Consider the following 72,089-nt stretch of genomic DNA (forward strand, 5'->3'; position numbering starts at 1 on the left):
GCTCCTTTTACTATAGCTATCAATTTGCCTTTCCCAGAATGGGCCACCACGTTTTTAAGTGCTCATTCTTAGTATTGTTGAGGTGTGAAGAAATTGGCCTGCTAAATACTGCATGCTGAAGTCTGCCCAAGTTCCTCTAAAAAAGTGAAAAGTGTTGCCTAGCTTTTATCTTTTGATCCAGAAAATTCTGCTCCTAAAAGTTTATCAAAAGGAAATTTAAATGAGTCCCAAGATTCGCCAGGAGGAAGTTTATGGCAGCATTTTTTTATCATACTGAAATAATCAACCCACCCGACAGACACACAGGGAGATTTGCCATCTCCTTGTTGCCTTATATAATGATCACAATTACACATGTGAATACATTTACGAGAGACACAGTCTCTACCTACATGGATGCCTCCGGGAAAGAAACGGGGCAAAAGTCCCTGGAAAGGGAATGAGAATGGCATTTACTGAGGGTCCCCTCGGCGACACATCGTTTCATGAAAATGCTACCCTGTCACATCCTTTCAACTCTGCATGAAGGGTAACTTCGTGCCCGTTTTTCAGGCGAGGGGACTCAGATGCAGTGACATTACGTGCCCTGCCTGAGGCTACACAGCTGGTAAATGGCAGAGCTGGCCTGTGGAGGGGAAGGAGTGGGGTGACCACGGCTTCAGGACTGGGCTGACCTGTGTTAGCGCCTCGATCTCGCAGCCATCTTCTAAGGAAGGAACGGCTACCAATCCCATCTGGCAGGTGAGGACAGAGTTTCAGAGCCGAACGCCCCTTCTGAGGTCATCCATTTCATCCTCATGCAAGCTTGTCAAGGTCAACTGGATTTCATGGCAGTATGGTCCCAGGGAAAGCGGACAATGGACTTGGGGCCTCGCGGGCTTGCCCAGTGCCCTGAATTCCTGCATGACGCTCTCCTTGGAGTCACGGCGGGCTGACTCCGGTGAAAATGCACATCGTACCTGGAAGGGATAACACAGAAAGCCAATGTCAGCTTGGAACAAAGCCAGGCCACGCTCTGTCCAAACTCTACTCTCAATCTCTTTGGGTTTCTTTCTAATAACTTCAAAATGTTTAGTTATTTATTTTCATTTTTTTGCAAATAAATCATGTTCATTGTGGAAATTTCGGAGATGCAGAGAGGCAAAAAAAAAAAAAAAAGAAAAGAATAAAGAAAATAATTGCCTGAAATCTCCCTGAGGCAACCATTTCTTCCCATTACTTCTAGTACTGGTATAGGTATAGTCCCCCCTTAGCTGAGGGGGATACGTTCTAAGACCCCTCAGTGGATGCCTGAAACCTTGGATAGTACCGAACACTATATATTCTATGTTTATGATAGAGTTTACAGCTTCTCTTTGGCCATAACTTATATCCGAGTTGCCAGCATCACTACTCTAGGGCTTTGGGGCCATTATTAAGTACAATAGGGGTGACTTGAACACAGGCACTGTGATGCCGAGACAGTCAATCTGATAACCAAGATGGCTACTAAGAGACTAACAGGTGAGTGGTATATACAGCATGGAGGCACCGGACAAAGGGATGATGGACGATTCGTGTCCCGAACAGGATGGAGCAAAACAGTGCCAGATTTCACCATGCTACTCAGAAAAGCACGCAATTTAAAATTTATGAATTGTTTCTTTCTGGAATTTTCCATAAATGTTTTGGGATCGAGGCTGACTGTGGGTAACTGAAACCGCGGAAAGCAAAACCATGGTAAGGCGGAACCACTGTCCTCAAGTGTTGCTCTGGGAAACCATACTTGCCTCCCTCTCCACCCAACTACTTAGAAGCTGACTCTACCCTCAGGCTGGTGGGGAGGAAGGAGCATGGGATCCAGAAATGGCCAATCAGAGCAACTGGCCGTGGTCTCAGTGTTTGGTTCATGGAAGAGAGCACAACCAAGCCCAGCCAATTAGAGCCCTGCCCAGAACTTTCCCTGGAATCACCGGGACAGAGGTCTTCTTTTCCTTGTTTGAAGCTACAAAGAGGCTGGAGCAGAGAGTGGCCATCCTGGCCCCCGTCTGTGGAGAGCCTGCCTGAGAATGAAGCCAACTCCACAGAGGAAAGGAGAGCAGAGGCATGTGGAGAAAGATTTCTGACAGTGTCTGAGCACCTGGATCCAGCTATACCTGAAGCCAGCCCTTGAACACTTTTCAGTTATTGAACAGAACCACATACAATTGCCAGTATTTGACAGTTTTTGACCTAAAACAATGACAGTTTCATATCATTCAACTTAATAGCTGAGACAACATATTCCTTTCCCAACTCAAAAAAGTTTAAGTTTCTGACTCTTGCGACTGAAGAAGCCCTGTCCGATACACCCATCACCCAAAGAAAATCAACATTCACATTTCTATGTCTGTGTCTCCTCTTACACTTATTTCTCTGTGTGTATATGTTTGAATAATATAACACAATATAACAAATTTATGACATTTTAATTTAAATTATTATCTGTGTAATTAGTTGTCTAATTTCTGCCTTTCTCTTTGGATGGAAAGTTTCAGGAGAACAATATTTTACTCTAGCCAAACTGTGTCAGGACCACTGTAGGTGCTCAATAAATATTCGTTGACTATATCAATATGTGCATCCATTAAAAAGTAGAATCCAGTGTGAAAGAATGATTTAGGGAGAAGTCAATCTGCAGCCAGGCATGCAGCTACTCTATAAAGATGAGATATACTGTCCCATTAGAGGAGGGTCCAGGTGCATAGCAAACAATGGAAGCACCTACATTAAAATATAAATGGGAAGCTAGTGGAACCAGGCAGGTTAGACAGAACACTGCCTTGTTAATAAAAATATGTTGTTCAACTCATCAGCCTTTTTGAATGTTGGCATGGAGCTGGGGTGGGGCGAGCACAGAAAAGAAATCCAACAGCAATATTCATGGTTTGAAACCCATAGAAAGAGGTTCAGCAGAGGGTATTTTATGAATTTTCTGAGTGCTCATAGCTCAGACCGCAGGCCTGGGACTCATTACTGCTTCCTCAAGGTGATATGGCAAAATGCAGGGGCAGAAACGAAAGGCAATCAATGAAGCAATCTATTGAGCCACCACCATTATCACATAGACTCATGTCAATCAGAACATTTCTGTTGTTGTTTCTCCTGCTGCTGTTATTGTAACCATCAACAATATTCACATTAAGAACAGTAAGAGGGGCTGGTGGGTATTGCTGGGCAAGGCATTCAGATGTTCTGGTGCATTATCTCATTAACTCTTACAATACCCAATGAGATAGGTACTATTAGGTACCCATTTTACCGATGAGAAAGCTGAGGCTCAGAGTGGTAAAGCCACCTGCCCACGGGCACATAGCTGGTTAAGTAGCAGAGCTAGGACTAGAACCCTTCCAACTCTTTCTGCTCTGTTGATTTTCTAGATGATCTAATTGCCCCCCCACCCCTCATTGTTCAAGTGAGGACAATGAGGTTCGGCCACCACAGTTATGAAGTGGAGAAGATGCCAAATAGCTGTTAGGACCTTTACACGGTTACAACTAAATGTTGACCTTCTGGCTTTTCATAAACGATCTTAAGCAGAAGACAGGGAGGGGCCTGATGCAGCCGGACTCAGGTGGGATCCACCAGAAGATACTTGCTGATATTTGCATCACATGACGGTACTAATTGGGAGGGGAGCTGGGGGCAGTCCACTGCAGAGAAATTCACACTGGGGCCCACATGAGGACGCTCAACACCACAGTCTGTGGTGGCAGCACACTGGGGCCCTCTAGTGTCTGCCCCTAAATAAATTTGGGTAAAACATGATGGACACACCAGGGAGAACCTAGACCAGGGGTGGGCAAACTTTTTGACTCGAGGGCCACAATGGGTTCTTAAACTGGACCGGAGGGCCGGAACAAAAGCATGGATGGAGTGTTTGTGTGAACTAATATAAATTCAAAGTAAACATCATTACATAAAAGGGTACAGTCTTTTTTTTTTTTATTTCAATAGTTTTATTCATTTCAAACATTTTAACAAGAAGAATGTAAACACTAATTATTATAATTTGAAACTTCAAAAAATGGAGGAATCATAGCACAATAACATACCTTATATTGAAGATGGCAAAGGCAAAATAAAGTTGCCTAACAAAGGAAAGGTACAAAAGCCTTTCAAATTAAACTTAAATATAATAAAATAATTTAAAACTAAAGCAAATAGAAAAGAACAAAATGTGTAAACAGTAAATTAAACATTTTCTTTAGTGCAACTTCCAAATTATACCCGGGACGTAGATGTAGATGGCAATGTAGACTGGGTTGAAAGGTTTTTGGTCTTTAAAACATCAACTTCAGTGGGAACAGGGTTGTTGGTCTCCTTTTTAGCTAATGCTCTGATACTGTGCTCTCCAGGGGCGTGTCTCCCTACATCACCACGATAACGTGTCTACGCATTCCCAGGGTGATGTCCGGGGACGCGTCCGCGGGCATTACAAGGAGCCTCTGGAAGATTGAGAGGTTGTTCCTTCTACTGAATGGGGATATAAATCCGCCCACTCAGAAGAAGGAGCTGCGGCCGTGTTTCCCGACGTTGCCATGTTAACACTGCTGCTGGTGAAGGAGCGGAGGGGAGAGCAAGAGAACCCTCCGCTCTTTCGGCTCCGCGGGCCGGATAGAACAGCCGAACGGGCCGGGATCCGGCCTGCGGGCCATAGTTTGCCCACGGCTGGCCTAGATGTACAGTAGGCATGACAACACGGGTGGATCTTAAAATCACAGTGCAGGAAGAAAACCACAAACAGGACGAAACCCACAGCACAGCGCCATTTAGGTAAATGGAAAACGCATGCACACCAAGCATGTTTTACAGGAATACATACAAATAAAAAGACATCAAACAGATGAGACTGGCTGCCTGTGTGGTGTGTGTCGGGTGGGGGAGGGGATGAGAGTGGGGCATGAGGATCCATGGGAACGAATGAATGGATTCACAAGGGTGACGCTTACAGACATTAGTGTGAATGTGCCATACGCTACAAACCTCAGCACCCCAGCTTCCAAAAAATAAACACAACCCAAAACAAAAAGTACTCTGCTAGGCTCTTGAGCAAAATAACATCCTAGCAGAAAAAATTCGGTATTTTTTTTTTCAACACCTACTGTATATCAGGCACTGTGCTCTGGGTGTGTTACATCATCTGCTCTTCAATGGATGTGGCTGGGAAGTGCTGTCTGTTTCACAGATGGGTCAAGTAGAGCAGAGAGGTGAGGCAACCCCTGCCGGGCTGGTGGCTAGAGGAGTGTGGTTATCACCTGGGTTGTTCCAAACCAAAGCTTCCAGACGGCGCCAGGGAGTCCACACTCTCAGCAGGCCTATTTTCCGGGAAGGAGTGGAAAGACATCCTTAGATGATAGTAAGAAAAATTGTGGCAATTCTATAGCATGGCCCCATTCTTGTAAAATATGTGTGTCATGTGACTGCAGAGAAAACAGGCTGGAAGGATCTGTGTCCAGGTGCTCGCAAGGGTTTTCTGGGAGCCGGGGTTGGGGGGGTGGGCGCGGGGGTCTGACCCGCAGGGGGGCTCAATGACATTCACATACATGAATCTCTGGATGGTGAAGTGCGGCTTTTCTGTACACCTTCGTGTATCATCTGCATGCGTTAGAAGGCCACAGATGGCTTCTCTAATCAAAACAGAACAATCAAGCATTTTCTGTTTGGAAGGAAAATGTGTGTTTACCAAGAATGAGCAGAGGGATTCTGAGGCCAGCCCTGTCTGAGGTTCCCGTCTCCAGGGCAATGACTGCATGTCTATTTTCAGCGCCCACTCAGCAGGGTTCAGGGCAGAGGGCTGCAGAGAGAAGTCCGAAGTGGCTGCGGGAAGGAGGGGTCGTGGTTAGCAGCGGGGCCGTGGGACCTGACTCCGCCTAGCAGGGGTGGGCAGACTTTTTGACTCGAGGGCCACAATGGGTTCTTAAACTGGACCGGAGGGCCGGAACAAAAGCATGGATGGAGTGTTTGTGTGAACTAATATAAATTCAAAGTAAAGGAGCGGAGGGGAGAGCAAGAGAACCGGATAGAACAGCCAGATCCGGCCCGCGAGCCGTAGTTTGCCCACGGCTGGTAGCGTGTCATGCTGGTTAAGTTCTTTGACCTCGCTGAGCCTTTGCTCTGAATCTGTAAAATGGGCATAATACCAGCCGTGGCGTCAGGATCCAATGAGAGAATGCATGGGAGGAGTTCAGCACTAATCTTAGCACAGAGCAATGAGTAATAATCTTGTTACTGTGGGTGGGGTCACCTCAGCTGGCTGGAATAGCAGGGACTAGGGCTCTTGTTTTCAACTTTCTACTTTGAAGGAATCAGAGCTGGGGGAGCTGTTTCCTTGTCCTTTCCCAGCCTGCTCCAGAAACTTTAAAATCATATATGAGGCGTGCATTATATTTCCAGTGGGCAGTGCTGCGCCAACCACTGCACCACTTTGCTGCCAGCATTGGGAGTGATGTTGCTGCACTTGAACTTGCACAAGCTGACGAGCAAACGCCCTGTTCCTTACTCCTTAGTGTGTGTGAGTGTGTATGTGTGTGCCAACGTGCACGCGCACACACAAATGCAGGCACATGTCCTTTGCGAAGATATTTCCTTCTGGGCTCCGTCTTCACCACTTTCGGCATCACACCGGTTCCCTGAGGGTGGGAAAAGGCAGAGGGGCCCCCATGCAAACACAGAATCATGGCCCTCCACTCAGTCTCCTGCCAGCCGCTGCCTCTGAGCCCTGCAGTTCCAGGTTCTGGCCCCTGGCAAGGTTACTGAAGCTGAGATAGGCTGTCCTCCCTCTCCCAGGGAAAATAAAAATATTCTAATTAAAGCTGGGAAGGCCCTGGGAACAATAGTGCTGGCGCCGGGCTGATGGATGTAATTTAATTTGGAGCGTGATGAGCAGGACTCAGGGCTCTGTCTGTTACCAAGCCGTTTGGAGGGCAAAAATAATCCGAAAATGGATTTCACGAATGCCCACGCCGGGGTGGAAGTGGGGGCTTCAGCTGGGGGCTGGAATGAGTTCTGTTCCAGCTGCAGGCAGCCAACAGGGGAGGCCATGGGATTTGGGGGCCCAGGTATCCCTGGCTCCTCCAAACCTCAGTTTCCATGACTGGGCACAGCGGGTCACTTGGGTACCTGCCTCCTAGGTCCTCATGAAGACTGAATGAGGCAACACAGGCCAAGTGCTTGGCTCAGGGCCTGGCCCAGAGCGGGTCCAGAGTAAACTGGGGCGGTTCTCTTTCACCCCCTCCCCCAATGGTGAGTGACACTGAACACGCCCGATTCTCATGTTCTCAGCAGATGCCCGGTATTGCAGACAGATCCCTGGTTCTTGGGGGGCAGTGAGGAGAGGAGCGGGAGAAGCTAAGATAAGGGTTCCTGTGATGACCTGTGGTCATAGCCAAAAATAATCAAGGCAATTAAGTGGGACAAGTATTATGATACGAACGGCTGGCGACCGAAATCTCAGGGTGGGAAATAGAAGGGAAAATACTCGGGCCTGGATGTCTGATCTCCTAAGGGTTTTAGAGAGAAGTCCGAAGCGGCTCTGTATTAGACAACAAGAATAATAGTTTTCCAGGGTGAAGGGCGAGAAAGGATGATTAGAAAAGCCTGAAGAGAGGAAAGGAAGAAAAACACCAGCCAGATGGAGAGAGGCTAGGGCTGAGTGAGTGAAAGGCGCGTTGAAGCACGTCATTGCCACCTCATCGCCACCACCAACGCCAGAGAGTGTGGACCGAGGGACATTTTAAAAACCGCGGCACCTAAGAGGGGAAGGGATTAGGAGGCTGGGTGGGAAAGGGGAAGGGATTAAGATCTATCAATTGGTTAATTATCAAATAGTCACAGGGATATAAAGTACAGCACAGGGAACAGAGTCAAGAATATTGTACCAACTATGCATGGTGCAGGGTACTGGAAATATCGAGGGGATCACTTTGTAAAGCATATGACTGTCTACCCACTATGCTGTACACCTGGAACGAATGCAAAATAATACTGAATATTAAAAAAAAAAAAAGAGTCAGGTATTCACAGAAAGCCAAGCATGCAAGACGAACTGAATTGCCCTTTTGAAAGATAGGGTTATTGGCCTAGAATATAATGTGGCTGCCCAGTACCCCCTCTTCTTCCTCTACATAGGAATTTAAAAACAGACCCACATCAGGTAATGCAATTATTCCACATGCAGCCACAAACACGCACCCCTCCTCAATGAGAAAAAGGCAAATAAAGCAGCCTATTTATCTGGAATTCTCACTTTCCGGAATTAGAGTAATATTTTCAGAAAGCTGTACGAACGTCAGGTAGGGGGAGTACGAGGAATTTGGGGGCTAATCTGTTCTCAGATTCGAACAGCCCACCTCTCAGCAGTGGGAAGACTCCAGCCCAGAGTGTCTAGGAAAACACTATCATGGGGCCCTTAAAACCCGCTGGCTGAATGAGGAATTTGACGGAGCACGCAAATTCCTACTTGCCCACGTGTCCTGACATGCTGAGGCCCCCAATTAAGCAAGTGTCTATGGGCAAGTACAGAGTAAAGAATTTAGGCTTTGGAGTGAAGTAGGACCAGGTTCCAATCCTGGTTCCTTGCTTCTTGCTGGCTTTACCAATAGGAGCCTCCGTTTCCTCAGCTGTGAAATGGGTTAATCTGCTTCATAATGTCCTTCTGAGGAGTAAATGAGCCAACGAATGTCACATGCTTAGAACAGTGCTCAATACATGGTAAAGGCGCCATAAATTGTAACTATCATTATTTCCTTTCTTTCTGGGAAGTGAGCAAACTGAGACTCAGGGAGGAAGAAAAGATGTGTCCAGGACAACACAGCAGTTCACCAATTTCCATGAAGCAAAAACATCTGAGAGAAAGAAAGGACTAGGCCAGTGTCATTTAATAGTAATATAACGATGGTCACGTATATAACTTTACATTTTCTTGTAGCCACGTATTTTTTTTAAAAAATATATTTTATTGACATTTTACAGAGAGGAAGGGAGAGGGATAGAGAGCTAGAAACATCGATGAGAGAGAAACATCGATCAGCTGCCTCCTGCACACCCCCCACTGGGGATGTGCCCGCAACCAAGGTACATGCCCTTGACCGGAATCGAACCCGGAACCCTTCAGTCCATAGGCCGACGCTCTATCCACTGAGCCAAACCAGTTTTGGCCACATATTTTTAAAAGAATAAAGAAAAAGAAATGGGTATGAGGAATTTTAATAATATATTTTACTTATTACTGTATAAATATATATCCAAATGTTATTTCCTATATATCTAAAATATTATTCCAGCACGCAATCAGCATGAAAAGCATTCATGACATATTTTCCATTTCTTTAATCATACTGAGTTTTTGACATCTGGTGTGTCCTTTCACGCTTGTGGCACATCTCAGTTTGGACCTCTTGTGTGTAAATGGCTCAGTAGCCACATGTGGCTGCCACAGTGGACAGGGCAGTGGCAGACTGCCGGCCTCTCCTATAATCCTCCCAGGAGCCCTGGGAGGTATTAATAGTCCTGATTTGTAGATGAGGAAATGGTCCCTGCAAGGTTAAGTGACCTGCCCAAGGTCACACAGTTAGAAAGAGCAGGGCCATTTGGTCTGCTCTGATATAGCCCCACTGGAGCCCTGGTCCTTCCCCCCCCATGCCCGTCTCAGGATTGTCTACCCCCCATGCCATCGATTTACCATCATGATTTATGGCCCTCCTGCCCGGCGGCCCTGGAGACATAATTAATTTGTTTCTGCCAGCGGAGGCCTGCCTGGCACCCTCAGCAACCTGCACCGCCTCTGCTTCCAGCCCAGACCATCGATCGATTCCCAGCTCATCAATGGTGCCAAGGAATAACCTATGACTGCGGTTAGATTCGCTTAATCAGGCACTTGCTCAGAGCAGCCCCTCTGACAATTTTATTGGGCCGGAAGCATCATATTTCAGTGTCTGTTTTCACCCCAGATTCCTGGTCCTAGACCAGCCAGGGTGATGTTGGATCTGCTGCTGTATGTATTACAGCAGGGCCTGTGCTCCTTGCCAGTGAGAGGAAACCCACTGATTGGAGTGAAATGATGATGTGACCTGGAAGGGGTCACCTGTCAACCAACCAGCATATATTGAGCTCTTTCCGTGAGCTCAGCGCTCAGTGGGATAGTGTTATTGACAATAATGCCAGTAACTATAACAACAATAGTAGCTAACAATCATTCAGCCCTTACTATGTCCCAAGTACTGTTCTAGCAGGTTGCACATGCATAAACAATACTGTAGGGTAGATGCTACTATTATTTCCATTTTACAGGAGAGGAAACTGAGGCTCAGGAAGGTGAAGGGATTTTCCCAAGGGCACACACAAATTTGGGATCTAAACCCAAGCAGTCTGACTGCCCTCAAGAGCTCACTGCCTGTTAAAGAGGCAAGAAGATACATACTTAAGAAAAATGTGATGAGCCTTAGCCGGTTTGGCTCGGTGGATGGAGTGTCGGCCTGTGGACTGAAAGGCCCCGGGTTCGATTCCGGTCAAGGGCATATGCCTGGGTTGTGGGCTCGATCCCCAGTGGGGGGCATGCAGGAGGCAGCCTATCAGTGATTCTCATTATTGATGTTTCTCTCTCTCTCTCTCTCTCTCTCTCTCTCTCTCTCTTCCTTTCTCTCTGAAATCAATAAAAAAATATATATTTTTTTAAAAAAAAAGAAAAATGCGATGAATAATATAAGGCAATAAGGGCTACTGTTTGTGGCCTAACAATGATAGTAACATAATAGCAAATACTTATTGGGAAACTGATGGTGCACCAAGCCCTGCTCTAAGAACTTTACATATCCTATCTCATTAAGTCTCTAAAAGTCCCTGGAAGTAGGTATTATGACAGCGACATTTTACAGATGAGGAAACCGAGACTTGGAGAGGCTAAATGGCTTGGCCAAGGTCATGACATTGTAATCCCTGTGAATGGATGAGTGAGCCTGTTGTGACGTTTACCTGTATATGTCATTTATTGCTTATTCCCTGCCTTTTCCACACCTAATATGAGGATTTAAAAAAAATTCCCTGCCAAAATGTGCTGCTGACTGCAATTTACCTTGATATATGAAAAATAAAAGGGTGGGTTGATCAGTGATAAAGCAAGAAAAATAAAATGTTAGAGGTCGAATCTTTACATCAGATAAAATTCATTCAAATTTGCTATAGGTTTGAAACTTTTATAATAAAATGTTGGGGAGAAAATATCCCCAGGAATGGTTCTTTTTTATGCAAATGGCCCTTATCTTCTTCTTGTATAAGCCACACTGATGCCCAAAGCAGGAATGATAGGCAGGTAGGAGAAGACGGGAGCCTGGAGTGCTTCACTTCCCAGGGGCCCTCTCCGGAGCATTTCAGCCTCCAGTTTGCATTTTCTTTTTGTTGGGGAGTCGTGGGAGAGCACCTCACCAGCGAGGTTCTCAGGAATGCTGGTTTTGATAGCAAGAGAGTGGGAGCAAGGCTACTGGTCCCTGAGGGAGAGACAGAGATAGATGTCATTGGACGCAAGATGTACCTCGCAGTCACCAGATGTGACTTCACTGCGGGGGCCCATGATAGCTGCCCGTGCTTGGGAAATCACTCCCATTTATCACCCTTTATGCTTCTGATTCATCTTGCAGGCAAGACAAGTCGTTTTATGCTGAAGCAGGAAGGGTTCCCTTTATAGCCCTTCTCAATCAATGGGCTGTTTATTCTCTCTCCCCAAAGGCCTCTGTCAGACTGGGCTGGATCCATCCAGCTTCATCCTAAAGCGCCTCCCAACAGCAGACAAAGCCACAAGCCTCATTGGTAATTCACCCGGGGCCCAGAGAGATGACCACACCACAGTCAAAACAACAGGGGTCGTGGTTAACAAGGTACCCTTTCACTGGAGGACCAGGAATTGAGAAGAGGATGCTGGGCATCAGTCAAGGGCTGAAGGGTGGAGAACCAGCAACTATCCTGAAGTTTGTTTGTTTCCCTTTTCATGATATAAAAATTAACTTGACTTCTTGGTGGCGGTTCAATGCCTAACACACCAAACTCTCTTTAGCATAGAGCCTGACCCATAGTAATTGTGAGCTAAATTACTGTTATAAGACATTAGATGTTAGCATTGTTTGGGCTTTTTTTTTTTTTTTTTTTTTTTTCGTAGCAAAAGCTGAACCTGTGTGATGTATATAATATCATGTAACCCTTACAATGGCCTTCCAAAGTAAGTGTGATGGGTACCGTTATCTGCCTCCCAAAATGTGTTCTTTCCTTATCCCAAAGCAAGAGAATTTTAACTAGGATAGAGCCGCCTAGCTCATGGACCAAATTTCTCAGCTCCTCTTGCAGTTCTGCATGGTAATGTGAATGAGTTCTTGCCAAGAATCAGAAGAGTGGAAATGACGTTGCAACTTCTGTCTCAATTGCATAAGACGAACTCCCTAACCCTGGAGTTCTGCTGTGCTCCCCTTCCTGCTGACTCAACTGGGGTAGCCAGAATGTCTGCGTGTGGGAGGTAGCAGGGCCCTTCATCCTGAATGTTCCTGGGAGGAGACATGCCCTAGACCAGTGGTCGGCAAACTCATGAGTCAACAGAGCCAAATATCAACAGTACAACGATTGAAATTTCTTTTGAGAGACTAATTTTTAAAACTTAAACTTCTTCTAATGCCAATTCTTCAAAATAGACTCGCCCAGGCCGTGGTATTTTGTGGAAGAGCCACACTCAAGGGGCCAAAGAGCCGTAGTTTGCCGACCACTGCCCTAGACTGTTAAATGGGCAAGAGAGAAACTTCTGACTTGCTGGTGTCATTGTGCGGTGGAGCCTGTCTGTTATAGCAGCTAGTGTTGCCCAATACAATAGAGAATAGTACCCTATTTTACAGGGCAGGAAGTAGAGGCTCAGAGAGGTGACACGACGGGCCTCTAAAATTGCACTATCCAGGGCAGTGGCCACTAGCCACATGTCACTATTTAGATGTAAATTAATTAAAACTAAAATTAATTAAAAATCTAGTTTTTCAGTTACACTGACCACACTTCAAGCGCTCAATAGTCACATGTGGCTACCATATTGGACAGCATGGATATGGAACCTTCCCATCGTCACAGAATGCTCTATCTGGTGGCGTTGGTATAGAAGAGTGATTTTCAACCGGGGTGCCATGGTACACTGGTGTGCCGCAAGAATTTTAAAAATGTATATATTTTAGGGAGAAACCAAGATGGCGGCATAGGTAAACACCTAAACTGCTGCCTCGCACAACAATTTCAAAACTACAACTAAAAGAACGGACACCATCCAGAACCACAGGAAAGCTGGCTGAGTGAAAATTCTACAACTAGAAGGAAAGAGAAAAGCTCACAGAGAATTGGAGGTACGGCAAAGGGTCTTTGTGCGTGCAGAGAGGAAGGGCGGCTGAAAGCCTGGCTGACTTTCTCTGGTGGAAGGGGGAAGGAAGCCCCCGACCCCACTGAACCCCAGTTCTGACTGCACTGAACCCCAGTTCCAGGCGAGCCCCTGGGGACCCACGCTCTTGTGGGGGGAGTCTGGACTCTCGGGCGGAGACTCGGGAGCTGGGGAAGGCGGAGGACTGAAAGCGCATGAGCGCCAGTGCGCACAAAGGCTGCGGAGGTTGCCACAGGCTTTCCCTAGTGGAAGGGAGTCAGAGGCTCCTGACTGCACTTAGCCCCAGTTCTGACTGCAGTGAACCCCAGTTCCAGGCGAGCCCCTGGGGACCCACGCTCTTGTGGGGGGAGTCTGGACTCTCGGGCGGAGACTCGGGAGCCGGGAAGGCAGAGGTCTGAAGGCACGCACGTGCGTGCAAGGGCAAGGCTGACGGGAAGCCAAGACTGAGACTCCACCCCATCCAAGCTGAGCACAGAGGCTATTGCAATTTGGCAAGTCTAATCCTATAAGGCTGTCTCCAGCACCGAACTTCTCCCAGCATAGACACAGCTGATCCTTACAGCCAACTGGCCTGGAGGTCAATTCTTCCCAGTGATACCAACAACAATAAAGACTTAATTACAACAAGGCTGTACACACAGTCCACAAAGGGGTGCACCAAGAGTGTCCACCTCAGGTTAACTGGGGAGGCAGACCCACTGGGCCATATTGGAAACCTAGCACACAAATCTACCTTACCAACTCAGGGAAGCAGTGAAAATGCGGCGTCAAAGAATCAGATCACAAACGAAAGAAATGAAGGAAAACAAACGACTGGATATAGAATTCAAAACCACGGTTATAAGGCTTTTTAAGAATATCCTAGAAAAGGCCGATAAATATAACAAGACCCTCGAAGATATGAAAAAGGACCAACTAGAAATTAAACATACACTGACTGAAATAAAAAATATTATACAGAGACCCAAAAACAGACAAGAGGAACACAAAAATCAAGTCAAAGAATTGAATTACAAAGAAGCAAAAAACACTCAACCGAAAAAGCAAAAAGCAAAAAAAAAAATCCAAAAAGTTGAAGATAATGTAAGAAGACTCTGGGACAACTTCAAGCGTACCAACATCAGAATTATGGGGGTGCCAGAAGAAGAGAGAGAGCAAGATACTGAAAACCTATTTGAAGAAATAATGACCGAAAACTTCCCCCACCTGGTGAAAGAAATAGACTTACAAGTCCAGGAAGCCCACAGAACCCCAAACAAAAGGAATCCAAAGAGGACCATACCAAGACACATCATAATTAAAATGCCAAGAGCAAAAGACAAAGAGAGAATATTAAAAGCAGCAAGAGAAAAACAGTTAGTTACATACAAGGGAGCACCCATACGACTGTCAGCTGACTTTTCAACTGAAACTATGCAGGCCTGACGGGAGTGGCAAGAAATTTTCAATGTGATGAATAGCAAGAACCTACAACCAAGATTACTCTACCCAGCAAAGCTATCATTCAGAATTGAAGGGCAGATAAAGAGTTTCACAGACAAGAAAAAGCTAAAGGAGTTCATCACCACCAAACCAGTATTATATGAAATGCTGAAAGGTATTCTTAAAGAAGAGGAAGAAGAAAAAAGTAAAGATAAAAATTATGAACAATAAATACATATCTATCAACAAGTGAACCTAAAAATCAAGTGAATTAAAAACCTGAGGGACAGAATAATCTGGTGAATATAATAGAATCAGGGGCATAGAAAGGGAGTGGACTGATAATTCTCAGGGGGAAAGGGATATGGGGGGTTCATGAAGAGACTGGACAAAAATCATACACCTATGGATGAGGACAGTGGGGGGGAGGTAAGGGCAGAAGGTGGGGTGGGAAATGGGTGGAGGGGAGCTATGGGGGGAAAAAGGAGAAATAGTTGTAATAATCTGAATAAAGATTTATTTAAAATTATATATATATATATATATATATATATATATATATATATATGTTTTATTGATTTCAGAGAGGGAGAGGGAGAGGGAGAGGGAGATAGAAACATCAACAATGAGAGAGAATCATCGACTGGCTGCCTCCTGCTCACTCCCTCCTCCTATTGGGGATTGAGCCTGCAACCCGGGCATGTGCCCTAACTGGAAATTGAACCGTAACCTCCTGGTTCATAGGTGAACACTCAACCATTGAGTCATGCCGGCCAGGCCGCAAGAATTTTTAAACATGTAATACTTGACTATTTAGTCAGAGGCACTGACCACTTTTCCCTTAGATTGGCAAATTAAAAAAAATTATAACAGCCAACACAACAATAGTCATCTGGTGTGAATGCATCAAAATGATAACTATATTTTCTGTCAGATCACAAAAAATATTACATAGATTTTTGGTGTGCCGCAGAATTTTAGTAATTAGCGTATGTGTGCCATGAAATGAAAAGGTGGAAAACTGCTGGTCTGGAAAGTGCAGAGCTGTGATTCTATCCGTGGTCAGAGCAACCTCATTGCTCTGCCCATCTGCCTGCCTCTTGCCGGGCAGAGTTCTTCTCAAGCGCTGCTCCCCTGGTGCACGTACATGTTTGTTTACAGATCATTATTACCTATTTGTCAGAGAGGCTGGGAGCAGGGAGGGGAGCGGAGGCTTATAATTAAAGGATGACAGCAGCTGGCAAGAGGATCAATGAGAGGAAAAAAAAAAAAGGCAGTCATCTCTGAAATGTTCACACAAAGTCATTAAGAAAATATCACTTGATTTGCCAACGCCGGACACAAAACAATACAGATGTCTTCACCTCCACCCTAACCTTTAAAGCAGGGTGACCCATCCTGAACAAGATTAACTGCTTCTCTCCTCGAAGCTGCTAAGAAAGGCCCATATTGATCTGTCTGGGATGATTACGACTGGAGGAAGCCTGGCGGCTCACAGCGGCCATCGGCGGGCACCGTTAGATATATTCTCCACACTGGCCTGGTTGGTGAGATAGCAGAATGAGGCAGACAGGGTGATCAGCCAAACAAGAGACAACCTAGGGGTGGTGTACCGAAGGAGATACTGGGCGTGGGAGTGTGGGCATGCACCAATAGCCCACCCTAGCCGGCTGAAGGTCAGCCTCTAGCTGGGTATAAAAGTGAGTCTTCTTTCTTTTCCCTCATCATTTAATCCTGAGGATGGCCAAGATGGCAAATATATTCACATGCTTTACAAAAAGTCCTTATTGTGTACCAGGCAGTGTCCTAAGCGCTGTGGAGATACAGCAGTGAAAAACCCCTGATTCCTGCCTTCATAGGGGTACAGCCTGGTCAGGGAGAAAGAGAAGTACACAGGCCATACAGTAGAGCGTGATCATTTCTGAGTTAGAGAAAGGTGTGGGATTGGGGCTGTGAGAGCAAAGAGAAAGGTAACTGCTATGGGCTGAACTGTGTCCCTCTCAAAATTCACACAGTGAATTCTTAAACCCTGGGACCTCGGAATGTGATTGTATTTGAATCGGGTCACTAGGATGGGCCCTAATCTAAGATGATTGGCGTCCTTTTAAGAAGAGACTGGGACAACACAGATTGAGGGGTGCAACCTTGTGAGGACACAGAGAGAAGGCTGCCATCTGAAAGTCAAGGAGAGAGGCCTCAGAAGAAACCAGATGTGCTGACACCTTGATCTTGGACCTTGAACCTCCAGAATTGTGAGAAATACATGTTTGCTGGTTAAGCCACCTGGTCCGTGTATTCCGTTATGGCGGCCCAAGCAGACTCACATAGTCACCTAATTCAGTTTGGGGGTCAGAGGATGAATCCAAGAAGGCTTCCCAGAAGAGGTGATTATCACAGAGCAACATGAATAGGAAAGAGCCTGACAAGGGGGGTGGCCAAGAAAGGTTGGGGATTCCAGGCACAGGAACACCATGCGGAAGACTTAGAATAATAGATCATGGAGGATGTTGTGAGTCAAACTGGAGAATTTGCTCTAGTTCCTGGAGGCAATGGGTTGTTGTTGGGGAGAGGGTCGTAGTAAGCAGAGGGATGGCATGAGAGGTGTCATTCTACAAAGATCGCCTTGAATGCGTCTATATGATGGCTTTCGGGGGCAAAGCGGGAGGCTGGGCAGGGGTCCACATCAGAGATGCTGGTGGCCTGGACTAAGGAAGCAGCAGCAGGAAGGAAGAAAAGAGGCCAGATTGGAGAGATATTTAAGGAGACAGGTGCTGAAGATGAATGGACACGGAGACTCAGAGAGAGAGGAGAATCCTGAATTTCCCAGTAGTAGACCTTGAGACAAGAATCAAGAGTGAGAATCTCATTTAGGAGGAGGTGAGAGAGGAAGAGAAGACAGCCAATAGAGATCCAGTCAGCTGCCATGGGGGGGCAAATGGAACTTAATCCTGGTGGGGAGCTCTGGGGACCATGGGATACATAACCACAGAGGAATCCCCCTCGGGCAGCAAGGCAGGAGCTCCTGTCGGTATAAACGGAGAGCCACATGAGGTGGGTATAGCTCCCCAGCACATCTGAGCCACTGTATAGGTTACAAAGAGGACTCTAGTGACAAGAGGCAGGTGCCAGCAGATGAAGCCTGCCTGGTGTGCCCTGAAGTGGCAAGGATGAGAGAGATGCGGTCAGGACACAATGTCTACCTCAGGAATCCTGGGTGTCGCAGCAACCTGGCTTGGGGATCTAGACATGGTACTTCATGTGCTGAATGGGGGAATGGAAGAGGAGGAGGAGATTATTTTAGACCTATGGCTGTCTATGGTGGTTTCCAGTGAGCCATTGGGTCGTGGGTCTGGAGATGATGGAAACCTCCAGGCTATGGATCTAGTTAGTGAAGGGGCCAACAGTCCATGGCCAGAACTTAAAGCCACGGGACAGGATGATGTGGCCCAGAGGGAATGCGCAGCGGGCAGAGATCTGAGACTCCAGGATGGAGCCCTGAGGAGCACCTACCCCATCTGTCAACCAGGTCCCTAAACGCCAGCCACTGGTCCTGGGCAGCCCGGCTGCTGAGGCCATCCGTTAAATGAGCTGTAAAGTCTCAGGGAAGCACCAGGGAAAGTGATTACTAAGAAGAAGTGTCTGAATTAAGGAAATAATTCTCTAGCATTTTTTAATTAAAACCTTCAACCCAAGAAGCTTGTTAATTTTAGCTTCGGCAAGTGGTTCTGAGCCACTCGGCGTTCCTGCTGCTGCGCACTGTCTGGAGAGGCCGCCTCCGATGCCCCTAATTGGCGAGGTGCTCGAGCTTTGGGTGGCAGGCGGGTGATTACAGCCAGATGGGAAGCCAGTCCCTCCGGAGGCAGGTTCCCGTTGGATTTTTGCAGCCAGCTGAAGGCTGGAGGGAATCCTAGGGACTTCCCCATCCCCGCCCCCCGCCCCCACTCCACTCCTCAGATTAGACACATTGGAAGAGCAAAAAAGAGAAATCACAATTATAGGTGGGTGACAAAGAGACTTTCAAGACAAGCTGGGTGAGCACTCCCCACTGTGGGAATAAAAGAGTAATGTTAATTCCTGATTAATTCCACGGGCAGGCTAATAAGAGTAGCTACTATTTACTGAGTTCCTTCCACGTGCCAAGCATTGTGCTCTTTGCCTGCACTATCTCCCTTAATCCTTACAACAAGTCTGTACATGAGATGGCATTATCATCCCCCTTGGACAGATAATGAAACTGAGGCTCAGAGAGCTGCAGTGACTTTCTTAAGGTCACACAGCTAGTGAGTGACAAAGTCAGCAATCCAGGTTCCAAACTGTGGGTAAAAGAACCACTATCCCCGAAAACAAGCAAAGCCTGGGATCTGGAAATAGAGAAGCTGGTGTGGCATCACTTGCCTATATCCAACATGCTCCCTGCTAGCTATTACTATTATTCTGATGATGTCCATGCTTTAAATCAGGGGTCCTCAAACTACGGCCCGCGGGCCACATGCGGCCTGCTGAGGACATTTATCCGGCCCGCCGGGTGCTGCTGCCTGTCCTGCTTAGCAGCCGACGCGTCCCGAGTCCGCAGTGCGCATAGGAATTTGTTCATAGTTGTTTTTTTTAAACTATAGTCCGGCCCTCCAACGGTCTGAGGGACAGTGAACTGGCCCCCTGTTTAAAAAGTTTGAGGACCCCTGCTAAATGGAATTGAGAAGACTACCATCCCAAACACGCAGATGTGGGCTAAGATTCACCTTCAGTGATATTAATCCAACAATATTTATATATCGGTGAAAAGTTGGGGCCGATCTAGATGTCTAAAGATGGGGGACTGGTATAATAAATGATGGTGCATTCATACAGTGTAATTGCTTGTATTGTGTTAAAAGTCATATGCAGATAAATAGTAAATGACATGGAAAGGTGTTCATAATAAATTGTTAGGTCTGGGTGTTCTTTTAAAACAAGTTACCAAGAGTATAATACCATTTTGTATTATGGTATAAAAAATTTCTGAGAAATAGTATATGTAGTAATATGCATATATTCACGTTTTTATACACACATATACTTAAAATATATAGTGAGCATCTACTAGATATCACTGTGCCAGGTACAGGGGACACAGTCAAGAACAAAGGAGTCCCTGCTCTCCTAGAAGTGTGATTCTGGAGGAGAGACAGACGCTAAACCGATCAACAAGAATGGCTCTGAGGAGAACTGTAGAACAGTGTGATGAAAGCGGGGAAGTGGCAACTATCAGTGAGGGTCAGAGAGGGCTGCTCTGAGAAGGGACCTTAGGGCTTGAAGGAAGAGAAGGAGCCAACAAAGAGGAAGTCAGGGAGAGCATCCCAGGCAGGGGAACAGCTATGCAAAGGCCCTGGGGTGGAAACCGTGGAGGGACTGGGAACCATGTGGCCATCGTAGCTGGAGCAGAGTGGGTAACAGAAAAAGGAGGCTAAGGTGAGGTCCAAGAGGTAGGTGGGGCCCGATCTATCAGGTTTTAGGGGCCACAGTCAGGGAATCCAATTTTATTCAAAAGCATCAGGAAGCCTTTGTAGGATTCCCAGCAGGCGTTAATGTGATGTGACCGCCCCTACTTTCATCATGGTATCCAGTATTCCAGTTATTGATCCATTTGCCATAGCCTCCCCTGTGTAAACTCTGAGGAGAGAAACCACGTTCCCCCAGGTCTTAGGAAACTGCCCTGGGCCTCAGCAAATGTTTGTTGGATGAATAAAGAAACAAAGAAAAGATGGATGGACCTGTTTTCTTTGCATTTGTCTTAAACCTCCTTCTGCTTCTGCCAATTGCCTCCTAGGGGAAGCAGTGTCAACTTGGTTCTCGTTCTCTCATCTTTGCGAGAGAAGGCCCGGGGCTGGTGCAGGGAGATTTTTCCCTCCATAGGCGGGAGATGGATGAGCTGGCTCCAAAACACTCCCGTGTGAAACTCTCTGTGACCGAGGGGCTGAGCGAGAGCAATGATCGGGAAACAGGGCGGTTGGTGAAATGGCCGGCCATTCATTACCAGCTGGCGGCTCAGCACAAGATAAATCGGGCCCCTGGAATTCTAAATGAACCTGCCTCCCTGGGTGAAATAGCCAGGGTTCAACCCCAGTCCAGATGCACAGCCCTGGAAGGTATTCTAAAGAGATGGCTGCTACCCAGGCTCCGGCCAGTGCAGGATTCAGAGTGGGTCCTGTGTAAGCTCAGGCACTAGGATTCCAAGATGAAAGAAACACCCCGAGAGGAAACGTCCCATCTCTGACCTGTCACTTTAACCCCCTGCTAACACCTCTTCCTGCTCTTGTGTTCTGTCTCTCTCTGTCCATCCGTCTGTCTCCTCTGTCATTTTGTGGTTGTGCCTCCTGGGGTTCTGACATCTGCCTTCTATCACATGATGCTAATGATCTTAGGAGGGATGGCGCATGCGTTTCACCCACTTGCAGATTCAGATTGATAGGTGGTGACTGCTTGTATTGAGAAGGCACCTGAGGTTGCATCAGGGCTCAGATGGACAGAAGCTGTGATTGATTAATGGTGTCTGTCAGAACACGTGATGGGGATAAGGACCACAAAGTTTCCATCCTTGTTCTACAGCTCTGTGGGGGACCACCCCAATGGCCCAGGGATGGCTCACTCAGCCTGGATATCCATCATATCCAGGGAACCAGCCTTGTCCTCCACTGCCCACTGAGCATTCACGTATCAGGCCTCAGCCTCTTCCCCCTTCCCTGGTCCCGGGTCCTGCCTTATCCATCTTTAAGCTCATACTCAAAATTATTTTATGCCACAATATTTAATGGCATATCAGAAAGGGCTGAAGACAGACCGGTGCCTTTAGCAAGCTGTGACATGCCGGGGGCGGGGGGCGGGCCAGCAACTGGAACACAAAAGACCCTGTGTTCCAGTATTTTCGTTCCACCTGGAAGGTCACCCTCCCTCCAAGAATTAACCAAAAGCCTGATTCTAATGCCTTTTCATGGATGAATGGGTTAGCAGTGATGGGTTACTAGTTTGGTACAACATTAAATTATAAGGTGGCCCAACATGCTGGGACCACCCAAGGCTGCTAGGCTGGTTACACACAATTACCAGTATCTCTTCTTCTAGAAGACGGTGTGCTCTGGGAGGGTAGAGATGGTCAGTCAGCTCTGTGTTTACCCAACACTGCGCTTCATTCATGGCCCACATTCACCAGCATCTTCTGCACTGGACTAGGGCTAGATTCATATGGTCTCAAACCAGAATAGAACATTCTTTCCTACCCCTGGACCTCTCCATGTCCAACCCCCTCCACCATTTAAGCCAGTAACCTCCTAACACAAAGTCATAACATAGTATCTGTCCACCTTCAGAAGGATGAGTATATGTAGTGTGTGTCGTGGAAGCCCCTGACAGTGGGTTCTTTTTTCTTCTTCTTTGTAATGCAAGTGCCTGATTTAAGCTTTGATTGCTAAGGCATCCCCTTCAAAGAGGCACCGACCTCAATCTCTATCTTGAATAAATACATGGCTAGCCACAGACAGAGCCAGGCTGCCTCCTCCCCCGCTTCTCCCCCCCCCCCCCCCCCCCCCCCAGTGAGGCTCCTCTGTTTGAGAGTCTTCATTGATTTCAACAACCAACCATTTGGGCCACTTGTTTTTCCTTTTCTCGTGCTTTAAATTCCCACTCTCTCTTTATTAAACAAATAAAGAGTGATTGTTGCTGAAGGGCTTCTTACAATCATAAGAACCACAAGGGCCGGTCCAACTACAAACACCAGTTATTGATATGCTGAGACTGGCCCCAAACAGCCTGTCAAATCCAGAAATTCAGACAGGCCCAGAAGGAAAAGTGGGAATTTATTATCAGCAATCACTGAGCTCTTACATGGGCTAGGGCAGCCGTGGGCAAACTACGGCCCGCGGGCCGGATCCGGCTGTTCTATCCGGTTCTCTTGCTCTCCCCTCCACTCCTTTACTTTGAATTTATATTAGTTCACACAAACACTCCATCCATGCTTTTGTTCCGGCCTTCCAGTCCAGTTTAAGAACCCATTGTGGCCCTCGAGTCAAAAAGTTTGCCCACCCCAGGGCTAGGGACTGCTACTTAGTCTTCGCCATATTCCAAGGTGGTTATAATTATAACTAGAGGCCCAGTGCATGAATTTGTGCACAGGTGGGCTCTGGCAGCCTGCCCCGATCAGGCTGATCTGGTCGGGCTGGCTGAGGGGAGGGACACAAGAGGTTGGCCAGTCGGCCCTGCTCCCTGGTCGAATTCCCAATCGAGGGGACAATTTGCATATTAGCCTTTTATTATATAGGATCCCCATTTTACAGTTAGGTAAAACAGAGGGTCATAAAGGTTAGTTGCATGGACCAGGACCACATAGCTAGCTAATGCCAGAGCCAGGGTTCAACCTCAGGGAGTTTGAGACTCCAGAACCTGCCTAGTCAACCTGCACCCCATACTGGGCCTGGCGGACCTGTGGTCTGGGGGCCATTGTGAGCTAGGCTGGGGAAGGCAGGAGTTTCTTTCTCTTGGAAAACTATATCATGCAGTATGTTTCTTGGCTGAGCCTCCAAGTGAGAATTCTGCTGCAATGAAAAATGATTCTGGTTTCCTTCAGGGGAAACCGATATTTTTGATCCCATCAGAAAAGATGCTCAGTGTGATTCTGTTCTATTTTGAACTCCTTCTATTCTGGTCATATCCTTACTAAACATGCAGAATCTGCTCTCTCTCCGTGGCTATTTACTCCAGAGGCTGCCCTCATTTCAGCCACACCTACCATTCTATCCCGTCCATCCATTCACAAACCATAACTGAGGACCTACAGCAAGTCAGGTGCTGTGCCAGGCACCAGCAACACCACTGCCAACGTCATAGCCAAGTTCTCCCCTCTGGGGTTGACAATCTAGAGGTGGCAGCTGTATTTTCAGCTCCCTTCACAAAGCATCACTTAAAAAACAACAACAACAAAAAAAAACACAGCCCGGCCAGCGTTGCTCAGTAGTTGAGCATCGACCTGTGAACCAGGAGGTCGCCATTCGATTCCTGGTCAGGGCACATGCCAGGGTCGCAGGCTTGATTCATTCCCAATAGGGGGCGTGCAAGAGGCAGCCAATGATTCTCTCTCATCACTGATGTTTCATCTCTCTCTCCCTCTCCCTTCCTCTCTGAAATCAATTTAAAAAATATATTTAAAAAAAAGAAAAGAAACTTGGGGGCTGTGCTGAGGAAGGAGAAATAAGGGGTGAGTAGGTAATGCCCTGGATGTAACCCTCAGAGTGGGGGTGGATGAAATGCAGTGGACAGAGGGCTGCAATGAGATCAGCCCAGCTGCAAATGGAGAGAGAACAGCAGGTTCCGCAGCCACAGCTGCCCTCCTACCTCGCCTGCTGGCGGCGCCCGGTCTGCAGCAATCAGATGGCATGGTCACCAGCGATCAGCAGCAGAGGATTCCCCTCTGCACGAGGTGGTTCTCCCAGAGTTCCCAGCGCTCCCCAAACGCTTTTCCTCCGGGCTTAGCAAAAAGCCTCCTCGATGGGCTGGCAGACGGCTAATGGCCTGGCTGACTGCAGGTCCACCTTTCAGGAATTTTGAGGGGAGGAGTTCCATTTGCAGAGGCCCCTAGGACTGACCTTGGCTTCTGGGGCAAAGAGATACAGCTCTTGACAACACTGTCTGTGAATGGTCCCAAATGCAACCGCGTCTTTCCAGGGCCTCGAGATGAGCTGCCCTCGGGCCCTTAGGGGTTTTTCTGCTCTGTTAGGCTTTAAAGGACAGAGAGAGGGGGCTACTCCCTCCCCGTGGAGCGCCGTGAGGACGAACTGTGAGCATCGGGCTTGAAACTTGGCCAGAAAAAGTACCTGCGGGCAGTACCGCTTAGCCAGCCGCTAGCTCTCAGGGCGAAGATGGGTATGTCATGTGACCCTGACCCTGCTCCCCCTGCTCACAGCTGACTGGACAGGGACGGGCACGTGATCTAAGACAACCAATCCCGAAGCTGCTTGCAAACAACGTGGCGGCTTCGAAAGGAAGAGTGCGTCCGGGCGGGTGCCTGCCAGGTAGGATGTGTACAGCTGGCCCACATGATTTTTTAAAAAATTTAAATTGTTACGCCTTTATTTTAATGTATATGAGGAAAATGCTGATTCCCTGTTGATAATACTAATAAAAACGTTCCCTTTATGATACGTAATATTAAAATACACGAGTAGATTTTTTTAAATGGTAGGAGTCTATGGCAAACAATACAAGAATGGAAGGTGAAGGATTCACCGATGGCCAGTCCCAAGGCCACATGCCTCCCTCGGGAATTGGAAATGCGGGAAATGGACGGCTGGGGGAGTTGATGAGGGCCTGAAAGTACGCTTGGGTAGGGTTCAGTCGGAACCACAACAAACTAAAGCCACGTACAGGCCGAGGCTGTGACGGGGAGGAAAAAACACAGAGGGTGGGGAAACGGGTTGGTGTGAGATACGACTTGAAAAAATATACATAAAGGAGGAAAGAGCGAGAAAGAATGGAGACCAAGGTAGAGATGGAGAATCAGAAAGAGAACGACAGTAAGACAGGTAGCTATGTCCTGAGTTACCTACCCCCATGGACTTCCTGTTCTACCTCCGCTCCACACGTGAATTCCTTACCGTGAATCCTGCTTGTTTCCTGTTCGAGATTCCTTGAGGAGGACTCTGTTCACCTGAGAAAGGCTAATTGAATGGATGGGTAGGAAGGAATTGTATTTTGAAGATTTGGGGGCACCAGCCAGCACATTTAAAACCTACAATGTCAAGCAATGGGGAGCCATGGAGGGTTCTTGACAAAGAAACAGGGAGGGACTAAGGTGAGGCAGGTGAGGAGCTTAGGGAGAAATTGAAGGAGATACTTACTTGAAGCTCAAATACCAGCAGATGGCTGATTTCTGCAGCTTCTCTTGAAACTTCCTGGAATTCATGGATCATAAAGAGCAAGTTCTGTGAGTCCCTACTCTATCCAAACCATGGGTGCCCGTCTCTGGAACTTTGCTACTCTGCAAGCAAATTGAAAGAGCCAGTTGGTATATAATTTAAATTCTACTAATGTGTATTTACTATCTGCACCCAATTATCACCAATCAATATAACAAGTTATTACTTAATGGGTGAATATTGCAATTCCAGTGCCCCAGATCATCAGGGGGGCGCTGTGGCTAATTGGGACAGAACTTATTTAGGAGCGTAATGAAAATGTAAATTTCCACACATTAATCAGACAATTATTTCTATAACTGCGAGACAGCTGATCCTAAACCAAATTAGGAAATAAAGTTAATCGGCGAGAAGACAACATTTACTAATCACATATGTGTCACAAGAAGAGAAATATTAGTCAATGATTCATTAAAACCGCCCAAACCTCAACGAATCTACAGTCCCTAATAATATGGCCTCGCAGCTTTGAGAAAGCAATATGAGGGTTTTTATTAAAGCATTTTTTTTCTGCTTTAGGGTCTAGGAGGCAATAAAGAACAAAGAAATATAGTGCCATGTACAATGAATAATTGCACCATGTTAAGTAACAGAACCAAGAACTGGAAATGTACTTATGTGATATGGTGGACACCATATCACAGTTTTGTTCTCTTCAAGTGAGAGAGAAGGGAAAAAGAAGCTAATGCAGACATAAAGATTGTAAGACAATATAAACCAAAGCCATTGTGTTTCTCTCTACACTGTGTATCCTTATCTTCTTGTCAAAACTGTTGCCTGGTAAATTTTCAGTCCAAATGTGATTCTTCTCCTCAACTTGCCTCATCATGGAACAGCTGCCTCCTGCATGCCCCCTATTGGTGACCAAGCCTGAAACCCAGGCATATTCCCTGACCAGGAATCAAACCGTGACCTCCTGGTTCATAGGTCGACGCTCAACCACTCAGCCATACTGGCTGGGCAAGGTGCTTTTTTCAAAACAAAGGAAAAGCTTGCCCCAAAGGGCATTTCAATTCCCCACCACTTACCAGCCTGAAGACTTCTTCCAGTTATGAAATGAGAATTTTTCCAGCCTCTGCTGGTCCCAGCAAGGTTTTTATGCCTTTGTAAGTATCAGGCAGGGCACCTGCTATATCCATTAAAGTAGAGTGGTGCAATCCACCATTTTTTGATCAATAGATTTTTCTTAGTGATTTAAAATAAGGTTTTAAATGGCCGACAAAATCAAAAGTCTTATCTAATGTGATATTATAAACTCCATGAGACCAGGAGATAGATTTATTCATCTCTCATTCACTGGGAATTATTTTCCCAGCACCTTAATAATAATTGATGCCCAATAAATATGTTTGGATTGAGTGAATGAAGGCAATTTCTCTAGGAATGTTATAGGTTAAGCGTTGGAGACCAGGTACTCAAGAATGCCTGAGATGTGCATGCGTTTGTAGAAGGAGAGAGAATGGGAGGAAAGGTGGAAGGAAGAAGGAAGAATGAGAGAGAGGACAGAAAGAGGGGAATCTTCAAAGTAAACCCTGATCTAATTAATCAACAAACTGAATGTTCAGGAAGAGTAGACTAAAGAGGGATAAATTCAGGCATGAAAACAAAAAGGTGGGGGCCTCTCCATTGCTGTGTGTCCAAGTGAGTTCACCTTTCTGATCTTGGTTTTCTCATCAGCAAAATGAGAGTCACTTCAAAGTCTTTCTGATGAGCTCATCCATGTAAAGCACTAATTACAAAATTTAGCACAGAGTAAATCTATATAAATATGAGCTGTTTTAAAAAAAAGGATTCTATCTCACCAAATCTAAGATGCTGCTGGTTGTAAGACACATTATTCCATGAAGCACTAGAGATGAGAAAATGGTGCCAGTTACCTTATGACACAACACTTGCATGTCAGTTGCGGGTAAGAGGCACCCTGATTTCAGAGATGTCAAAATGTGGGGGGAAGTGTGCATCTTAGAATCACTGACCTATAGGATAAAGATAAAATTCATCTTTTTCTCAGTCTCTCTGGGAAGAGAGAACTTTCATAGTCTGCTCACTTTAGAAAAAGTCAAGGTCACCTGGGCCAGGTGAGTGGGCGGCCGCTTTCTCAACCAGAAGTGGGGTAGATGCACCTTCTCCTCTGGCCCAGGCTGATGTAATCCTCCGCCACCCAGCGTGTGTGTTTACAACCAGGCTGGCTGACTGGGCTTTTTAAAAATATATATATATATACTAGAGGCCCGGTGCACGACATTCGTGCACTGGGATGGGGGGGGGGAGTTCCTCAGCCCAGCCTGTGCCTTCTCGCAGTTCAGGACCCCTCAGGGGATGTCCAACTGCCAGCCTGCGGCGGGGGGGGGGGGGGGGGGGGGGGAAGGGGCAGGCCTAAGCCAGCAGTCGGATATCCTCCGAGGAGTCCTTAGCACTGCCATGGAGGCAGGAGAGGCTCCTGTCACCGCCACTGTGTTCACCATAAGCCCAGCTTCTGGCTGAGTTGGCACTCCCCCTGTGGGAGCGCACTGACCACCAGGTACAGCTCCTGTGTTGAGCGTCTGCCCCCTGGTGGTCAGTGCGTGTCATAGCGACCGGTCATTCTGCAGTTGGATTGATTTGCATATTAGGGTTTTATTATATAGGATTTTTTATTGATTTCAGAGAGGAAGGGAAAGGGAAAGAGAGACCGAAACATCAGTGATGAGAGAGAATCATTGATCGGCTGCCTCCTGCACACCCCACACTGGGGATCGAGCGCACAACCTGGGCATGTACCCTGACTGGGAATCGAACTGTAACCTGGTTCATAGGTCGATGCTCAACTAAGCCACGCCAGCCGCGCCTGACTGGGCTTTTGATATTCATCCTTACAGGGTTCAGACTTATCACAGTAAAGAAAGAATCCAGCTTTACAAGACACTCAGAACCTGATCCTACTCTCTCTGATCTTTGGCAACCGCTCGGGGTCTGGATTTGAACCTCCCTGGAAAGCCGTAATTCATTCCCTCCTCAATGCTTGACATCAATCTGGCCTCCCAGAATCTGCTTGAGGCCTCGCCAACGGGAAATCAAAATGTGTGGGCATTTCAGAACTGTGTCCTCCTGCTGTCCAGAAACAGGGTTGAAGATGTAGGCCAGGCTCACCAGCAAGGAGACATCAATTGAGACATCCTAGCCCCCAAGTCTGAATGAACCATGAGTAAAATCCAACAGTAAAGGGTCTGGAGTAATGAGTTCCAACCACACACACACACACACAAAAAAAAGATAATTATCATCTACTACTTGTTGAAAGTTTATTATCTGCCAGGTAATGTTCAACTTATTACTTAAAAAATTTTTTTCATTGATTGATTTTAGAGAGAGAGAAAGAGAGAGAATCATCGATTGCTCGCTGGGCCTCAACATCCTGGCTTAAAAAGTCCCCCATAATTGGCTACTCCCTGCAGGTAAGCACTGTCCTCTTGGCCTCTCTCCGGCCCTTTCATGTGCTTCTCTCTGGCAACCCCTGTGGTCCTGTGACTTTGAGCGACCCACTCTATTCCCTGATCTGCAAATACATGTTCTTTCTTTTCACAAAGCTGCTTTATCTTTCTCTTTTCTTCACCTCTCAGGTTGGTTCCAATATCCAGGTCACTGGGCCTTCAGAGAGCCCCTCTCAGCAATCCAGAGTGACTGTGTAAGATATTTGTGTGCCCCAACTTCCCTCCCCTTCAGCCATGGCACCTCTCCCGCATGGCTCCACCGGGCAAAGCAGAGACCAGGCACTATTTCTGTCTTCCATCATGTTTCCGACTGCCCCTCCCCCCCCAGGACCCACAATAAGGAGCTGAACTTCCCCTATGCTCACGTTGCCCATTAGTCCAGGATGAAGAGTAGGGTGTGAACAGCTGCCGCTGGGGCATCTCGCTCCTTCTAGGAAGCTGCTCCTTTGCTTCTCCCCATGGCACGTGAGTCTAGACCACTAGGTGGGGGATGAATTTGAGCGAGAGTCACAATGCCATAATCTTTCCACTCGGAATCCTCATGTGCCATGAAAACTCAGCCTTGGCTGTTATTGTGCCAGGTCACCTCTGCCCTTAGGGTAAGTTCTTTCCCTGGGGATCCCCTGAGTGACAGCAGGGGTCCCGTTTTAGACTCAAGACCAATACGTACTTGTCAATCAAATGAAAGTCCACCTTTACCTAAAGCATTTTGTTTACAGGAAAATACGTGACAAATCAATCCAAAGCATGCTCAAGGGGAGGGGAGGTCAGGGAATTCGGCCTGGAAAGGAAAACACCTTTGTCCAAGCCTAGACCCCTAGCACATCCCCAAAGGCGCCGAAAAAATCAATCTCTCGATGCTGCTTGATTAGATTTCCATTTGACGTGAACATCTTTCCAACTGCTGAGGTCTAAAAAGGCCTCTGGCCCAAGCAGCAGGAGGACGGGGGAGCAATCAGCATCCTTATTAGTACCCTGTATGTCATCTCAAGAGAAAATGGTCAGAATCTGGGGGTGAGGAAGGAGAGGCCACACAAACCAAAAGGCCTGATCCTGGTTGAAAGCAGCCTGAGCAAACCCTCTGGCCACTTTCAAACCAGATCACCTTCCTGACAGCAGGCGCTCCGGGGCTGCATTAATAGGAACCCGAGGTGATTAGCACAAAATTGAAATATCCCTTCTGGGACAAGTGCAAAAACTGCAATTCATTGCACTTGACTGAGTCTGGCCTGAGCACCATTGACTTTTCAATCTCCATTACGTGCCATTATAGATTATTCCAGCGCCATCTGATCACTTAGCCATAAATACTCATCTCGACCACCTGACTAGACGTCCTGGGGATGCAAAGAGTTCCAGATGGAGAGCTCAGATGATGGACAGGCTGTGAGCTCTCAGGGCCCTGGGAGCCAATGCTGTACAAGGGAGCTACTTGCAAAAGTGTAGAGCTCACAGCTAGGGGCTCAGGAGCAGGGCAGAGCAAGCGTCGGTCAGTGTCAACAGTGGAGGCAAGGAAATTGGAAGAAGGAAGCAAGAGTAGCCGAGGCCTGCAAGTGTGGGCTGGCGGCCTTCAGAGTCTATGGAGGACATATTGATAGTTACACCAATGATGTCATCGACAATAACAACAATAGCTATGTTTCTACAGTTCTCCCAGCATGCCAGGCTCTGTCCTCAGTGTGTCATACACCTTTTCTCTTCTAGTCCTAGGGGGTAGGTATTATGAAACCCATTCTACAGAGAAGGAAACCAGCTTAGAGAGGTGCCGTGGCTTTCCTGGGGACACAGGGCTATTAAATTGAGAAAACAGGATCCCAAATCAAGCCTGTCTGGATCCGAGGCTGTAGCTCTAAATACTTTAATATACCAGGGGAATTTCTCTGATCTTCGGACCCCATCCCTCCAACTCCAGGTTTCAGTTGGCCTGACTCAATCCTCTCATTAGCCATTGCTCTGGCGAGAGAGGCATAAACACTAATTTAAAAGCCCCTGCTCCCACCTCCATTCCTTGCTGTGCTCACTGGGACAGGACCATGTATACTGGGCTCATGGCTCTACCCCCATCTCTCAGCACAGCCAAGAAAGGCATTTCGTCACACATCTGTTGAATGAATGAGTGAATGAACGTGCTCAGCTTTGCGCTAGGCACCCTGGAGGATGCAAACTGAGTGTGACATCCTTTGCCTGGAATGATGCTTCTCGGTTGGGGTCTTGTGGGGTCCAATAAGACAGCATATGGAAGCATTTAATACAAGTTGATGAATGAATGTATGAGTGAGTGAATGAATGAACATATCCAGCATCTGCCATATTCCAGGCATTGGGAAGAGCAAAGGGCTGCAGAGTTGAGGAGCGAAGACCTTGGAGTCAGACTGTCTGATCTGAATCCTAGTTCTGCTGCTCACTTGCTGTGTGACCCTCCCTAGGTCTCAGTTTCCTCATCTGTGAAATGGAAACAATAAGGGCATCAGCTGGCCAGCCCACAGTAGGCACCAGCTGTCATTAGAGATCCAGGGACCAGAAAGTTCTGCATGGGACAGTGGGGAGACAGCCCTGAGCCTGTTTTTCTTCCTACCAGGGTGCTGGCCTTCACAGGCTGTGAACGCCAGCTGTCTTCCAGCTACTAATTCTGGACAGTCTCCAAGGGAAACTCAGACCCCACAGAGAAAATCTGCAAATGAGACCTCCCACATTTCACAGCTGACCGCTTTTCATCAGTCGCCTTGTGCCACTTTCAGTTCCAATAAAGCCAGGTCTTGTCGCCCGACCCATGACTCCATCCCCTCAGTATGATCAGCGAACATGGGAGGGAGGTGGCTCCAGGGCTAATGTTCTGAGACTCGTGTCCCTGCTGTCACCGTCTCCGTACATGAGTTGTGAAGAACTTACAGTGTCCACGTGCTGTGATTCTACCCTCCACTGCCCCTGTCCACTTAGGCCATTTGATTCATCTCTCCAATTTAATAAAAACAGCCTCCTCCCGGGCTCCCGCCAAGGCCAGAGACAGGCAGGAGCCCTCCAATGTTTAAAGCACGCCACCTTAATTAGTTGGCAGCATCCATATCACTTTTCCCCGATTAGCATTTCAAAGTAAATTCCACATCCTGGGCTGTCAGCATCCAGGAGCCTGGCAGAAGTTGGTTGTGTGCAGCAGGAAAAAAAATCGCAGCACGGCGCCTGGGGTTTGAGAAACTCGGCAACTTTGCTGAGGCTCCTTCCTCTCAGCTGCTGACTGCATGCCAAGGCCCCTGACTGGCTCCGTTTTTCCTATTTTGTCTGTGAGGCTAATCTTCACACTCCGAGGCCTGGGTCAACAATGGGTCAGAGAGATTCGCTACAAGTTAAAAGCTGAGGGCCACCTCCTCCAGCAGACATGTAAATAGGAAACTGGATACAAACATCTCCATTTCTGGCTTTTTCTGAGGCTCTATCCGTGTGAGTTGAGTAAGAGTAGTGAGCAGCTGCCCCTTTTAGACAGGCGCAGACTCTCCAGTTTGCCACAGTCCCCACCATTCCCTAGTGTATTGCACCAGGCTCTCTCGTTTGTTATGGGCCCGGCCCTTCTGAAAATTTGAGTCTTTGTTCCCTGTTGTAGGGGCTGGATTGAAGAAGGCAGGACTGGTTACAACAGGTGTTGAAGGAAGAGGCAGACCATTCAGAGGTGAGACCAAAGAAGTTGTCCCTCGAGAAGAGGAGGGAAAACAAGGTGGGGAGAGAAAGGCCTTATGGGATATGACCAAAGAAGTTGTCCCTCGAGAAGAGGAGGGAAAACAAGGTGGGGAGAGAAAGGCCTTATGGGATATGAAGGGAAAGCAGAAGGCATAGGATGTACTCAAGCTGTCCTCCTGCCCCATCCCACACTAGCTTCCCTCACCCTCTGGCTCAAGTCTCATGAAAATCTCTGAGAGGGAGGGGAGCGTGGAATGGGAAAATGACAGGGTATACGAGCTCACACCTGGATCTGTCAGCAACCTGATGGGTCACCATGGACAACCTTCTCTGTGCCTTCGTTTCCCTTCTGTAAAATGAAGCTGTTGCCCTGGGTCACTGACCTTTGAGCTTCCTTCCAGCTCTTTGTCATTTGTCCCAAGTAACCAGGAGGTGTCTGAGCTCTGGAGAGGGACAGAGAGACCCTCCCCAGAGGACTTAGACACACTCCCCAACAACCCCGATCACCCGCCTCTATTTGTGGATATAAATGAACGTTTTCTGAATCTTAGGAAAAGGGCTTTTTCCATTGTGCAGCTTCATGTCCAGCCCCCAGCCCATGGTTCAGGCAAACTTGGCCCCTAGGTCCCTTCTGGAGAGAAATCCTGATACATTGAGCCCCTGCTTGGGCCTCTGTCTGCTTTCAGCAATTCTTAACTTTCCATTCAACACACTGTAAATTTGTTTTAAGCATTTTCTGTGACAGAAGGGTACAGGGCCCTAGGGCTGTGGTGTCTGAGGGAATGTAGAGAGAATTCCATTGCGGACCCCACTGTTCTCTGCCTCCCCTCCCACCCACCGCCCCCACAACCAGAGAAGATGGAGGTAATGATAATTTATTGAGCACTTGGTAAGTGCCAGGCACTTGCCTTGTTAATTCTCCCATTGACTTTTCACAGCAAAACCACATAGATTCTATTATTAGCCCCATTTTGCAGATGAGGGAAGTAAGGCTCAGATAGGTCACCTAGCTAAAAATAAATAAATAAATAAATAAATAAAGCAGATAAATCGGACTACTCCTAACGTCTTCGCTCTTGAGTGCTAAACCACACTGCCTCCCATGTGAATAACAAAAATAATGATAAATCATAACTGTGAGAGTTCTGTCTTTCTCTCTGGTCCCACTGCATTTAAAAATGAGAACATTTATCACATTGTTCAGTGACTGTTTATAAGTGACTTTCAACTCCGTAAGAGGAAAGATAGGCACTTATTCATCTCTGAACCCATAGAACCTAGTAAAATGTCCAGTATACTAGTAGAGTAGGTGCCCAAAACAAGTTGCATGAATTGAATAGAGTCAGTGGAATCAAATGGTATGGAATAGAATGGAATGCGATGGGATGGGATGGAATAGGGCGGTGTGGGATGGGGTGGAGTGGAATGGAAGGGAACTCTTGTCAGATAGGCTACAAACCAGAGAGACCACATATAATCCCTTGCATATTGGACCTATAGTCAGCATGGATTCTCTTGAGTTGCAAGTGATAGAGACCCAACCCAAACCAGTTTTAGAAAAATTGGAATATTCTGGCTCATGTAATACAAAATCAGAGTTGGTTTGGGATTTAGACATAGCTAGGTCCAGGAGATCAAATTGAACTCTATCAGGGAACTCTGCCTCTTTATCTCTCTTCTCTGTTTTGTTCTCATGATGTGACAGGAAACACAGCCATTAGCAGCTGTTGACTCACATTGTCCTTAAGCTGTCTTAGCAAGAAAACCATCTTTCCCAGGAACTCCAATAGAAAAATCCGAGGAAGGGCTCTGGTTTGTCCGCTTGACTCATGAAACCACCATCTAACCTAATCACTGTTACCAGAAGGAAGAGATATTCTGGTTAACTACACGTGGCTGCACGGCCATAGTTTTGACTGGCCAAGGTGGGGGGTTGGCCCTACCAAGCCACATGAACTGGACCCCCTTGGGAAAGAGGGGTTTGGACTCTAGGAGAAGAGGGCCAGGAAGTTTCCAGCAGAACCCAACTTAAAACTCCACTCTCCAGACCTTCCCCAGACACGTGGAGGTGACACTCGCTTTTTCAGCAGTTGCTTGAAACATAAGCCCCACCTTTCCTAGAGCCGGCCAAGGCCATCTGTCTTTGGCCACTTCCCTCCACCTAGGAATGTCAATACCGTGTTAAATTGACTCTGAATAGAGACAAGATTATGGAGCCCCTCTGGCCTGAAGTAGGTGTCCAAGGAAAATGATTTATGTTCCTTCATCTAGAGGCCAAGCCAGGAAACTATTTCTGATTCAATTTATCAGAGGTGGGAGCTGCAGCCCAGGGCATGGCTCTTTCTGCCTCTCTGGAAGCTAGTGGCCATGGAGGGGCAACTGACTTGGGGTTTTTCCAGAATTCTCTCCCTAGTTCACAAACATCCATCCCAAGGACCTTCACAATCAGAGAGGATTCCTGACACTCCCCTGCACAGCTATGGCCTGCCAGTTGGCACACGTTTTTATTCTCATCAGAGTCCTTACCACTTTCTGATTTTTTCATTTATTTACTTGATCATTGAGTGTTTTCACTCTGCGATATCCAGTCCTTGAGAGTAGGGACCTGTTTAGTCATATTCTCTTACCATATCCTCAGTGCCTAGCACACACCTGGCACATGACATATGTTCCATAAATGGTGAATGTATGTACAGGAAGAGAGACAGACAAGAGACATACACACACTCACACACACACACCACATGGGCGTGGATGGATGGGTGGATGGATGGATGGGTGGGTGGATGGATGGATGGATGGGTGGGTTGGTGGGTGGGTGGGTGGGTGGGTGGATGGATGGATGGATGGATGGGTGGGTGGGTGGGTGGGTGGATGGATGAATGGATGGATGGATGGATGGATGGATGGATGGATGGATGGATGGATGGATGGGTTGAGAGAGGGAGGAACTCCACAGATCAAGTTTTTAACCACCTCCCTGGCTTTCACGCTATTTCCTTTTCTCTTGCGCTCTCGCTCTCGCTCTCTCCTCTTCCCCCCTCTTCTTCCACCTTCCCTGTGCTCTGCAGATTAAGCATAACCGTTCGGACCAGAGACCTGTTCTCTGCCCTGCCCTCTTGCTCTTCCGGGTTTGGGATCTGGTCACACTCTCTAGGATCACATACCATACCCTGACCCCTCATTCTGTATGTCCACCCAGGGGTACCCAGAAGCCTCTGTGGTTCCACCCCTGTCCTGTGGAGCAGAGCCCACAGTGTCAGGCCAGTGCCTCTCCCACTGAGAAGCCCACTCACCTCGGGGACCTCTAGAGTCAGAAACAGGAGGGGAGGGGGATAGTGAAATTGAGGTGGCTTTGCAACTTCAACAAAGGCTGGGCTGCTACTGGGGATGGTATTCTCTTCCCTCCTTTCAGGCTCCAAGCACTTTGTTGAGAATATTTGCTTTGGCGTCTGCAGGAGGCTGGCAGCATGCGAGCAAGCGGTTCAGAAGGCTGCTGGAGGCAGGGCCAGCAGGCGGCTGCCTCCCAAGTGAGCCCAGCTCCCTGCTGCCAGCCCAGGGTCTCCCGGGGAAGGGGCTTCTCTGCTCTCTCTCCAGGTCTCCTTCCACTCTGTTCCTCCTCTCTCATCTCTTATCTCTCACCTCTCTGTTCTCTCTTCCTCACCTGCTCCCTTTCATCTCTCTCTCATCTCACATTCTCTTCAGCAAGGTGGTACAATGTGATCTAACAGTCTGAGAGGCCTCCAGATCAGGGAACCCCCACCTTAGTATCGTGGGGAGGCCACATAGCTGAAGGGTCTCGGTGTACTATATCCTTGGAGAATCATGAAGGGATTCAGGGACCTGTGAATCTCACCCCGCTACTGTCTAATATTTTCCCAGGGAAACATCCATTATATCTACCAAATGACCCAAGGGCACTGAGTCGGTCAGCTTACCAAATCCTGGATGAATTGATGATGGACTTGGGAAAAATGAGCCCACCCTAACCAAGCCATAGTTTCCTTTTCCATAAAAAGTGAACACTAATGATTTTCAAACTATACTCTTTGGAGCCCCCAAGTTCTTGGGCATCTGATCAGATGAGAAGGTGGTTCTGGGGGTCAAGGGCCTAGATACCCCCTTCCAATTCCACCCCAGGAGCTCTGTGTCCATCTGAGCCACACCCACTGGGCTGCCAGCACGGGTTCCATTGGCACAAAGGATTCTGAAGCTTTATGAACACGCTGAAGTATTGAGTACTAATGTCTACAGTTTACTTTGAAATACATCATAGATGAAGAGATGTGATCATTCAAGTACAGTAAAATACTAATGGTAGATTCTAAGTGGTGGGTTTCCAGTCAGTTCATTGATGTCTCCTCTCCTTAGACTTCTGACTGGAAGAGGAATAACAATCAGGAGAGAATGAATGGACATTTCTGGCTCCAGACGCATCAAGGGATCCAGTGTGGCTGGAATGGAAACAAATAAGGTAACTGAAGTGCTCACCAAAATAACAGGGTCTCTACCAACAAAACCGTTTTAGGGTCAAGAGACAGTGTCTGATGATGTTCATTCATCCCCGGGGACATCAGCCGACATCAGGACCAGGACAGACAGTAGTTCTGTGGGTCTGCAATAGCCACACATAGGTCTTGTTCTGACTCTTGCACTCTCCACCTGAACAACAAGGCTGCTTTCCATGTAGGACCCCATGCTCCTTGGCTCCCATGTCACCTCCATGGATGACAAACCACATAATAATGACAATAACAATAGTAGCGACTTGTTACAACAGTAAGTGACGCATAAACTGGGTAACAGCCACGTGGAACTCTCTAGAGCAGCCGTGGGCAAACTACGGCCCGCGGGCCGGATCTGGCCTGTTCGGCTGTTCTATCCGGCCCGCGGAGCCGAAAGAGCGGTGGGTTATCTTGCTCTCCCCACTGCTCCTTTACTTTGAATTTATATTAGTTCACACAAACACTCCATCCATGCTTTTGTTCCGGCCCTCCGGTCCAGTTTAAGAACCCATTGTGGCTCTTGAGTGAAAAAGTTTGCCCACCCCTGCTCTAGAGCCATTCAACTAATTCATCCTCTGAACAGTCCACCCGCCAGATATTATTGTTCTATCCCAGTGGTCGGCAAACGGCAGCTCGCGAGCCACATGCGGCTCTTTGGCCCCTCGAGTGTGGCTCTTCCCCAAAAGACGACAGCCTGGGCGAGTCTATTTTGAAGAAGTGGTGTTAGAAATTGGGCTCTCAAAAGAAATTTCAATCGTTGTACTGTTGATATTTGGCTCTGTTGACTAATGAGTTTGCCGACCACTGTTCTATCCAATTCACAGCACTCACTCACTGGGTGGTCTGGGCTATTTAGTTCCCTGTCTGAGCCTCAGTCTCCCCATCTGTAAAATGAGAATAAGGAAGACACCTGCCTCAGGGGATATGAAGGATTTTTCTGTGCCTGCAAAGGGCTTGGCCCAACGCATGGCTCATAGAGGTGGAAACGGACTCGTCAGAGAGGTTGAGTGATGTGTCCAGGGACACACAGCCAGCACTAGGGCCCAGGTTTTCCTGCCCCTCAAACAAGTACTCTCAGCCAGTAAGCTCTGCTTAAACACTAGAGCTCTCTGCAGCTGAAAGCACCAGGGGAAAATCTTTGCCTCCCCTTAATTAGATTAAATGATCCATCATGAGCCTGTAAACCAGCAAGCCATAATCCACAGACGCCGCTGCATGTTAAACAGAAACTCAGAGCAAGCGGTTCAGACCGGACTGAGCAGCTGGTGGCTGCTGATGGCACACACCACGCCGTTACCCAGTAAATCATCCCTCCCTTTGAGGAATGGTTGCAGCGGGGTGTGTCCGGGTTGGGCTGGAGACCTTGGAAGGCCGCTTCCAAGGAGGCGGGCCCCTTTTGCGATGTGTGCACCGCATGTCTTCATGTTCACTCTGCCCTTGAAGGCAGGGAAGAAAGGGTGAACTTCTCAGCATCTTGCTTCCCAGCCTGTCTGGGTATCACATCACCTGGGAACTTGACAGAAATGCACATTGATTGGCCCCATCATCAGACCTGGTGATTCAGACACTTCAGCATGGGGTCTGAGGTCCACATTTCAACGGCATCATCACAGATTTTATTTATTTATTTTTTACCCACATCCAAGGATATGTTTATTGAGTTTAGAGAGCGGGGGTGGGGGGGGGGAAGGAGAGAGAGAAAATCATCAATGTGAGAGAAACATCGATCAGTTGCCTCTCATACACACCCTGACCTGGCAACCTGGGTATATGCCTGAGCAGGAATCAAACCCACCATCTTTTGGTGCATGGAACGACACAACAACCAGCTGAGCCACAACATTTCTGAGGGCTTGGAATTTTTTAACCTGTTTTGTTGATGAGGTTACTGAGGCTCAGAGAGATGAAGAAAATCTGCTCAAGGTCACACAATTAGCATAGCAGAATTCATTCCGCTCTGAGAAGAAAACGGGACATTTAAAGATGGCATACGCAAGATGGTAGTTTATTTCTCTGTCACAGAATCAAAAGCTGCAGTTAAGGAGTTCGGGGGCCAGGCTCCTTCAAGCTTGTTGCTTTGCCACCTCAATACCCGTCTTCCTCCTCCTGGTTCAGAATGGGTGCTCCAGCTCCGGTCATCACGCCCACCTTCCAGCTTCCAGGAAGTAGGAAAAAGAAGGTGCTTCCCAGAAGTTTTAGACACCACTCGCTTGGCATCTTAATGGCCATAACTTCCTGACAGGGCTACATCCAGCTGCAAGGGAGCTTGGGAAAGACGGTCCTGTATACCGAATTTCAGAATCGAGAATAGGAATTTAAATGACCAAGTGGCTCATGCTTTCTATTTCTCATCTTAATCTTAACATTCAAGAAAGAATATTAGTATAAATAGCAGAGCAGTGTGCAGCTGCAAGTGCCAGGGGGAAATCTTCCCCTTCCCTTAATTAGATTAAGGGAATGAGAACACTGGGCCAGAAGTCTGCTGCTAATTATTATCTCTGCATTACAGATGAAGAAACTGAGACTCAGAAGAGTTAAGTAGCTTGCTCAGATAAGCCTGTTACTCCACGGCAGAGTTGGGATTTAAACCCAGGCGGGCTTACCCAGAATTCTATGACTTTCCTGGCACCCTTGTCCAAGGCTACATCCCAGCCTGGCATTTTGCAGATGTTGAAGCCAATTTATTTTCAAAGGACATTGGTTCTTCTCTAAATGAGTAAAGATATTATTTATGTGGCCCAGAAACTCCCCACACTGGGAAGGCTGCCTTCTCTATTTTGCGAGAATTTTCACAGCAGGTCACGTATGGGATCTAAAACTCAAGGCCAGGAGAATTAACACACCTTTTTCTGGCCCGTGTTTTTCAACCCTGAGTACCTCCTTCATTCTGAGTAACTTTCTGGCTGGCGGATAAAGGAAAACGAAGGAGAGACTTTTAAGGCCCTTAACCAAGCGAGAGAGTTTCACTGTCTAGTGACCCATCCCCACCCTGCTGACGGGCTTTCCATGAGTCACCCAGAATTTTGCACCTGGATTTATGAAACCCATTTTCCCTGAGACAGACTAAGCAGTTTATAGAGAACCAATATCATTAGGTTAATGATTCCCCTTAAATTATTACCCACACAGACCAGATAATCCCACAAAGGGAGCATTAATGGTGGGGAGTCCATTGCTGGCTGTTCACAGTCCCTGGGATGACCTTGACTTAGGTAAATGGTGCCCCCTAATAAGAGCTGGCTTATCGAGGTTGAATCTCCACTCTGTAATAATCCTCCATCAGCCTCTTCGGGGCTCCTGCTACAGTGTGTGTGTAATGCCCCAGATCCGTGGTTGGCAAACTGCGGCTCGCGAGCCGCATGCGGCTCTTTGGCCCCTTGAGTGTGGCTCTTCCACAAAATACCACAGCCTGGGCGAGTCTATTTTGAAGAAGTGGCGTTAGAAGAAGTTTAAGTTTAAAAAATTTGGCTCTCAAAAGAAATTTCAATCGTTGTACTGTTGATATTTGGCTCTGTTGACTAATGAGTTTGCCGACCACTGCCCCAGATGAACATCACGGCTGGGAATGATTTTCTGTCTCATTTCATTCTTGGCCGTGACTTTTCATTTCCCATTGACACCTGATTTATTTATCTGTTTATGAAGTGACTCATTTGGTTTGAAGCGACAGTGATGGGCATTTGATCAAATAGAGCCGCAAATTTCATCTTCCACCATCCTGAATTTGTATTCCATCATTACTCAACAAAATAGAATTAAGTTGGGGAGAAAGCAGGCACTGCGTGCATTATGCATTGGCTTCATTTCATTGGTCTTTATGCTCTCTCGTGGGTCAGCAGGTTTTGCATGTCACCAAGTGTCCCCAGAGGAATCTCATGCCAGAGGAACTGCATTCTCTACTCTGATTTGCCTGGGTGTAGAAAGTTGGCAGAACTCTCTAAGCGACATGGATTTCATGAGCATCACATTGTCTTTAGGCAAGGTGGTTCCCATGGGGCAACACTTTTCCATAGACCAGTGGAGCTCTGGGAATTCTAACCTCCTTAGAATCAAACCCATGGGCTCAGTTCATCCTATAAGTCCTGCTGTTCCTCACCCAACCAGGCAAGGGGTAGCATAGAGCAGACAGTATTAGTAGCATCATCATTATCAAAGTGATCAAAAATTAATTTATCCAAGTTCTTGCCAGGTGCGAGGCACTATGCTAAGTTTGTCCATGTTTATTCCCATTCTGTATATGAAAAAACTGAACACAAGACAGAACTGGGATTCAATTCTCATCTGTCCACCACCAGAGCGAGGTTCTTAACAGCTGTGTGTTTCTGATTCACAAGAAGCTTCTTTCTTTCCTGCCAATGAGGAAGAGAATGTAATTAATATCTACTGGGCATACATGTGCTAGGAACCTTTCCACCTTGTCTCATTAAATTCTTCAAGTCCTCCTGAGACTCATGAATTAGCCCATCTTACAGGCAAGGAAGCTGGGGCTTAAAGAGATTAAGATAATCTGACTCTAAATCCAGGATAATAATGCTACCCAGCCAGATCCAGGGTCTTCAGAGGAAAGGTATCATGGCAAAGCTTGTAGAGCAGGGGGTCCAGGTGAAAAGTCCTGAGATGACCTTCAGGGCATTCATAAATTCTTATTCCAAAAAAAAAAAAAAAAGGAAGAAAAAGAAAAAGAACTACATGCATGTGTGCATGGGATTATTTCCTAAGGAAAGCCGAATATCTCTGATCAGACACTTAAAGGTTGTCTAAACCCAAAATAGATTAAGAAATAATGGCCTAGAAGACCGGAAGCTACACAGAAGACGGTTTCTAAATCCTTGTGACATTAGGTGATCAGATACAAATACTGTATCTGCCTGAGCTACTATGAAAAATACAAATATTGATGCTCAGCAATAATCTCTGTATCGAAGGGGTTTTGTGCTGATTAAATGGGCTAATCTATGCAATATGCTTATAGCAGCGCCTGGCACTCAGTAATGGGTTGCTATATTCATTGTTGTTTTTGCTTATAGAGTTGTGGATAAAAGGAAAGGCTGACTCAGTAGCTTGAGTACTTTGGCATTGAGAACGCTTCTTTTCTTCCCCCAATAGTACAGCTTTGACTCTTGCAAATAAGCCACGAGTACATGAATCTAGGTAGTCTCAAGTGTTCTGCTTGTCTTGACTTCTTAACAATTGCAGTGATTGTGGCATCAGCTGCTCTGCCATCAAAGAGCCTCAAATCAGCTCCAAGAGTGTAGGAAGAGCTCAGAGACTTCTAGCCAATATAGCAGCTGAGCCGACATCAGAGCCTCCTCAGCACTCTCAACACCTAATTCTGGATCCAGTATAACATCAGAAGCTTCAAATACATTGCTTGGATCAAAAACAAAAATAACGGAAAAGAGAATCCCCGGTGTCAGAAATGACAAGCAAAACTAAATGAGCCTGATGGTCCATGTGCTGTCGAAACTGCACACATCTAGAGAATCATCAGAGCAATGCCTGCAGAAGAGCTGCATCCACAGGATGGGTGCTGGTAAACCCAAAGCAGGGAGCCCTCAGGGGCTTTCCACTCGCGTAAGGGAAAGCTCTCCTCACTTGCTTAAGCACATGGTATGCAAGTGAGTTGACCAACCCCAGACCACAGGTGGTAAAAGATTCCCTGGGAGAAATGTAAATATCAAGGCTTTGCCATTGAGCTTCTTCAATCTTGGCGCCCTGGGAATCCCAAAGAAAAAAATGTCCACTGAAGATAAGCTCACTTTTAAAAACTATAAAACCCATAAGGAAACCAAGCCCCCAGAGTGTCAAAGATGCAACTAATAGAGGAATTCAAACATAGACACTATGAGACCTGTTCATGCATCTCTTTGAGGTCATTTGAGTAAAGGAAAGAAAATAGAGTCAACAACGGCTACGAGCACTCATTAATTATAAGACACAAAGAGTGCATGAAGAAGATGTGCAGTGAGCAGTAGCTTGTCACCTGCTCAGTCTCTGCCTGCTCCTTTTAAAGATGTGATGCAGGGGAGTGAGAAAGGGACACTTTTACACCCATGTAGACTAGTACAGTCCTCTTAGATTTTCTAGAAAAGGCAAGTGACCAATATGGGTCAGAAGCTTTATTTATTTATTTATTGTTTTGCACACACTTTGGAGAAATCCAAAGGATTTATTGTAAAATAATAATAATAATAATGGCAATGAGCAAAGATTAGCCACAAGGATATTTTTTCAGTGCTGAAAAATTGGAAACATCCTAAATGCCCAGCAGCAAGGGGTCTGTAAAATAAATGAGGATCTATCCAGATGTTGGGATTCTAAGCAGGCATTAAAATGGATGCTGTGGAAGAATGTTTTAATGGCATGGAAAGATGTTCATAACGTTGTAAGTAAAAAGGCAGACTTTTTTTGCAATTGCATGGACAATACAATTCCACTTTTATAAATGTAGGATAAATACTGCCGTTTAATATTCAATTGTGGAAATTTAATTGTGAAAAATAAACATCATTCTGGAAACAAAAGTCACAAACAGGATTATCGTTGAGTGGTAATACATTTGTCATTGATGGAAAGACATCCCTGGCCCAACTGAAAAATGAAAATTGTCTTCCATGGGAAGGATACGGAAATTTTGGAGACAGTGACATGAAGCAGAAAATGGCACAGCCCCTCACAGACAGAGATTTGATGGTTTCCTGAAGTTCTCCACGAGGGTGATATCGGTCAATATGATTGTGTGGAGTGAAGGTTCTCCCTATTCATTGCTCTCCAAGTGTTTCATCTCATCTGCCCCTTCTGGACACTCTAGCTAGCAGTCTGCATGAAGCTAGGTGGAAGTCATTGGTGCAAGACTGAAAGTTCCCTGCAAGACTGGGTTAAGAGGTGGGATCATCCCACAGAGCATCATGGCCAGCTGAGATCCAGTGATGCTCATGGAGCTACAGAGATGTGTTTCTGGCCTCCTTCATGCTTGTTTACATTGCCCAACTATGTTACTCGGTGGATTAGTCACAATAAGCTACATGGTAACAAAATAACCCTAAGCTAGTAGCTTAACACAGAACTTTTTTTTCCAAACTAAATGCCTGGTGCCGTCTTATAACTATGCCATAGAATATGCACAGCTCTGAAGGTTGAGGCAGCAGGAGAAGAGAGCGTGGAGGTGGCACACTGGCCCTTAAATACCTTAGGGCACCATTTCAGCTTGCACCTCATTGGCTAGAGTTAGTCACATGGCAAGGCACTGGGAAACACATTCTTCACTTGTACCAGGAAGTCTACTAAGCCATGTACAGAGGACACTGCTAATCCTGACCACCCTCTCTAATGAATTCTAGTTTTAACACGCTCACCACGGTTGGGAATACTGTCCCAACTTGAATTAATCTAAAAAGGAAGTCTGTGCATTGTCTCTATAGGAAATCCATTCACATAAGGTCATGGGCTTTTGTCAAATAAGTGGATGGTTTTCCAAGTCTTAGGAAGCTCTCAAAAAAAATCCCTTCACAAACCCTCCCGCAGACACCTAAACCTCCCTTTCCAGGGAGAGATCCAATTCAGAGAACAAATCCCTGTGTTAAGTGGGCCCAGGCTGGTTAGCCCAAAGGCACAATAGAGTCATCAGGGCCCGGGGTGCTTTCCATCCTCTTATGCTACCACCCTCCCGTGGCCCCAGGATGGCGGCTCCTGCTTGAGACATCTTGGCTTCCCAGAACTGCATCCAAAGGCAGGAAGAGACGTTTCTCATGGGGCAACAACTTTTATCCAGAAAGGACGCCTTTTCCCAGAATCCCCCCACCAGGCACTTGCCTTGCACCTCATTGCCCAGTGGGAGCTGGACCTTGAAGGCTGAGGAGTTCACCATTTAGACAATGTGGAGAGAGCAATCTAAGGAAAGGCAGAAGTGAGTAAATAAATAATTGAATGAATCAATGAATGAATGAAAAAGACAACATGAGAAGGTACTTTAAGAAAAAACATGCTAGTAAAAGGGCAGTGTCAGCTTTGTGAGGCCCTACCTCTTGACATCATGGGTAGATTCCTCCCAATGTATGGCTTTAAATTACATCACCCATTCTTTTTTTTTTATTATTAAGGTATTATATGTGTACATATCTTACCATTGCCCCCCCATCCCACTCCCATACATGCCCTCACCCCCCAATGTTTTGCATCCGTTGGTTACTCTTATATGCATGCATATCACATCACCCATTCTTTAGAATGGCCTGCAACTGACCAGGGATTGCACAGCTTTTGTGTTAGGTTTCCCTTCCCATCTGCAGCCCTCCCAGCAAGCAGCAACAGATCTGTAAACACTCCAAGGATGCCACTTAAAGACAGTCCTTTGTAAATCAAAGCGTGCTTCTGAAACACAAATGGATGTAATCACCCCTAATTTGGTTTGTGGGTTTGGATTTGGCTTGTTTGCTTTGTTTAGACTGTTGTGAATCCTGTTGTAGGCTGAGCATTAACAGTCTCAGCCATGAGTGCGCTGCTTCTATTAGGTTTTGTTTTGTGCAACACCAGGTGTGATGCGAAGTGAATGATGTTATTTTTCCCCCAATGACATAAGTTATACATCAAAGTGAGTATTGTCCTTCAAAATTCTCACCTTTGGAGGTGAATGCTTTTTGGACCCCTGTGCCTCAAGTACCTGGAGCACTTGCAGCACCCCTCCTCCCATTCCTTTCCCTTAAGAGCCTGAGGGTTCTTCGGGTCAGGAATTGTGCTCTTTGATTTTATATCTAATGTAGCACAAGATTGGACCCTCCTCATGCTATCCTCTCCTCCAGGGGTCTCTCCATTTCAGCTGACGGGCAAGAATGGAAACAAAGAGAAGAGGGTCTCAGGTGTGAGACGATGGGGGCTAGGACTAGGGTGGCAGCAGTGGGACTTGGGAGAGGTGCACTAGTTTGGAGGCCACCACTCATTGGCTATATGGGATGTGACAGTGAAGAAAACACAGATCACTTCCTATAATTTGTCACCAAAACTCTTCGTGACCCTTCAGAGCTCTTGTCACACTGTGTAATCGGAGTTATTTGTTAGTGTTTGTCCATTGTCTGCCTCCTAGGCTGTGAGCTCCAAGAGGGCGGTGGGTAGCAGAGGGCCTAGCACACAGGAGGACCCAGTAAATATTTGTGGGATAAGTAAAATGGACATCTCCCCCTGATAGAAGCCACACACGAACACACACTTGCTGCATCCGGTGGTTGACCCCCTAATTTGGCTCTTAAGTTTGAGAGATGGAAGTACTGAGCAGTCCAGGCATAGAGACATAACTCTTCAGACTCACAGAGACATCGTGGCCTGATTTAGGGCTGCATTGAGACTCGGCAACTGTCTCACCCAGAGGTTTTCCAGCTTCGGAGCCAAGGACACTTTTGAGAACCTGATGGAAGCTCTAAAGCTTCTCCCCTTCCCCAAATGCACACGGGAACAGAATTTTGCACAGTATTGTATCCCTCTCCCCTCCATCCACAGTTTCACTTCCCATGATTTCAATGACCTGCAATCAACTGCAGTCCAAAAATGGAAAATTCCAGAAATAAACAATTGGTAAGTTTTAAACAGCTCCCCATTCTGAGTAGGGCGATGAAATCTCACTCCATGCTGCTCCATGCCTCCCAGAATGTGCATCATTTCTTTGTCCAGCTTCTCTACACTGTACATGCTTCCACCTGTTAGTCACTTCATAGCCATCTGGGTTATCAGGTGGACTGTTTTGGTATTGTAGTGTTGGTGTTAACTAGCCTTTATTTTGTTTCCTAATGGCCCCAAAGCCATTTGCATAACTTTGAATTCAGTATATTGTTATAATTTCCTATTTTATTATTAGTTTTTGTTGTTAATCTCTTACTGGGCCTACTTTATACATTAAACTTTATCATAGTTATATATGTACTAGAGGCCCGGTGCACGAAATTCGTGCACTCAGGGAAGGGTCCCTAAGCCCAGCCTGTGCCCTCTTGCAGTCTGGGAGCCCTCGGTGGATGTCCAACTGATGGCTTAGGCCCACTCCCCATGGGAGAGGCTCCTGCCACCACCGCTGCACTTGCCAGCAGTGAGCCCGGCTCAGGGCTTCTGGCTGAGCGGCATTCCCCCATTGGGAGCACACTGACCACCAGGGGGTAGCTCCTGTATTGAGCGTCTGCCCCCTGGTGGTCAGTGCGTGTCATAGTGACCGGTCGATCTGCTGTTCGGTCAATTTGCATGTTAGCCTTATATAGGATAGAAAACAACAGAGTATACATAGGGCTCAGTACTATCCATGGTTTCAGGCATCCTCTGGGGTCTTGCAATGGACCCCCCATGAAGGTTGCAGTTAAGGTTAAGAGCTGCTGGTCCATCTGTGCTGTGTGTTGGCAGTGGTATAAGCTGGGTAGCCAAGGCTGCACTGGAGAAAAGGCGTGTCTTCCTCCAGGAAGCCAGTCTGTAGACGGGTTTAGAGAGAGAAGAAGGAAACCGAAAACAAAGTTGAGGCCCAAAGTTGACCCCCCATGAATAAGGGAAAACTGCTTTTCAGAGACTTCACTGGCCAAACATGGACCACCCAGAGTTCCTGGTTAAGGATTTCTGATCTCTACTCCAACACTCTAGTTTTATAAATGTGCCAGGAAGAGGAGGTGACTTTCCCAAGATCACACACCTGGACAGAAAGAAGGGGAAAGAAATCCTTCTTTGAGCTGTGGGTGGTTAGGATTGTCTCATGTTTCCAGATCCCATTCTGGGCAGAGATGTCCAGCACATTCATCCAGAACTGGACTTTTTCACTTAAAATTCTTTGTTTGGAAATTCATCTTTAGAAATTTCTTTTGGACCAAAATCTCCCCAGACTAGATGTAAGGCTTTGAGGCGAGAAGAGCTGCACACTGATGTGTGTGTGTTGGGAGGAAGTAGGGAGAGTGTTTCTCTTGTTAGTTGGGGGAAGTATTTTCTTTTTTTATTCTCTCTTTACTGTTTTCCCAAGGGTTTTCTGACTCGGATGTGAACCAGAGCTCGGTTCTGCTCCATAGGATTAGTTAACAGTCTTTGTCAGTGCTGCATTCTCAGTGAGAGTCAGAACCCTTGCAAAACACTGAATTATTCACACAAACTGGGTCACATTTGCTGATGGAGCAAGTAGAATTTTGTGTGTCAAGGAAAGATTCATTAAACTGAGTGATGCAGTAAAGCAAGCACCACTGGGGTCTAATTTATTGGTGCTGCTTGACATCCGCCTCCTCAAAGCAATGGGGGCTGCCACTAAGACAGTTGATCTGGTAACTCACAGAGACTGAGCCCATTTCTGGCTGGGGCCAAGACACACATCTCATGAGAGTCTGACCCATGGCTAAAGGGTAATCCTGTGGATCTCAATGATGGGGGAAACCACTATACCTTTTGAGAATCAGAAGTCACCAGATAATTGTTTTCCATTCTCCCCCTCCCTCCTTCCTTTCCTCCCTCCCTCCCTCCCTCTCTCTGGAGCCATGTGAGAGAATGGACAAACGAATTAATGAATGCAGTGAACAGACATATAAGATACCTATAGTATATCAGTTATGGCAGGTGGCCCAAAACGTTTGCTTTAATAGGGTCCCTGGCAACCTGGATGGAGCCTAACCTCAGTTGCTGGGAGAAATGCAAATACATGTTGCTGTCCATGGTCCTAAACAACCATTAAGCACAACCATCCCCCCTCCCCCCCACCCATCTCCCAGGGAAACCCTGGTGAGTTCATCCAAACTGATCCAGGACATCTTACTCTGATTTTGAAAGAGGTGTGAGAGTAGAGAATGAAACAAAAGAAAGAGGGAAAGAAAAAGACAGACCATGAGAGGCAAGTGTGCAGGGCCACAGACCGCTAGAGGCGATTGAAACAAAGTATGACTGTTGGATAGGTTATACCAAGGCACTCATGGTTGTGTTGTTGTTGTGGCTGTTTTCTTTCTATGTTGATGAATATTGATGAACAATTCGGTATTCTTTTCTCAGCTGTAGGACAAATAGAATCACCAATCCTGCTCCATTCTGTTGCCATACTTAGAAGGGTCAGGGAGCTCACCACTTTATAAAATCACCTAATCCCATTGGTATAAGAAACTTGGTTTTTGAAAACATTTGTTGAATCAAACTCAATCTGCTCTCTTGTAACCATCACTCTCTACTCCCAGTTTTGCTGACCCTTTGTACATGACAGCCCTTCAGACCGTTAAAGTCCATTCTCACCTCCCCCCTGGATCATCCCTTCTCCCGCAGCTCACTCAGCCACTCCACACTTGACCCTGGGACTCCTACGCTGCATCAGCACATTCAGACAGAGCAGCAGGTGGCCCATGAATGAACCTGCTGAGATGGGATTCTGGGCTAATGACAGCACCTGTTCAGTTCCAAGCAGTCCCAAGTGCTGCCCAGTTAGAGTCTATGAGCAAGTGCCCTGAATAGGCCCAAGGGACCCAATATCTCAATTAACCTGCTATCATCCCAGTAATTTGCCCGTTTTTATGAATGTGCATGTGCATGCACTCAGCACCTGGGTGTTGAGAGGGTGGCCTGCTGTTCATGTCGGCTTGTCTGCAGCCAGAATGCTCCCACTTTCTCTGGGGACTTCAACGAATTTACAAAGAATAAACTGAAAATATTTGAAATCCACTGTGTGGATCTCATTTCTTAAGCTTCCCTACTGGTCATCAGGATAGTGTGGTCCTGGTCAGCCCCTCAGGTGGGTCTACAAAGGGTAGTGTTCACTTGTACCACTGCTATGCTAGAATACAGCTTTGGGTGTTGAAATGTCCAGGGTGAAGCCCTGCTTTTCCTGATAAACTATGGTAAATACTTTGAAAGCATTTTCCCCACCTATCGCCAGCCCCCTCCTCTGAGAGCTGTAGTCATGTTTGTTCTGTTAGCTGCACTATGCTCCTCCCTCTGCCACTGGTGATTGGACCAGGCATATAGACCTGACAGCAGATGAACCAATAAGACTGTCCTTCCCAGAAGGTTGCAGTTAAGGTTAAGAGCTGCTGGTACATCTGTGCTGTGTGTTGGCAGTAGTATAAGCTGGGTAGCCAAGGCTGCACTGGAGAAAAGGCGTGTCTTCCTCCAGGAAGCCAGTCTGTAGACGGGTTTAGAGAGAGAAGAATGAAACCAAAAAACAAAGTTGAGGCCCAGGAAGCATGTGGCAGAGAAAGAGACAAAGAAACAGAGACACCTCCCTCCCTCCTACCCCCTCCCTTAGACCTTGGGTAGCAGGACCCCTGCCCATGCTCCACACCACAGGAAAGTTTGCACTTTAGAATGCCTTCTTGCTTTCCTGGAAACTCTCAGTCCCCTCTCTAGAGCCTGGAACCTGCTGGGTCTGGCAGTGCCACCTAGGCAAGACTCCCTAAGCCCAGACGAGGGCCCATTTCAGCTCCAGTCTCTGTTCCTCCCCTGCATGGATCCTTCATCCCATGTGTCAGGTCGACCAGATGATCCGAAGATTGGGGTGGTCCTGGGCCCTGGGGCCTCATTTCTTTAATGATGCTGCATGCAACTGGTCCACAGAATGGTGTCCACACGCTGATTTAGATAAACTCAGGCAGGAAATCCCTAGAAAACATTTGCCCTGGGGCCCACATACCCTAGTGACAGCCCTGTCCTGCAGATCCTGACAGCCTTCCATTTCCTTCTTCCAGTCCTTCTGGAGGCCCTGGGCTCAAAAGGTATGCAGTGCCTCCCTGTAAATCAGGCTGTTTGCTTCAGCCATTTGGAAGAAATGTTTCCTATAGTCCTGGCAGCCCAATATTATCTTGACTAACACAGCACCATCCACTCGTCTGTGGTCCCAACCATAACATGCAGTCTTTTATCCACACAGTGAACATTTATTAAGTTGCTATTGTGGGCAGGCACAGATAATACAAAGATTCCTACCATCCAGACCCTGCTCTGAAAAAGCCCAGGAACTGGTGAAGGCGACAGAAACATATCAAAAACAGATAATCATAATAAAAGCCCTTTGAGCTAGGGACCAAACAAGGGTCTTAGAGGACTAAGATGAGTTCTACTTAGCAGATCAGAAAAGACTTTGCAAAAAAGAGGACATTTGGGTTGGGTCTGGATGGGCACATAAAAGTTTTCTAAGTGCTAAAGGGTGAGAACAGGATTCCAGACAGTATTTGCTAAGGCACACAGGTGTAAGAATGCAGAGACTGAAGAAGAGCTGGGGGTCCCATGGTGCGAGAATATAGGATTCATACCACTAATTTCACTGACAAATAGAATGAACCTCCGCTAAGAACCAGGTACCAAGGTTATAAGAATGACTAGGCCTCACCCATAACTCCCTGGAGCCTCTACTGCTTGAAGGAGGAACTCCAGAGATGATGTTCCCTAGATCCTCCCATGGAGATGCTTCCTTAACACCCTGCACTTCCTGGAGTAGCATCCATCACTCACTATGGCTGTTTGTTGGTATGCCATGCTCTCTGGTTAGACTGTGAGTTCCTTAAGAGCAGAATGCTAATATTTACAGGGTAAAGTAAGATTGTTGTTAGAGTATTAAATTTGACAGTAAAATAGTAGTTAAGTTCTCAGACTAATTTAAATTGGCTAATTGAAATAAGCAAATATTCTAGAAAAATTAATGGTACTGGACAAAAAGCTGTTCCTAAAGTGTTAACTAAAATTTTTATTGGTAGTTCATCTCATGGTAAAATTGCGTAACATGTAATGAACCTAAAGCAGTCATATTTTAGTGCAAAAAATTAAAATTTAAAAGCTATCAAGACTATATTATAAAATTTCCAAAAGCCTCCTAAATATTTAAATCAAAAAAGGGGGGATAGTAGAAGAATATCATGTAAGGAAAAATATCCTGTAAGTAAATTACATCTAGAATATTTTTACTTTAGAAAATTAACTTTCATTTGAAATGCTAACAGCAAGACACCCATGAAAAACACACATGGTGTCAAAACAAGCCAAAGGAAAATCATTTGGGCAAAAAATGAAAAAGGATCCCAAGTCAAATTATAGAAAGGATTCCTTTATTAACTTTTGGTCGAGAATATGTTTGTATATTTTCAGAAAACAACTCCAAGACCATGTGGATTCCTGCAACAGAGAGGAATTGACAGAACTGCTCCAGCCATGAAGACAGAAGAGAAACAGTTCAGAGATGGAAGACGCTAACGACACCTTGCCATACTAGCAGTCAGCAGCTGTGCGTCGCTGCAGGTTGCCCAGGACCAAACCAGAGAGGGTCGGACCTGCATTACCACCATTTGTCCACCATCCAGAACTGAAATATCATTGCTGACATGTACACATAAGGAACTGTTTGACATTGAAATTGGGACTCAAAAGAACTGTTGGCCCAGAAAGAAACTCACTACAGACTGATTCATTTGCCTCTCAGCATAACCATTATTGCTTGTCTCATTTTCGGTTCTTATAAGTGTATTTCTAGTATCACATGATTTCACTCATCTAGGGGAAATAATGAACAACATAAACTGATGAACAAAAACAGACCCGGAGACAGGGAAGCATCGATCAGACTGTCAAACCTCAGAGGGAAGGTAGGGGAGGGTGAGGGTAAGGGGGAGAGATCAACCAAAGGACTTGTATTCGTGCATATAAGCCTAACCAGTGGTCACGGACAACAGGGGGGTGAGGGCATGCTTGGGGAGGGGTTTGGGATGGGAATGGGGGGGGTGAGGACAAATATGTGATACCTTAATCAATAAAGAAATTTTTTTAAAAAGAGCAGAATGCTGTCTGTTTGCCTCTTCTGCATCCCCTATGCCAGTTTCTGGCACATAGTGGCCACTCTACGTGGTGAAAGAACAAATGAATGAAAGGCTGGTAGGGCCAGTTTGCAACTGGTCTTTCCTGCCTCCTAAGCCTCTTGAGGGGGAACTATTACGATTGCTTGTATTCCATGCAACAAGGCAGGATATTTTTTAAAGCAGTGATAATTCCATTACCCTAATGCAGGATCAAATTAAACGCAGCCTCTAACATGCGTTATTAAAATGCTGTGCTTCTCCCACTGGCGCTTAGAAGTCGGCTCTCCTCCTGAGCCATTCTCTTCCTTCACTGACTGCTTATCAGTAACATTAAGACCGTTGGCATTGAGAGAGCACATCAGGTTGGCCCTTCTATTTCTGAACACTGCAAGAGAAGTGGTTTGACCTTCCCTAAGGAATTTGGAACCCCGAGCTTCCCCTGCACCGCAGTGATGTCTGGGATTTCTTATCTCCATGTCGGGAGACCTTCTCTCCAGCCGGACAAGAGTGAAGCCGAAAGAGATGGAGCCTATCTGATGTCATTCCCTCCAGAGAAAGTGCTGAGGGGAAGGTTTATTAATAGCCCAGACCAGCCCTGCCAAAGGCAACTGTGAGGAGGAGGTGGGAAAGCGAGGGGGCGAGCACTGGCCTGCAGGGTCACAGTGAACTCCAGTGATATTTTATTTCTTTGACATCATGCAGAGAATCCTGGGCTGTTGTCCCAGAGGGGGGTGTGGGGTGAAAAGGAGAAGATGGCCTCAATCAGAAAATGGAAAAAATTGACCGACCCAGTAGCCAAAGGGGACAAAGTGAATCACCTCACGGGTAAGGGCAGGTCTCAATAAGTCTCCTGTTTGGCTTGGAAAGATAATAGGTCTGTTGCCATCATCTGGGATACCCTTGGCAATACGATTCCAGCTGCTACTCCCAACAAGTGGTGAAGCCTATTTCCCCCTCTGCCCTCCAGGAATCGGCACAGGACCTCGTGACTAATTTTGGCCAATAGAACACAGCAGAAGCGATAGTGTGACAGTTATAAGCCTCAAGAGACTGTATACCCTCCATGCATTCTCTCTGGGAAACTTCCTGGCTGCCAGATGATCAGCCTGGACTAGCCCATGAGAGGAAAAGAGATCATATCATTCCAAAACAGTTACCCCAGCTGAGGCCTCACATATGTGAGAATCCTGGGCATAGATGCAAGAAACTCTAACTCAGCTGAGCCCAGCCTAAATTGCCAATGGCAGGATTTTAAGCTAAATAACTGGTGGCTATTTTAAGCCACTGGATTTTCAGGGCATTTTGCTAACCAGAACTAGCTAATTCTTGTGCAGGCACCCACAGAGGACAGGAGGATTCGCACTTAGATGAGAAGGTACGAGAGGGTGGGGACCATGTTTTCTTGAATCAACCCAATGGGCACAGCAAGTGATACAGAGCAGACGGTGAATAAATCATGCTGTATTGGGTTTGAAGTTTGTGCGGGAAACGGGGCATCTCCAGGAGGATGTCCTCATGAGAATTTGCCCAACTCGCCTCCTAGAGTAATTACCACTTCAGTAAGAATGACTGGCAAGATCAATTGAACTACTTGAGTTTAATTTATAAAGGTGTATGACCTGGTTAAGAGGAAACAGCTAATAGGTAAGCATCTCTACTATACATACTCCCTGCCCCACAAAACTGCTCCATCTGCCACCTACCCAGTTACCAACACCCTAGAGTCATTTTTGACATCCCATCCCCTCTCCATTCAGTCTCCAGGTCCTGCTGCTTATGCCACTTAAATATGTCTCCATCTATTCACTTTTTTTTAAAATATATTTTATTGATATTTTACAGAGAGGAAGGGAGAGGGATAGAGAGCTAGAAACATCGATGAGAGAGAAACATCGATCAGCTGCCTCCTGCACACCTCCCACTGGGGATGTGCCCGCAACCAAGGTACATGCCCTTGACCGGAATCAAACCCTGGACCCTTCAGTCCGCAGGCCGACGCTCTACCCACTGAGCCAAACCGGTTTCGGCAATCTATTCACTTTTTATCATCACCCTAGTTTAGACTCGCATGACCACATCAACTAGTCTCTTAACTAGTCTCATGATATCTAACCGTTCTTATAGAGAGAAATGGAAGAGCCAGTTCGAACTTCTGGGTTACATGATCTTCTGGGAAGTGGATTAGAAGTAAAGGTGAGCAGTAACTCGTGTCTGTATCAGACACAAACATGGGGTAAATTCATGAATTGGTAGTTCTCCTTAGACTTCAGTTGTCAAAGGTAAGATCTGCTAAAAAATCAATAAATGTTGATTTATGAAGGACTTGTACCAGACATGGGGCGAAGGGCGTTGTTACAAGCCTTATCTCACTCATCTCAGCCATGGGATAAAGTAGGTTCTATCACCATCCCCCGCTTTTCAAATGACAGTTCAGAAGCACAGAGAGGTTAAGTAACTTGCTCAAGGTCACTCAGCCAGGGGGTTAGGCTAAGGAAAATCATTTTGCTTGAGTATAGGCTATGTAGTCCTTACCGGACCCCCCTGCTATGAAATGTAGGGTATGGGAAATTCAATACAATGATACCATTTTAACATAGTTTGCTTACTTATAGATAAAGATCAAGACAAAGCTTCACATCCAGATAATTAGCCTAGCCAACAGAGAGCAGGCAGGATCCCAATCAATAAACACAGTTGTTTTTCTTTCTGAGGCTATAATCTTCAAGTGCATGATTCTTGCCAAGACATAAGCATTCTATTTCTTACCACCAGACTCCTAAGAGTGAAGAAGTGAAAATTACATATGCAGTTAATGTGGCCAATTAGCACACTTCTTCTCTCTTGGTTTCTACAGGTAAGATTAATGTTATTTTTCCCTCATATTGACTAGCCTCCTCTATTAACCAGCCACTTTCCCTGCAGCCCTATAAACTTCGCCACCTCCTGTACCCTCATCCATGTGGCTTCCCTGGCCTGAAAGCCACTTCCATCTAAATCTGTCATTTAAAGTTAAGTTCATGACCCACTTCCTTCTGTCTTGCCACATCTTCCCACTCTAAGAAATATTACATGTGGCTCATTGCTCTCTCCATTCCATCTTGTACTGATCGAGAGATCTGCTCCACACACGTGTTTTTGTTTGGCTTGCATGATTTGGGTGCACAGATTTTTAAAAAAATGAATTAATTAGCCAACTTTCAAAAATCATGAAATTTCATGTCTAGATCCAACCTTCTTGAGGCCACAAGATTTGATAACTCTTAGCAATGTTTCTGCATGGCTACAGCTATCCAGAACGGAGTAGCTGCTTCCTCAGTCAGGGTACAGTAGATGCTGGTGTGCCCCCTGCACCCCCATACTCCCTCACCACCTATCATTTCTGTGCATCCAGCTGGCCAGCTGACTTCCAGCCACCCACCCGTCCGATTCTTTGTGTGAATTCTTCCTCTGCCGACCCAGCCTGCTCAGTCTCATTGCAGAATCGAAAGTGCTGAGGAATCAACACCTACTCGCCTCCTCCCAGGAGCAGCTCTCAGCAATGACTGCAAGGAGTTGCTGAGCCTCCCTTGTCATCTAAATGTTTCCAAGTACTAATGTCCTGGTTGTCTGTCTGTCATCTAGTGGTGCTTAATACCCCAAATGTAGTGACTTAAAATACTGCATTATCTTTCACTGTCCTGTAGGTTACCCGGGTGGTTCTTACTAGAATGCTTCATCTGGTGTCAGCTGGTCCCTGGGTGGCTGCATTCATGTGCAGGTTCATTTAAGCTTGACCGGTCAGGATGGCTAGAGTTAGTACTGGCAGGGAGTTAGTGTCAGAAGTCCACTTGGAGAACACTGGGGCTGTATTGGTCTCAGAGTGAACATTCCAAGAGACCCAGGCAGAAACTACAGGCTTTCCAGAACCTGGCCTCAGAAACCACACAGCATCCCTTTCACCACGTTCCATTGGTCAAGCAAGTCACAGAACCAGTCCAGACTCAAGGGGAAGAGGATAGGACTCCATTTCTCCATGGGAGGCATGATGAAGAGTCTGCAGCCATCTTTAATCTACCACCTGGTCTATTTTAACAAATAAGCACCGGCTGCCATTTTATTACTTAAATCACATATTCATTCTTTTATTCAACGTTTACTGAACACTGGACAAATGACATGAATCAGACATGGTATCTGCCCGGGAGAAGCTCATTTGGTAGAAGAGTCTGGGACAGTAACAAATTGAAGTCTACCTCCACGTTCATCATGAATCTTATGTGGTTGCATGTTAGAATCACCTGGGCCTTGTCAAAAATATGAACACTATACTAGAGCAGTGCATCTCAGCAACCCAGGAGCCCTCAGAATGCTGCAGAGCCTTGCACAGCAATGGTGCAAGGCAGTAGGCATAAAGCTGCCTTGGGTATTTGCTAGAATTCAGATACTTGGGCTCCCTCTCCTAAAATACTTGGAGTCATAGCCCTCGGGTGGGATAGAGGGCTAAACTCCTTTATCATGCTCCCCTAAACTCCTAAGTCCATATGTAGAATCATTTAAGTAAAGAATGAGCATCTCCAGCTGTCATATGCCTTTAAATAAACCTTAATATCACAGCCAAGGCTGGGCTCAATGCTGATTTTTTAAAAATATATATTTTATATATTTTTAAAAAAATATATTTCTTTATTGATTTCAGAGAGGAAGGGAGAATGAGAGAGAGATAGAAACATCAATGATGAGAGAGAATCACTGATCGGCTGCTTCCTGCACGACCCCCACTGGAGATCGAGCCCGCAACACAGGCATGTGCCCTTGGCCGGAATCGAACCCGGGACCCTTCAGTCCGCAGGCCACTGCTCCATCCACCGAGCCAAGCCGGCCAGGGCATCTACATTTTTATTAAATATTCTAGATGATTTCAGTGTGGGTGGCCCCTGGACCTCATCTTGCTATGTTTTCCAAACATCACATTTTAAAGGAAATGAGTTGTTGGGGAAATTCTGTGTGTGTGTGTGTGTGTGTGTGTGTGTGTGTGTGTGTGTAATCTATATAAACACCTGTGATCGGTTGAATTTATTGGACTAAAGCTGGTGTTGACTGCATATGTTTAATGTGATATTTTCACTACTCACTCCCCTAGCACAGCCTTTATGACTGAAAATCAGCATTAAGCCCAGCCTTGGCTGTCGATGTTAAGGTTTATTTAAAGGCATATGACAGCTGGAGCTGCTCATTCTTTACTTAAATGATTCTACATATGGACTTAGCATGATAAAGGAGTTTAGGTTGCATGATAAAGGAGAATTTCTGCCATGATTGGGCAGCTGTCAGTTGGATTTAAAAACTGAGTTGCTGGCTCTCAACGTCAGCTTGGGCAGATTATGTCACGACCCCAGGCCAGCAGAAGGCTCTCTACCCTGAAAAGAGTCATCAAGGCTGCTGCAAGCTTGGATGGGTCTCCGTATGTGAAGTGGGAAAAGGTGCCTCTTCACTCAGGCAGAAACAGCCTTTCCTGGCTGACTGAGTGGTATGAAGGCTGAAGAGTGAAGGGAGGAGGCTCCTTAAATCCAACAAAACACCACTGGGGTGTTCTTACTAAAAAAGGGGAAGGAATGCTGAGTGCATTCACTGCCGTTGGCAACAGAATCCCAATGTGTGGGCTTTGTTTATGACCACTCACCCTCTCAGCCAGGCATTCCTTATGCAGTACACAAGCCGTACAACTACGCATGACAGCCACGTGGGAGTCCATAATATACGTCTTATTCAGGACCCATGAGTTTGAAGAACTCCAAACATCAAATTGGAGGCTGAGAGTGCTGGTGGAAAAGTGAAAACACAGCAGCAATACCCTGTTAGGACAGACGAGGAAGCCTCTTTTGTGAAGGGTGACCACAAGGAGAGAGACCTATGATAGACAGCATTGACCCCCGAGCAGCTGCGTGGGTTTCTCCCCAAGGCCACGGTGGATCACTTGAGCTCCATCTGAGAATGTGTTCTCCATCAGAAAACAGCCTGTGTGCCCTGACTGGTTTGGCTCAAGAGTCCCAGGTTCGATTCCGGTCAGGGGCATGTACCTTGGTTGCGGGCACATCCCTGGTGAGGGGTGTGCAGGAGGCAGCTGATCCTTGTTTCTCTCTCATCGATGTTTCTGGCTCTCTCTCCCTCTCCCTACCTCTCTGTAAAAAATCAGTAAAAATGTATTTTAAAAAAAAAAAAGAAAAAAACAGCCTGTGAAGGTCTGTGTCTATCAAGAGAGACACACTCAGGATCCCTTCACCATTTGGGGTATTGATACCTCAGTAGTCCTTTGAAGAACTGCCTCACTTCCACTCCAGTTTTAATGATTTGGGTGCTGATGGCCCACAGCAGCTCCAGAGATGAATAAATGATCCAGGCTTCATCATTCAAGTTAAATATTCCAGGCACAACTTTGCTTTGGAATTCACAGCTGAAATCAGCTGAAGGGACATCTTAATGTTAAGAGTGCAGCCACTAAAGTGAAATCCTAACTCTACAAACAACTAGCTGAGTGACCTGGAGTGTTTTAACTCTTCTGGGACAGACAGACTCTGAGATGGCTCCCATAGGACCCCCACCTCCTGGTACTCATGACTTGTGTAACCCACTCTGCTTGAGTGTGGGCAGAACCTGCGACTGGCTTCTAACCAATAAATATGATGAAAATGATGGAATGATGTCACTTCATTGATAATCTACACTAATAAAAGAGAAACATGCAAATTGACGGTACCTCTGCTATGCCCACAAGCCTCGCCCACACGCCAGTCAGGAGTGTGAGTATGCAAATTAACCCAACCAAGATGGCTGTGGCCACGGAATAAGCAGGAGGCTTGGGTTTCCTCTGCAATGGAGGAAGCCAAGCTTCCTGGCCAGCCCTGGCCTCTGCTCAAGGCTACAAAGTTTCAATTATAGAAGATAAATAAATCCCAGATACCAGAGCCTCCACTTGGGTTGCCAAGGGGCATGGCCAGCCTGCAAACCACCACAGGCCCCTTGCCCAGGCCACCCCATGCCCCAAGGGAACCCACACCATGATCTGGAACACCCTTCAGGGCAAACCAGTCAGCCCCCACCCGTGCACCAGGCCTCTATCCTATATAATAAAATAATAATATGCAAATTGACCATCACACCAACACAAAGCTGGCTGCCCCCATGTATTCAAAGATGGCTGCCCCCATGTGGACACAAGATGGCCACCACAAGATGGCCAGCAGGGGAGGGCAGTTGGGAGGGACCAGGCCTGCAAGGGAGGGCAGTTGTGGGCAATCAGGCCAGCAGGGGAGGGCAGTTGGGGGGGACCGGGCCTGCAGGGAAGGGCAGTTAGGGGTGACCAGGCCTTCAGGGGAGGGCAGTAAGGGGTGACCAGGCCTGCAGGGGAGGGCAGTAAGGGGTGACCAGGCCTGCAGGGGAGCAGTTAGGCATCAATCAGGCTGGTAGGGGAGTGGGTAGGGGGTGATCAGGCTGGCAGGCAGAAGCGGTTAGGGGCAATCAGGAAGGCAGGCAGGCGAGCAGTTGGGAGCCAGCAGTTCTGGATTGTGAGAGGGATGTCCAACTGCCCGTTTAGGCCCGATCCTACTGGGATTGGGCCTAAATGGGCAGTTGGACATCCCTCGAGGGGTCCCAAATTGGAAAGGGTGCAGGCTGGGCTGAGGGACATACCCCCCATGCACGAATTTTGTGCACCGGGCCTCCAGTGTTACATAAAACCATAACATATCTTGCTTGAAGACTCTCACTCCTTGGCTTGGAATAAGTAAGTGCTGTGTTGGGAAGGTCATGTACAGAGGAACCGAGTGTGATCTCAGTAGGTAACAAGGAACTGAGACCCTCAGTTCTATAGCCCCCTAGTAAAGGGCCGCTGCAAATAACCATATGAGCTCAGAATCAGATCCTTCCCCAGTCGAACCTCAGATGAGACCACGGCCCTGGACAACACTTTGATTGCAACCTTGTAAGACCCTGAGCAGAAGACCCAGTTACTATGTCTGGACTCTTGACCCATGGTAATGGTAATATAATAAATGTGAGTTTCTGTAAGCTGCTAAGTGTGTGGTAATTTGTTATTCAGCAATAGATAACTAATACACCCTCTCAGAACCAGAGCAGAAAGACAGTCATGTGGTTGAGAGTAAGGTCTTCAATATGATGTCAAGTACTCTGATGATTGTTGTGAGGCTTAAAAGAAGATATTGTAGGGATGTGCCTGGAACACAGTAGGCACTCAATACATTTCAATTTCCTTCTTCCCCTCAGACCACTGGCAAAAGTTGGCAACCTCAGAATGTCATATATATGGAAAGTGTTCAAACTGAGCCCAGGACCAAGATCATACCAGGAAAATGCCAGCAGAAATTAAAAAGCCAAGCTACCTTTGTGAAAGGTAACGTCATTTTATATGATACGGCTTTAAGAGGCTGTGCACAAAGCAAAAACTGTTTCATAATCCTGCCATGTAAACCAGCTGGGATTTTCCTTCACATAAATTGGATTTTGATTTATATGTCAATAAATGCCCCCAGAAACCTCATCATTTGAAAGTTCATCAATCTCAGCTGGAACTGCAGATACAGGCCTAGAGGAACCTCCTGGGGAAATAGGGTCCTCGTTTACCCGTCCCACATGCTGATGGGGGCATGGAAAGGGAGTGAGAGGCAGGAGAAATAGGGTCACCTACCGGGGCTTTGCAGTGTCAGACTGAGGACTCCATTCCCTAGAACCGTGGTCGGCAAACTGCGGATCGCAAGCCACATGCGGCTCTTTGGCCCCTTGAGTATGGCTCTTCCACAAAATACCACGGCCTGGGCGAGTCTATTTTGAAGAAGTGGTGTTAGAAGAAGTTTAAGTTTAAAAAATTGGGCTCTCAAAAGAAATTTCAATCGTTGTACTGTTGATATTTGGCTCTGTTGACTAATGAGTTTGCCGACCACTGCCCTAGAAGAATCCAAGAGAGCCTGATTCTTTGCAGGCCTGCATGAAGGTGTGGCTATGGCTGGAGCAGGCAAGGGGTGGCAGCTTGAGAATAGGGAGATGGGGAGGGGTGGGTATGACTATCACAGAAAGCCAGGACATGGGGTTTGGTGTTGGAAGCAAGAGAATGGGATATCAGAGCTGAATCTTCGAAACAGCATTCTAGCTGCAATGTGGAGAACAGGATGGAGAGGCAAGACTGGGGGCAGGGAGATCGGTGTAGGGTACCACTGCTGTTCTTTGATGAGCAATAATGGAGCCCTGGATGGTGATGGCAAGTGGGGATGAAGAGAAGAGGATGAATGTAAGAACTCTTGGGGGGTTTGTTTTGGCAAGATTGGTGACCTGATAGGACTGGGCAGAGAGGACTGCTGGGAAGACACTGGTCTCTGACATAAGTGAGCGAATGGTGGCGGCATGTAGAACTGGAATTGTGGAAGAGAAGTAGCATAGTCAGTAGCCAATCAGAAGATTCAGAATAGTCCCCAAATTTCACTGAAGATTTAAAAAAATTCAAGTCAGGAGGACACAGCCTGAAGCTGGGAGAAAATTACCCCAAATCGGCTACTTCATGCATTACACTGTGCAAAGCCCCTGCCATAGACACTTCTTAGAATCTCCTCTCTGGGAACATTATGACCCAGCTACAAATGAGTCACACCATTCCCTTAAAACCTAATAAGGTTCTTTCTATACAAGCCATGATTTCTTTGACTCTTCTGACATAAGGGGTTAAATTGATTTGGTTGAATGTTTTACTGAACTAAGGAAGTATCTGGCTGACCAGTACAATTGACAAATATGTGATATGTGCGTGGGAGCTTGTCAATTCTATTTTTGTTGTCCTCCCTTAATTGAGGCCTGTATGGAGTCTCAAAAGACTCCAGTCATTCTGCCCTTCAATTCATCCAGCACACGACCAATTATCCAACATTCTAAGCTCAAAGGATCATTGTGAGGACTAAATGCCATGATGGGTGTAAAGGATTTTGCACAGTTTGGGGTACCAAGGGACCTCAAATTTCCCCGTTATTGCCACCATTGTCATTGCTGTCAATAATATAATCATTGTTATTATACAGTATGGGGTTGATCATACCACTCCCTTGCTCAAAAGCTCCCATGACTCCCCACTGCACATAAGAGCGCGTCCATATTCAGCCTGGTCATTAGTATATGACATCATCATACCTGTGCAAGTTTAATTGCTTCAACTCTCTAATATATACCCTATATTTTAACCATACAATTGTAGGTATTTACAACATTTTGCCAAAAAATAGGGAAGGGAATTACACATGAATTAGACATTCTCTGCCTTCATGAAACTAATGCACTATTTATAGATTAAGACACCCCTAGTGAGAGTTGAGAAAGAGTTAAATGCTGGGCAATGGACAACTTTATAACTAACTAGGGATTTGATTCCTGGCCCACATGGTCCCTGATAAGCAGGAGAGAAGTCTATAGAAAAATCTTCTCTGCTAGACCCAGGGCATTTTACATAATCATCATTCAGTTTGGGGGCTGGGCACTGTTATTTGGCATACATTATCTAATTTAATGTATCACGACGCTATGAGGTGTGTATTTTTTGTCCCTATTTTATAGAAGAGAAACCCAAGGCTCAGGGAAATTCAGTAACTTGCCTAAAGTTACTCAGTGAATAAATGGCAATGCCAAATCAAATATATATATATATATATATATATATATATATATATATATATATATATATATATATATGTGTGTGTGTGTGTGTGTGTGTGTGTGTGTGTGTGTATGTGTGTGTGTGTGTGTATTGCTTTCAGAGAGAAAAGGAGAGGAAAAGAGAAATAGAAACATCAATGTTAAGAGAAAATCATTGATGGGCTGCCTCTTACATGCCCCATTCTGGGGATTGAGCCCACAACCTGGGCATTTGCCCTGACAGGGAATCAAACCATGACCTCCTGGTTCATAGGTCGATGCTCAATCACTGAACCACACCGGCTGGGCATGTCCATATATGTTTAAGAACAAATCTCATAATACTTTCAAGACCACTGGAGTAGCTTTCAGGTTCATATTGTCACTGAAAGTCACAAGACACGTATGACAGGCTTAGCAGGCATGAGGTTTACTTCACTTTTAAAGAACGGATACAGAATAAAGAGCAGAGCAGCATTTTAGGCTAATTGTATCGTAAAGGCCTTGGACATTCAGAGCCAACACCCAATATTCCAATCACCATTTTGGTCTTTTTTTTTTTTTAATTTAAGGAAAAATTTTATTTGGTATCTTTTTTAAAGCAACCTAGTTTCAAAACAAGTTGAGGTCAACAGAGAGAAGAAAGAACATGAAACCTGAACTTCTCCAGCTTGGAAATGAGGCCATCCCAGATTCTGGTCAGTTCATTGTTTTCTTTAGTCCTCTGCTCGTTGGTTTTCTCCAGTGAGTAGATGTGCACCTGCCCCTTCCCCAGGCTGGCCTGGAAGGCCAAGACCTCCCCTTGGGCCTTGCTCAGGCCTCAGCGATCTCCTTGTTTGCCCACTTAAGTTTCTCTTCTGTGTTGGCTGTCAGCTCCTTGTATCTCTGGCTTCCTTTTCAATTTTTACTATGTAATCCGCAACGCACTTCTTCATTGATTCTTCATTGTGCGGTAGCTTTCGACCACCTCCTTCTGCTTCTCAAACCACTTGAAGTGACCAGAGAAAGATTTTCCCATGGGGTTCAGGTATGCAGTTCTGGATTCCGGCTTCAGCAAGCTCCTTCCGTTTTTGAGCCTCCTCCATCACTTGGTGCAGATCACCTCAAACCGGGTGCTCTTCCCCCATCTCCAGGTTCTTCACGGGGAGGCCTCACACCTGCTCTTCAGCAAGAGGTTCTCCTCTAGACCGCCCCTTCTAGATCCATCCATCTGGCTGGACTGCAGCGCGTCCAGGATGGGACACTGGGCGGAGGGCACAGGAGGGCAGGTCCTACACAAGGACATCGGAGCGCCCAGAAAGTCGAGGTCCAGGAGCAGGCCTCGCGTGGACTTGCAGCGGGAAGATGCGCGTGCGCTTGCCTGTGCGCATGTGCGTGCCTGTGCGCGTGCGCAATGCTGGTTTCAGGGCCGCGCACGCCACTTTCTGCCCAAGGTCCTCAAGGAGCTGGTCCATCTTCTATCAGCACTTTTTCCTCAGGGCGACTCCTCCTTCTAAGGCGTCCCAAAGGCTGCAAATGACCTCCAGGGCCGGCTAAAACCTTGGCTGGTGTCAGCAGCGCCCTCACTCAGGCCTGCTCCGGGCCTCCCTCCTCTGAGGAGGGGGCGCCGACTCAATAGGCGAGGGCCGCTCACGGCTGGGCTGCCAGTGGTGCCCATGTACCCGAAGAATTTTGGGTTCCTTCCAGGTCCCCGCGGGATCTGCACCACAGGAGCGTCACCGCTGAGGCCAGACGCACGGGCTCGGAGGTGAACACTGCGTCGCAGGCCAGGGCTCGGCAGCACGGCCCCAGGCCCGGGACTACAAGGGGCTGCTCTGGGGACCGGGCCTCCCCGCTACCCCTGAACGATTGAAGTTCGGGGCATCCAGCCTGTCCCAGGCCAGGTTGGAAGACCCCAGGGAGGGGGAACGGCCCTCGCCCGCCTCCAGTCTCCTTGAGGGAGGTTGAGGCTGGTCTGCCCCCCAGTTTCCTGGGTGAGGCGCCTCTTGCTGGCGGTGGTCAGAGAAGTGAGCGTCTGGGCCACTCCTCTAAGAGTCGGCCACGTGGCCCTGGGCCTCTTCCTCCTGCGACCGGCCAGGACCGGCAGCGTCCTTGGCGGCCAGGTCCCTCGGGCAGGTCACCATGGGGGCGTGTTCCAGGAGGCCCCGCCAAAGAAGCAGGGACCCCGAGCCAGCTAACTCCCGGGGTTCAGTGCAGGCCGTCTGCCCTGGCTTGGGATGCCACCACGGGACTTTTAGGATTTCCGAGATGGGTTTAATGCTTTCATTTAGCTAAGGAATAAGAACGAACGTTTCCTCCAAGGCTTGCTCAGGGCTGCCAGACATTCGTCCTGGAGATGCCACTTCGTTTTCTGGTCTCCCCGAGGTCAGGGGAGAGCTTGAAGGGTCCCCAGGGAGCCAGTCGATTCCACTGGAGCACCTGTCTTTAGAGGGTGGTCTCACGTCCTTAGGCGGAGGTTGGCTTTGGTCACTGATGGCTTCTGGAAAATTCCATAGGTCTTTTTTTTTTTTTTTTTTTTTTTTTTTTTATGTCCCCTTCCTTGGTGATCTGTTGGTTCTCTTTCTGGGTCTGGATTAATGAGAGTTTTCTAATCCAATGGTGTCATCCAGAGCAAAACAAGCCTCGAGTTTGCTGCTCAAGCTAGGACTTCAAGTCCTGTGCATCTGTGGATCCCCCAGAGTTGTCTGAAAAGTCACCGTCACCGCTTTAGCTTTGACTATGTTCTTGGGTAGCACGTTTTCTTTCTGCAATAGATAAAGAACATGTGATCTGGTAAGTTTTGGTGGTGAAAACAGGAAGTTGCACTTTTCTGTACTTGAGTCACTAGTGGATTTTCACCATTGAAGACATGCAGACTCGTTCTGCAGGGTGCCCTGTAGAAAGCCCCGGGAGCAGGAGGTGCTGAGTCCCCATTTTGGACCGTCTGTGGGTCACACCAGCAGAGGGAAGCTGCAGGATCTCGGGTCCCTCAGCTTGAATGCCTCGCTAGTGACAGAGTATGTGGAGAGAGCATGTCATGCTCCCATCCTTCAGCAGCTGCATCCCATAAGCTATAGGTTATGTAATAAATAATCCCAACAGCCAAGTACAGTGTGCTCAGGGACATGGTTGGGTCAGTGCCAGCATAGAGCCAACCCCAGCAAGACCCTCATTTATCTCTAATGAATAGATTACATCCCTTGCATTGATACCACAGAGTCCAGCTTTTCTCAAGTGTCCCTGAGACTGGAAGAAAGACTTACAGTTCCCCTGTTAACCCTTCCTTCTGATGATGATGATGATGATGATAACCAACACTTATAAAGACCCCACTATGTGCCAGCCCTGTGCTAAGCTTTTTATCTGCATTTTTTCAGTTAATCTCCACAAATCAATAAAATAGGTCCAATTATTCTCGTTCTTGTTCTATAGGTAGGGAAACTAAAGCTTAAATAGAGAGGTTCAGAACTTTCCCTAAGTTACACCTCCAGAAAGTGAAGGTGCCAGGATTTAACCCTGGTACATTTAACTCCCAAACTGGTGTTCTTATCAGTCTACAGAACTGGGTAATGGATTCAAAACGGAGTTCATCCCTTACAGTTAAAATGGTTGTGTGCATGAGTCCTAAATCCAACAGTAAACCAGTTAAAATGGGAATAAAACACTGATCAAACCAGAAGATTGTTTAATTTGGTCAGCTACTTAACTGAGTTGACTCATTTCACGTCAAATAATTTAGCTGACAATCGTGTGTATTTATGTTATTATTCTTAGTTACAGTGATTAACAGCTTTGCTTAGTGTTCTCATGCAAGAGTCCTATTTCTGAAAGCTTTCTCTAAGGAACCAGGTGTTTGCAGGTGTTGCGCTATGGTGTGAGACTGGGGAAAGTGGGAGTAAGCCAAGGCTATCGATGGCTTTATCTTAAGAATCGCATAACCTTGAACAAGATCCCATGCATTGTGAATCTCTCACAGGGGTCAGAAGTGCAAGGATTTCCCAATCCTGACCTGTTTTCCTGCCTGCCCGCCTTGGGTGGGAACACGCAGTTTCCCCAACACACACTGGGAAATGTTGCTACATTCTTCTCATCTGCATGCTCCTCCTGGCCTCTCTCCTCCCAGATTTAGAGCTTTTTTTGGCCCCCATCACTCCTCTCCCAGAATCCCATAACCCCATCTGTAGCACAGCAGACATCAACAGTACAGTTACCCATGGGACAGGCACATGGACTTCACTTTGTGTTATGTAGGCCCAGCCTAGCCACTATTGAGTACATCAGCTCAAAGTAGTGATATACAAAGGATACTGGAACAAAAGAAATGCAAGTACACACACACACACACACACACACACACACACACACCTATAAATGTTTTTGGGTTTCATCTATCAGGATGCCTTTGAACAGATATCATAAACATAAAAAAAAATGTTTACGAGGGTGAACAGTGCACTGTAATATCTCCTGAATAATTTGTGTTGTCAGGAGCACCCATTGCAATATTTTCTCATTTTTGTCCTCTTCGCTTGCTGCTGACCACTCCAAAAGAAATGAGCTTCCAACTGCATTAATAGCTTTTTCATCTTCCTGCCACTGCTCCCTCTAAATGGCTTGCCGTTATCTATTTATGAAATAAACTGCTGCCTTTCATGTCTCCCATACTCTACTTGTGCCTGGCAAGATGAGAGAAACCTAATCTCTCCAAGGGGCTCTCCAAATTCCTGTGTTGCAGGAAAACTTGGTAAGCCCGGCTCTGTGTGAAGATAATGGAAATGAGATAAGCCTGGACGTCTTTTTGTCACTGAGAAGCTTCCACAGGCTTCAGTGTAATGTGCTTCAGTTTGCAGGTATTCACCAGTTGGGTGAAGCCTCCACTGGGCTTGTAATTCTTTCCACCTCCTCCCTGTGTGTTTTATAGCCACCTGTCTCTGTGCGAAGCCATGACAAGTAACCCAGAGTCTAACAGATGGTTCAAATTCCAGCTCTGCCATCTACGAGCTATGTGACCTCATGCAGTTGTTTTGCCTCTCTGGTCTCCATCTCCTTCAAACATTGTTGCCATTTAATAATTTTATTATCCCCACTTCACATTTGGGCAAATGGATCCAGAGAAATTCAGTAGTTCATTCATATTCACACCTGAGTGTGAGTGGAAAGGGCAGGAGTTCAATCCAGTTTTGTCTGATGTGAAAATGTGTGCTCATTCCAACTAGGTGGTCAGCACCAAGAGGGCCAGGCTTTGTCTGTCTGTCTCTGCTGTATCCCTGAAGGGCACCAGGCCCATAGGAGGTACCCAAGTATAAGTCTTAATGAGCTTTTACAAAGTGGCAGTCATTGTTTTAAGCATATTTCCTCATTTAATCTTTACAAGAACCATATAAGCTGGGTACTGCTATTATCCTCACTTTAAAGATGAGGAAATGGATGGATGGATTAATGGATGAATTATATTCTCTTTTCTAGATTAGCCTGAGCATAGACATCTCCTAGGTTCTTATTAAAAACTAGAGGCCCAGTGCATGGATTCGTGCACTGGTGGGGTCCCTCGGCCTGGCCTGCAGGGGATCTGGCTAAAACCGGCAGTCTGACATCCCGAGGCATGTAGTAGTGCGCGAAGCGGCAGGCGGCTGGGGAGGAGCCCAAGCCCAAGCCCAGCTGGGCACTGCGCCACTCCCGCTCATCCTGGCCCTGCTGCACCTGCCTCCACTGCTGGGTAGGCTCGCTGCCGCTCCACTGTGGTCTCCGCACGCCCATCCTAGGGCAATACTGGTACGCCCATGACCAAAAAGTGGCCACAGGCACAGGAGAGGCTCGCGCTGCGCAGCTGTGCTCACCAGCTGTGAGCCCAGCATTTGGTGCCTGTCGGTCAGCTGAGCGGCACTCCCGCTGTGGCAGCACACTGACAGTGAGGGGGCAGCTCCTGCATTGAGCGTCTGCCCCCTGGAGGTCAGTGCACATCATAGCTACTGGTTGAATGGTCAAACAGTCGCTTAGGCTTTTACATATATATATATACTAGAGGCCCATTGCACGAAGATTCGTGCAATAGGCCTTCCTTCCCCTGGCTGCCGGCACTGGTTTTCCTGTGGCACCCAGCACCCAGGCCTTCACTCCGGCTGCGGTGGAGAAGCCAAGCCTTGAGGCTTCTCTGCTGCGGCCAGAGTGGAGAAGCCAAGCCTCTTCAGTCTTCAGTCTTCAGTCTTGGCTTGGGCCGGAGCCTTCAGTCTTCGCTCCATGCCTGCATATGCAAATTAGCCTGCCATCTTTGTTGGGTTAATTTGCATACTCGTTCCTGATTGGCTTGTGAGTGTCACAGAGGTACAGTCAATTTGCATGTTTTTCTTTTATTTGTGTAGATAGTAGATAGATAGATAGATAGATAGATAGATAGATAGATAGATAGATTAGATACCTGATCTCCCCACAACTTCCTCTAACCCTGAGGATTCTCTTTCAGTAAGTTTTGGTGGGCTCCAACCCTGGAATATGTATACAATAGAGTCCGCGCAAGAGGTCTGATGAGGTTTTTTTTAGCTAAGGGTCTGGTTCTCAAACAAAAATTTGGGTCCTAGGCTGATGATCATGAACAGCTGCTGAGAATGAAGCCAGGTCTTGTAATTTGAAATGCACTGGGGAAGGAGAGCAGGTCTTAGAGTGCAACTGACCTAGATATGACTTCCCCTCATAGCTGTCTGATGGGCATGGAGTTACAAAACTTTGCTGAGTGTTAGTTTCCTGAATTGCAAAGCCTGAATAATCATCCTTTCCTTGATAGTTTTTGGTCAAATTAAGCATCACTATATTTATGATGCCTCTACAATATCTAGAACATGGTAGGCATTTAACAAATGATACCTCCGATTATAAAACATTTAGGACACATATGGTACAAAAAAGAAACTTTAGAGCAAGGGAGACTTCATGCATTTATTTAGCAAATATTTATTGAGCACTTTGTACTCAGACCAATGAATGCAGCAGTTAACAAAATAAAATTCCCTGCTCTGTGGGGCTTGTAGTTAAGTAAGAGTGAAACAGACATCAAAATATATGCATAGCAAATAAATTGTTTAGTAAGATAGTGTGTTAGAAAGCAAAATATGCTTTGGAGAGAAGAATAAAGCATGGTAAAAGGGAACAGATATGCAAGGAGAAGTTAAAATTTTAAGAGGATGGTAATGTTACATATCATTGAGATAGAAATATCTGAATAAGACCTTAAGGAAGCAAGGGCTTGTGCCTCCCATATTTGACATTTGAATTCTAGCTCTTCTATTTATGTTCTATATGAAGTTGGGAAAGCCATCTTATTTCTGAGTCTCCATTTCATGATCTGCAAAATGGAAGTAGTGGCACCCATTTCACAAAGGTGTCAGATTTCATAACAATGTATATTAAGTTTTTGTGTGCATAAGATATTTTTAAGAAAACTGGATAAATAATGGCTAATAATTATTAGGCAATCTATCTACTTACCAGGCCCTTTCCTAGGCATTTTATATGCAGTATTTTATTTTAATCCTCACCATAGTTCATTGAGGTAGGTGGCATTGTATTCCCATTTTACAGATGAGGAAATTTAGGCTCAGGGATTTGAAATGACTTGCCTAACCAACATCACCAAATGAGGAAATGGTATAACCAGGACAAGAATTTGGGTCTGTCTGACTCCTAAATCTACAAAACTCCTTCCTCACTTACTGGCTGTATGACCTTCCACAAATCACTGCCCTAAGCTTTCATTTCTCATTATTTAAAAAATTTGTTTTCCCATCAGATGTCTTGATTAGCATCTTAACTCAATCCAGTATGGCCTGTATCTGGGCTGTCCGATAGGAAAACACGGATGCCTAAACTAAAAAAGGACATAAAACAGCATCCTGATACATTCAACAGATTGATTTCATCTGTAATCCAATTTTGATCAGTGGCAGAGGCTGCCTGGCACCCTCTACTGGGAAGGATTTTAAGATCACAACTGGTCTGAGCAGGCCACAGTGCCTTGATTTGTTAGTGATGTCTGGCATAGATGAAGCATTGAAAAGTAAAGGTCTATGTGATGCAAAAACAAAAGTCACCCCTGTTGGTCCTAAGTGCAAAATCCAAGTATCCTTGCAAAATTAAAACCTGCCTGCTTATTTTATTTGGTCAAGGCAGAGAGCAACTTAACTTACTTGAAGCCAGTTACCAACATTGCTAATGTGAACATGAACTTTGGAGTCATCCTCTCCATTCTTTGGACATCATCTAGTTCTTGACCTCTTTCCATT

Source organism: Plecotus auritus, assembly GCF_963455305.1.
Source record: "Plecotus auritus genome assembly, chromosome: 13".
Classification (NCBI taxonomy): Eukaryota; Metazoa; Chordata; class Mammalia; order Chiroptera; family Vespertilionidae; genus Plecotus; species Plecotus auritus.